Consider the following 69,617-nt stretch of genomic DNA (forward strand, 5'->3'; position numbering starts at 1 on the left):
TGATCCTCCCACCTTGGCCTCCCAAAGTGCTGGGATTACAGATGTGAGCCACCGCGCCTGGCCTTAGAATTTATTATGAAATTAGACATGAGGTTCCAAAAAGTAACTAGAAGATTTTTTATTTTTTTATTTTTTGAGAAAGGGTCTCACTCTGTCACCTAGGCTGGAATGCAGTGGCATAATCATAGCTCATTGCAGCTTCAAACTCCTGGACTCAATGATCCTCCTGCTTTGGCCTTCCAAGGTGCCAGGATTACGGGCATGAGCCACTACTCCTGGCTAATAATTTTTCTTGACATACTAAAATTCTGTTTCTCAAATAGCATTTCCTCTCATTTTGGGTGGGTGCACGAACCTTGGGTGGGATATCCCTGGGAGATGACATCATGCCCACAGAAGGCAGGAGCCCTAACGGGGTTGGGGATGGCTCCAGAATGGGGTCTGAGAAGGAGATGGAGAAGCCTGTTCACGGAACACTTCATAACGGTTTGCTTTCCGCAGGGTCATTGGCAGGGCGGTCCCTAGGTCTAGAGCGCGCTTCCCGTCCATCCCCAGGCCCTGCTCCAGGTCGGCCTCCTGGGAACCATCCCGTCTCACACCCAGCCCCGAGGCCGCCTCTGACCTACAGGCTGGGCCTGGTCCTCACGGCGCTTAGTGCAATGGTGACTTAAACACCTATTTTAGGACACTCAGTCTTTAGTGCCTGTCTCCCCGCGACTGGACTGACTGCTCTCAGCACGGACACTGAACGCTTTGCCGCGCGATGCTCCGGAGAGCGGGTCGCCGGGGTTGAACTACAGCTCCCAGCATGCTCCGGGCCAGCGACAGCCTGAGCCGCTGGTGGTTGCCTAGCGACCGGGCGTGTCCCGGAAGACGGGCCCGGCGCGGGGCGGGACTTCCGGGGCGGTGATTGCATCAGATTCTGGGAAGTGTCTGTAGCCGCCAGCTGTGGGTCCGGGATTCCCAGCCATGGCAGGTTCCTCCGGACAGCAGGGTGAGCGGCGCGGCCGGGCCGGGCTGAGGGCGGCTGGGGTGCTCGGCTCGAAGGGCGGCGAGTCCTTATGTCTGAGGGGCCTGGGTGCCTGGGGTCTGAGGGGCGGCTGTGTCCGTGGTCTGAGGGGCGGAGGCGCCCGGGGTCTGAGGGACGGCAGTGCCCGGGTTCTGAGGGACAGTAAGTCGTCGGGTCCAAGGGGCGGCGGCTCCTGAGGTTCGAGGGGTGGCACGTCCTAGGATCCGAATGACAACGGGTGCCCGGCTCCGAGGGACGGCCACTGGGACCCCTGCGTGAGGGTCCGTCGGACCCGTGGCTGGAGCACAGACCCGCGGGGACCCGAGCCCGGCCGGGGAGCTGCCCAGACCACCCAGCCTCAGTTTCCTCACTTGGTTCCTGCCGAGGTCCCCTTGCATCCTCACCCCGGGAGGTGGCCCTACATCAAATAGCCTCTCCCCAGCCGGTGCCTGGGCAGACCCTCGCCCCCTCTTGTCCCAGCTGGACTTTGGGGGGGAGACAAAGGCCCAAGGGTTGTTTTGGTTTTCTGCCTAGACCTGGCAGCTTCCGGGAGGTGGGCGGAGGGCACCTGAGGTTGGTACTTAGGGAAATGGGGCAGAGGACGCCAGGGGTACGCATACACTCAGTAAAAGGGCTTGGGGCTTTACGAAGGCTTTCATCTCCAGTTCCGCAGACAGTCCACTGCAAGCTGATTGTGAGAGCATTACTGCCCCACTTTATTGCCAACCTGGGAGGTTCCCCAGGGACACAGCTGTGTCAGCTCCCCCAGTCACTCATGTCACCAGCGGGTAGACCTCGAGAGACCAGTGGGTCTTGTCTCACTGTCCCTCAAGCAAAATTTTAGGTGCTGAAAAGGCAAGAGACTGAATCAGAAAGCCCCGATTCCTAACAGTCTGGAGCAGGCTTTCCAAAGGAAACATTCTCAGTGTCTAGTTTTTAATTTTCTTGGCTGCAAAAATTAGATGCAAGTTCTTCTAAGATACCTCCAGCCCCCATCCGCAGTTTAGATTGCACCAAGATTTCCTTGGCATCCGGTGGTGCCCTTTGCCCCTGAGAGTTTATTGGGTTATAGATAGGTAGTTCTGACAACCTGGGTAATCTGGCGGCGTGGGGACACCCAGATGACAGGGCTACACTCTTGTGCCTAGTGGCAGGAGGTAGTCACCTTCCAGGCACGCCACCTACCACCCTACCTGTGTGCCTGGATTCCAGCACCATCTCCACCTGTCCCAGAGCCAGGCAGTCCTCAGAAGTCACCCAGATTCCTGTAAAACAGGGCCAGGGTCCCAGCTCTGCGCCCCCCTCACAGCAAACCATGGGTAATGGCTCCTACCTTGGAGCATGGAGCGTAAATGAGTTAATAGATGGGAAGGACTTAGAACAGTGCCTGGCACACTCAGTAAGTGCTGTGTCCATGCTGAAAACTAGAGCTTGTTTGTTTTCAAAGTAAAAATGTGTTTTTGTTCATTTGTGAACGTAAACGACGTATTAGTAGTGTTTTATATCTTGTTTTTAAAAATAGCTTCAGAATTTTAGGTTTTCAGAGCCTTGTAAGAGTTGCCTTCTTTTTGGAGCTTGGCATATAGCTTGGGATTGCCCACTCCCGGCTGTGAGGGCAGCAGGCAGATTGCCCAGTCCTCAGCCTGCGCACAACATCTCCAGCCGGTGTTCTTCTGCCCCAGGGCATGGCCCACCTGCCCTTTACTATCAGCTCCTCCCATCACACACGCACACCTCTCAAAGATGAGAACAGGAAATAAAATCCAATCGTAGTTGCTTTCAGTGATCATCTTCCTAGATTTTTCAAGGAGGCCCTCATTTTTGTACCATCTTCCGTAAGTTGACTCAGAACGTCTGTTTCTTCTTCAATGTCTCATTGGGTGTACAGCTTCTCCTTTGTAGTCTTGAAGGTGCATAGGCTTGATGCCTGTCCAAGGGCCCGGTTATTTCAGAAGGATGAGTTTCGTTTCTGAGATTTCTGGGGTAGACAGAGCCTACCTCAGGGCCTTTCCATACAGACTTGGGATACCACTTGGATGGCTACTCATTAGGTCAGACTTATAGTTTAATTTTTATATAGTTTAATTCAAGGGTCTTCATAATAACACAGCCAGCATTTTTTCAGCATGAGTCTGTGCCAGGCACTGCTCTAAATGCTTTACATCTGTTCTCTCCTGCCACCCTTGGAGGAACCCCTTTGAGGAAGATGCTGCTGGCATCTTGTACAGATGAGAACCCTGAGGTTCAGAGAAGTCAAGCAATCTGTCCATCATCATGACTAGCCAGAGGCACAGCCAGGCTCCCAACCTGGGCAGCCTGACTCAGTAGGGACCTTAACGACTGTGCTGTGCTGCCTTTGATGATTCTCTTCAGACTCAGAGTAACTCAACCGAGTGAGTTAAGGCAGACGAGAATGAAGCGGATGCCCTTCGATGTGTTCCCCAGAGCCGCATGAAATGTTTGCTCCTCTATGAACTCAGGTACCATATTTCCAGATATTCGAAGAGTCTTAGGCAGTACCCTTGGGATAGAGATCAAGCCATTTCCAGTGTGGGTGCTCTGGGTGGCAATATGGCTGTCTGATCACCCCACAGGCTCACTGTGAGGGATGTTGGATTTCCCTAATAAGGAATAACCTCCCTGCCAGTAAGAAGGAAGATGGAGATGCCGTTCTTGGGGGTGAGAGAGGGTGCCTGGGGGCCAGCTTTGTGAACGAGTGACAGCCGGACCTCCCGGGCTGGTGATCAGGAGAGATGGAGGCAGGGCGGGTGAGTGAGCCCTCACCTGTGGGAGGAGGCTCTGGTCTCTGCGAGTGGGTGGTGTTGGCTCCTAGTTGGTGAGAGCAGGGGTGCATGCCCCTCTTTCCTCCCCACGATTCATGTCTGGGGCTTTTTCCAGTCCTCTTTCTGAGCACTTCTTGGGTAGGGAGTGGGTCACTGGGAAGGACCCAAGAGGAGCCGCTGTAGAGGGTGGGGGGCGGGGTGGGACCAGGGAAACATTTGCAGAAAGGGAGTAACCTGCAGGGTGAGGTGTTGCCTGGACACCCACAAGATGAGGACCCTAGTGAGACCTTAGAAGTAGCAGATTCAGAGGGCAAAGGGTCAGGGTGAGTGCGGGGTGCAGACCCCACCAAACCGAGGCACTTCTTAGGAGCTCAGACCTGCTGTAAAAGGGTCTGCATTTTCGCGAGCTGCCCATCCATGAGGAAGCTAGTTTAAACCTTACTTGCTGGGCCCACCCCAGAGATTCTGATTTGGCAGGTCTCTGGTGGGTGCAAGAATGTGACTTCTATGGAGCCCCCAGATTCTGCTGCTGATGGCAGACCAGGACTATGCCTGGAGTGGAGCTGGGAGAGCCTCAAGGGAAGGCAGGAAGAGAAACAGGGCAGCTGGGAGAGGTTTAAATGCCGATAGGAGGCAAGGCACGGTGGCTCACACCTGTAATCCCAGCACTTTGGGAGGCCAAGGTGGGTGGATCACCTGAGGTCAGGAGTTCGAGACCAGCCTGGCCAATATGGTGAAACCCCATCTCTACTAAAATACAAAATTAGCTGGGTGTGGTGGCAGGTGCCTGTAATCCTAGCTACTGGGGAGGCTGAGGCAGGAGAATCACTTGAACCCAGGAGACGGAGGTTGCAGTCAGCTGAGATCATGCCACTGCACTCCAGCCTGGGTGGCAAGAGCAAGACTCCGTCTCAAAAAATAAAATAAAATAAATAAATAAATAAATAAATAAATAAATGCTGATAGGAAAGAGCCAGAGAGAGGGAGAGGCCGCACTGCCATGGTGGTTTGGCGTGTCTGGGATGTGGTTCATTTGGTGTAGATTTGTTTTGGTATCTGTGCTGAGTGATTGCTTGGTACTTGCATTTGATTTCAATAAATGTTCTGTAGAGACTCCACCTTTGTAGCCAGTGATAACCACCCTCCATCTTTGGGACATTGCCATGTCCTTCAATGTGTTGATGAACTGAACTACAAGGTCACCCGGTAGTGGACATTCCTTCCCATGGGGGCAGAGCAGGAGTTTTGGCACGGAGTGTGCAGGCTCTACGGTGAGGGCCAGTGTCGAGGAACCGGCCCCTGGGAGGTTTTCCATCAGCTCAGAAGTGTTCTCATCTGATCTCAGCATCAGACTGATAGACCACAGCTTGGCTCAAACCCATGACCACTTGATAGCTGATCTATTTTTATTTGTTTCCTCGAGACACACTTAAATGCAGCTACCACAATTACCCAAATGACTGACTGCGTCCATCTCATGGAAGCCTATCGTTCTCCTCTGCTTCCCTGGGCACCAGCACCTTTCTGCTCTGAGAAGATCCTTCTCAAGCGTGGACTTGGTTCCCCTTTGATGAGTAGTCTAGGCTGCTCTAGACGGTACATTTAAGAATGATGTGATCCAAGATCAAGGCAGATTTGGTAATAAACTTTTAAAATAATAAAATTAATTAAATAAAAATGAGTGTGTGATCCCCAGGAAAACTCCAGGAAATTCTCTGTGTGTAGCATGCGGCTATTACCAGAACACTAATAATACCAGAGCGATTATGATAATAATGATGGCAAGCGGGGCCCCTGACTCTGTGCCAGGCAGCTTTTAAACATTTTACAAGTGTAATTTGACTTAATGGCCTGCAGCTTTACAAGGTGGACGTTCTGAGCGTGTTTTACCATGAGGAAATGCCGCCATGGGTGTGAGTGTAGGCACTCAGCCCTGGAGGGCGTCAGGGCCGCCCCTCGGGTCTCCAGAGAGTGGATCTGCGGCAGCTTCAGTTCCCAGACTGCTTCCTCGGCACTCAAAAGCCACTGCAGCCGTTAGGACATTTTATGTTGTTCTCATTTTAAAAATAGCAGATGCTTACCGCAGAAAATGTGAGCAATGAGGAAAAAGAGGGAATTAAAATCACCTGTAACCTCCCCCCCCCCACCATCCACCACCGTCACTCTCAGTGTTCGGGCTGTTGCTGGTGGTCTCTTCATCAGAATCGATTCTGAGTGTGAGAGGCGCATGCCTGTCAGCTCGCTGTCCGAGCTGGAAGCCGACGCTGTGTCACTGTTTCTTAGGGTGCTGCTATTGTCTAGCCCAACCCAGGCATGAGCAGTTGCAGAAGACCAAGGCTCAGGGAGGGGACAGGAGAGGAGTGTGGAGGGTCAGCATCGGGGAACAGCTTTCGAACTGTGGCCTGACCCATGAGGGGACGAGGCTCACCTTCCGGCTCTGTCCATCCCTCTGGCAAGTTCTCTAATCTTTAGTGAACTTCATTTTATCATGAAATGGGACCACTGCTGGCGGCTGCAGAGCTGTTGGAGGGAAATATCCAGCTAAACTAGAAGTCTCCTGGTTGGAAGTTGCTCTACAAAAGAGTTTGTAGGAGTCTGATATTTATTTAGAGTTAGTTTTCCAGGACCTCGCTTTGGGGAGCCTGGAGCTGCCATGGTGGGTCTGCCTCCGCCTCCGTCCTCCCTGGTCTCATCTCCAGCTGGGAGGAGAGCGCATGTCCATGTAAGCAGCCTCCTTCCTCTCTCAGAGGGAAGCCCCGGCAGTGCCAGTGCTGACACTGGGGCTGTAACTGTGGGGATGGGGCAGGTGAGCTCACAGGCCCTCAAGGGCTCCCAGCACCCCCCTGGCACCTTCAGCGGGGCCAGAGTCCGCCCCTGTGTTTCTCTTTCCTTGGACTGTTGGAAGAGCTGAAGTGAAAAGTGACTTGTTCTTGTGTCTCTGGTATCTTTGGGCAGCAGGGCTCCTGCTAAGCAAGCCCTTGGGGGCTCAAAGCAGCAGAGGCTGTGGCCGGTTCCCAGCACTGGTCCTTGTGCAGGTGTCCTTCTGAGAAGCGTGCGTGAGGCCCAGTGCCATAGGGGAACGCCAGCCCACCACCGGTGGCAGGCACTCTGTGGTGCCATTCTGCTGTCCACTCATCTGTTCCCTCGGCAACGTTAGCTGGTATCTGGAATGTCACACGCTCAGTTGTAGATGCTGAAGATCAAGCAGTGACTAAGGTAGATGGAGCGGTGGGGCAGATGGTAAAGGAAAGAAACGCGTGCACATGTTAGATAGGGGTGCTGTGGAGAGAAACAGCAGCCAGACTCGGGGTCTAGAGGCGGGCACCATATGGACTGAGAGTCCTTGAAGACCTGGTGGGGAAGCCAGCACCCAGCAGAGCTGTGAAGGATTAAGGGGCCTGCTGGTGTCTGGGGAGCATTCCCCCTAAAAAAGGAGCAGCAGGTGGAGGGGACCCGTGACCAGGGTATGGAGAGCCAGGTGGGGGCCCATGGCCAGCATGAGGACGGGCTTGTGCTGCTGGCGAGGTGGGTGTTAGGGGACAGTAATGTGAACTTTCCCTTTTCAGCAAAGCTGCAGGAGCCCTGTGGCTGTGAGGGGAGAGCCATGCTGGCTACAGGTGGCGGTGTCTGACTTGCAGGAATCCAGGTGACAAAGGCTGGCTCTCAAGTCCAAAACCTGTTGAGTTAGAGGCCCTGGATCCTCCCATGGATTGGCTATAGGTGCTCGTAAGGATAACTCATAAAGGGGTGTGATTCCAGTTTTGGCTAGAGAGTGTGCCCAGAGCTTTGCTTCTGGGTGCCTCTGGCTGCTTGGAGTGGGTGGCCATCTTATTGGAGTCAGATGGGCTGGTGGCTCCGTGCAGGGGGAGGGAAGCAGGGCAAGTTAGAGGGACACTGCACTCATCATCCCAGCAGCGAGAGTCATCCCAGAAAGTCATTTTAAGCCCTGCATCCATGTTGAGACTTCAGGAAGGCTTTCCCACACAGTGCCCACCCCTTTACTGCAGGTGGCTTCAGGATATCCTCTCCGGCAGCCATGGAGGCCGGGCCCTGGGGCATCACGTGGCTCCGTGGGCTCCCTGGCGGGTGAAGAACTCGACCCAGGGGGACATTCTTGCTGCTGCAGCTGTGCACTCCGTTCTGACTCATCTTTGCTGACACCACAGCGTTGTCGGAAATGCCAGTTATTGGCCTGACACTAAGGGTTTTCCCCAGCCTAGGCAAAGCAGAGAGAGGCATTTGTGTGCAGTTACCCCCACAACACACTCTGCTCTCTGTTTTCAGAAGCTGCGTGGGTCTGGTTGGGGTGACTCTGGCTCTGTGCCAGGGAGTAAACACAGAGATGGGGGACAAAAGGAAATGGGAGAGGGCAGAGAGGGGGACTGTGACATGCAGGTCATCCACACCGCATGGCCGTGATGTCGGGCAGCTTGTGCCCAGGAAGGGATGGCCAGACATGTGCTTTCCCACCCTGAGTGAACTCTGGGGTGGGAGGGTGTCTGTGTGGAAGGAGCAAGCATTGGTCCTTTTCCCGTAGTTCTCTCAGCAAGCACAATCACTGGTTCAAGGTTTGGATGCACTTGTGCTCATGGGCTCAGGAACCAGACTCCCTCCCCTGGCCGGAAACATGGTACCATCTGCCTGCTGTGCCCCCACTTTAGGGAGGTAGGCTGTGGACACAGCACCTGGTCCCCAACTCTGGTGTCGGAGGTAATTGCAGGCAGATATTCCTTAGAATGGTGAGACAGATTTTATTCCCTAATTCCTGACAGCAAGGGAAGGGGCTACACTCCCTGCCGCTTCAGCAGAGGTGACTTTTGAATTTAAAGGGAGAATGATTAGCTGGGCCTGGTGGCATGTGCCTGTAGTCCCAGCTACTCAGGAGGCTTAGGCTGGAGGATCACTGGAGCCCAGCATTTTGAGGATGTGATGAACCTTGATTGCACCACTGCACTCCAGCCTGGGCAGTAGAGTCAGACCCAGTCTCTAAAAAATAAAAATAAATAAATAAAAATAAAAAATAGAGGGAGAATGAAGGAGGAGAAGGAGGGTGAGCAGGGGCTCGAGTGAACAATGCCATGGGGCTGGTCAGCGTGCATGTGCCGAGGCAGCCTTGTCTACAGCTGGCAGTGGTGAAAGTTAGGGTTCTGCTGCTCCTCCCGATGGTGACATGCAGAACAGCGGCTCTTGGGTCCTTGAGTGACACACCTGAGTGGTGGAGGTGCATGCTTACTACTTTGAAGGCTCTAAGGAAGGAGGCTGGGGCCTGGAGTGAGGGGCCAGGGGCCAGGTGAAGCTGGCTGGAGCAGCCACGTTATCCTGGCAGCCCTGTGCTTTCTTGGGCTGGTCTTTTGAGGGGGCTCAGTCCTCCTGAGGCTGTGGCCTTGACCTGCAGAAGGCATGCTAGAGTCCAGCTGTCTCTTGGTACAGGGGTGTAAATGGCACACATTGTCAATGTGGGGTTCTCCCTACCCCTCATCCCCCAGCACCCAGAGGGAGAGGGTGCCACTGCGGCAAAGAGACTTGAAGTTGGTTTGGTTTGGGAGATTTTTGTTGTGAGTTTTAAAACATTGAGGTAAAATTCACGTAACGTAACGTACTTACCTGCCAGGAGGGATACCACGATGGTGTAGGCAGCTCTCCCGAGGCGAGGCTTATCCATTACACTCCAGATGGGCTGACCCCTGTGATTTCCACAAATATCGGAAACTGAATTGCACAATTTGTGATAGTGTGGAACCGTTTTGTGCTTTCCCTGATAGAAAAAATAAATTAAAAACTTAAAAACTAAGTAATTTATATGACATAAAATGGAAAGTGCATAATTCCGTGGTATTTGGTGCACCATGTTGTCATGCAGCCTTCAGTTCTGTCTAGTTCCAAAGCATTTCATCACTCAAGAGGAAATCTGTCCATACCTGTTAGGTAGTCACTTCCCCGACCCCAGTCGACGCGCTGCCCCGTCCCTTTGCCTGTTCTGGATGTTTGGCGTCCAGGGAAGGGCTTGAGCACCTTTTTCCTTGGTTCCGTGCCATCCCCTGGTCCCTGTCTGAGTTCTGCCTGGCGGCCTCTGGGCTGCCTGCCTGCTGCCTGACACCGTGTGCCCTCTGTCTTTGCAGCTCCTGACTACAGGTCCATTCTGAGCATTAGTGACGAGGCAGCCAGGGCACAAGCCCTGAACGAGCACCTCAGCACGCGTAGCTATGTCCAGGGGTACTCACTGTCCCAGGCAGACGTGGACGCGTTCAGGCAGCTCTCGACCCCGCCTGCTGACCCCCAGCTCTTCCACGTGGCTCGGTGGTTCAGGCACATAGAAGCGCTCCTGGGTAGCCCCTGTGGCAAAGGCCAGCCCTACAGGCTCCAAGCAAGTGAGTAACAGAGTGGGTTCCCTGGCCATTAGAACCTCTCCCCCCAAGGTCAAGGGCTTTATCCCTCACCCTGGTGCTTACCTGGCATCTGTGGATACCTCAGAGGGAACCTCGCCCAAGTGTGTCTCGAGCAAGTGGCCTGGATGGGCAGATCCAGCGCTCGCTGGGTGGAGGTTGGGATAAAATCATACCCTGTGGAGTTGGGTATTCAGGAGCGAGATGTTCACATCACTATTGTGGCAGAATTGCCTGAGGTGGTGGGGTGCAGAGCTGCTGCGGCTCTGGGGTTCCATGTAGCATGCCCAGGCCACGGGCCCTAGCCTTGTGATTTTTAGCTAAGGCTGTGCCTGGCTCTGGTTGACTCAGTTCTTTCTCTTTATTTTTTCCATAAGATTGCAGCGTGTCTGTCCTCCAGCTTTAAAATCGTTGAATCCTAAAGTTTTTCTGTTTTTTTTTTTGTTTGTTTGTTTTTTGTTTTTTTTTTTTTGAGGTGGAGTCTCGCTCTGTCGCCCAGGCTGGAGTGCAATGGCGCGGTCTTGGCTCACTGCACCCCCCGCCTCCCGGGTTCACACCATTCTCCTGCCTCAGCCTCCTGAGTAGCTGGGACTTCAGGCGCCCGCCACCACGCCCAGCTAATTTTTTTGTATTTTTAGTGGAGACGGGGTTTCCCTGTGTTAGCCAGGATGGTCTGGATCTTCTGACCTCGAGATCCACCTGCCTCAGCCTCCCAAAGTGCTGGGATTACAGCCGTGAGCCACTGCGCCCAGCGAATCCTAAAGTATTAATTGACATTGAACTTTTTAAAAATCAGAAATAAGTCATTTTTTCTCTTTGAGATGATGTCTGTCCCATAGCTCCAGCCTGTGAGTGCTGGTTGTGTCTGGGAAACGTGGCTGTGGTTATCTGAGGGAGATACTCTTGGGGTGCCTGCATGGCTTTGTCACTGTGGCAAATCTGAGGGGGCTCCATGTCATCATCACTGAAGTATGCCTTTGGGTGGCTCAGCTCCTCCTGTGGCTGTGGGCACTCCTCCACCTTCATGTGGGGGCAGGTTTTGTGCCCTGGTGGTCCTGGCTGTACCTGGCAGCCTCTTGAGGGCTTCTCCAGACTCCTTTGGGGCCTGGGATTTGGAACATGCCACCCTGCCTCTGCCCCATTGCTATGAAAACCCCATTGCTATTAAAAATACAAAAAATTAGCTGGGCATGGTGGTGGGCGTCTGTAGTCCCAGCTACTCTGCCATGGGTCAGGTCTCTGCTAGACCACTGTTTGAACCAGGGTGGAGGTGGGGATGTCACATCTCCTAGGGGCTGTGTTTTCTGGATAACTCTGCAGCAGACACTCCTTCCCCAGCATAGGGTGGAGGCCATTGCTGTGCAGGTCATCTCCTTCCCCATGTAGCCATTCCTGCCTGACCCTCCAGTGTGGTCACCCAGGTGACACCTGTGCTATGAGGTGCCTTCTCTCCAAGTGCTCCGGTGTCAGGTTGTTGCCCCTGCCATGTGCCGTTCCAAGACACAGCCAGAGAGGGGCGGGATTAGGGGGTGGAGTGGGCCTCATACCTCCAGCTCAGCAGTGGCCTGTCCAGTTTTCCCTCATAGGGACTTGTTGAAAGAGTGGTACAGGCACAAGCCTCCATCCACACTGTGAGATGAAGGAAGGGTTTTGCTCCTGCAAACACCTTTTAACCTACAGAGAGGAAGCAGAGCCATGTTGCTGTGTAACAGAATGGACCGTGGATAGCACTAATGGAGTTGTTGTGCCCTCCCCAGGTTCCAAATCCCCTCATCACCCAGGCTGCCCAAGAGGCTGCCAGGGACTGCTTGTGCCAGGAATGATGGACATTATGTCAGGCGACCCTCACTCAAGCTTAGTGTACACTGAGCAGGGGCTGAAGAGGGAGGTGGGAACTGGAGCCTGGGACTGCTAGAGCATCCAGTGACCTCGAGTGGGTCCGAGGCGCCATGGAGTCCAGTGGAGTGTCCTCTCTCATGTCCCTGGGATGACGGTAGCTGTGGATCTCCCTCCATGTAGCTGTGAGAATCAGAGCCGCTGCCCCCACTGAGTGGGAACGCCCTCCATTTCCATTGCTCATACTCCCCAAGTATGCACCTTCCCTCCTGGCACGGTAGGCCACGTGCCCCTCGTCCTGCTCACCCTTCCACCTCTGCTGGCCATCCCAGCAGCATCAAATGTGCCCGTGTCCGGCCCTCAGCATGCCCGCCTGTCACCAGCCCCTCCCATGTGCCTTCTGTGTCCTTTCTCCGAGACCATGGGCCTCAGCAGCCCGAGGGATCTTCTCAGACATGGAAGGCCTGTGCTTGGCCAGGCGCGGTGGCTCACGCCTATAATCCCAGCACTTTGGGAGGCCCAGGCGGGTGGATCATGAGGTCAGGAGATTGAGACCATGCTCGCTAACTCAGTGAAACCCCATCGCTATTAAAAATACAAAAAATTAGCTGGGCATGGTGGTGGGGGCCTGTAGTCCCAGCTACTCGGGAAGCTGAGGCAGTAGAATGGTGTGAACCTGGGAGGCAGAGCTTGCAGTGAGCCGAGATCGTGCCATTGCACTGCAGCCTGGGCGACAGAGTGAGACTCCGTCTCAGGGAAAAAAAAAAAAAAAAAAAAGGAAAGGCTCTGCTTAACCCCCAGGGTTCTATTCCTGTGAAACCAGACCCCTTCCAGGGGGATCCCTTCCCTGGATCGCCGGCCTCCAGCACGGAGGTCCACTGGATATCAGGACGTTGAACTTGTTGGGCACTTCTCGCCCACAGTGGAGGCTCAGCCCTTGCAGCCTGCCGGCTTCTGCCTGCCCCCGTGGGAAGGAGTGTCAGGCACATCCTTCACTGAGGAGGGTGTGGGTCTGTCAGATGCCGAGGCCGTGGTTTTATGAACATGAAGGTTTGGTGTTGCTCTCACCCCTCGGATGGAGGACCCTTAACTTCCTGATGAAGGATTTCTCTCTGTGAACCCCTTGCTTGGGTCCTGACTTCTTTCCATGAACTCCTTGCTTGGTCCTGATTTCTCTCCGTGAGCCCCTTGCTTGGTCCTGATTTCTCTCCGTGAGCCCCTTGCTTGGGTCCTGATTTCTCTCCGTGAGCCCCTTGCTTGGTCCTGATTTCTCTCCGTGAGCCCCTTGCTTGGTCCTGATTTCTCTCCGTGAGCCCCTTGCTTGGTCCTGATTTCTCTCCGTGAACCCCTTGCTTGGGTCCTGACTTCTCTCTGTGAACCCCTTGCTTGGGTCCTGACTTCTCTCCATGAGCCCCTTGCTTGGTCCTGATTTCTCTCCGTGAGCCCCTTGCTTGGTCCTGTCTGCATCTGATGTGATGTAGGCAGACACTGCTTGCCACTTCCTGGCTTCTCTCTCCATCGTTTTATCTTCAGCCTCCCACATCCCTGTTTTGAAGGCATGTCTCTCACGAGCGGTTCATAGTTGTTCTGTTGTTGGATCTCTCAGGTCAGGGTGGGACTGTGGAATCAATGAATGTGTGTTCATTTTTTCCAAAGAAACAAAAGCACAGGCCGGGTGCGGTGGCTCACGCCTGTAATCCCAGCACTTTAGGAGGCTGAGGCAGGCAGATCACAAGGTCAGGAGTTCGAGACCCGCCTGGCCAATATGGTGCAGCCCCATCTCTACTAAAAATACAAAAACTAGTGGGGCGTAGTGGCGGGCCCCTGTAGTTCCAGCTACTCGGGAGGCTGAGGCAGGATAATCGCTTGAACTCGGGCGAGGCGGAGGTTGCAGTGTGCTGTGATTGTGCCGCTGCACTCCAACCTGGGTGACAGAGCGAGATTTTGTCTAAAAAAAGAAAAAAGTCGGGGGGCAAGGGTCCTTATGTGGTATCTCTCAGTTCTTCCCTTTTGCAAATCTGAATTTGTGTATCTGGGCCTGGTAACCCATTTCCTGGGGAGCCCATCGCCAGCTGTGTGGAGGTAGCAGCCTTCGGGGAGCTGGAACGCTGGCTGTGGCCAGGCTTCTTGGACGAACTTTCAGTCCTGGGAACCCTGGGCCCTTTCGTCATAGCAGGGCAAGTGTGATGATCCCGTGGCCTCATGGCTGTGTTTCTGGGCAGTGTCTCCAGCTGTCTGAGATGGCAGCAGTGTCCTATGGAAGGAGCTCCAGGGTCTTAGGGAGGGAGGAGAGTGAGGGATCCTAGAGTGACCGGTTGAATGCCTGCAGGCATTGAGTGAGATTCTCCTTCAAGGGCTTGGGAGGCATTTAACGTAAACTGAGGCCAAGCTACACTTGGCCTCAATAAGCACATGATGTTTGATTAGGATTGGGGGTTTCCTATGCTTTAGAATCTGACCACCTGTGACTGCTGGAACTCACCTAGAGTGGGGGCTGCTGCTGAGCACTGGACCTTTCTCCATCTCCTGCCCCATCTCCTATCTGCCCACACTTCCCTTCCTGCCCAGACACACATACTGCAGCCGCCCTCCTTCCTGCCCTTGGCCTGTTTGTCATCAGCGTCTGCCGTCCTGGCTTTTGTGGCCCAAGCAAGAGCCAGGAGGTCAGGAGATGGCTGGTGCCCAGGACCAACTTCCCCGTGATCGCTGTGTGGCGATTTGCTGGCCATGCTGCCAGACTCTCTGGCACAGAAACCAAGGACAGGAGGAGGCAGGATGCGAGCACCCTGGTGAGCTGCCAGGCGACCTGCTGGGGTGGGCACAGGTCAGTGCCAGGAGTATCCATCTTGTAGGCCTTCCTGGTGCCACTCAGCAAAGACATGTGAAACCCTTCCCAGGGCCAGGCACCAGCTGGGGTCAGAGGTGTCCAGCAGAGCATAATACAGAACCTGGACCTGTAGGCGACAACTGTGGAGGAAAGTGCTGAGGGCGCAGGGCAGGCAGGAGCCAGCTGAAGACAATGGCCAAGTCACCAGGTACCATCCTCCATACCCAGCTTTGCAGGATTGACGTTTCCGAGGATGAATAATCACCCTGTGGCTGCCCCTGGCCCCAGGGACAGAGCTCTGCCCCTTCAGGGGTCCCAGATGTAGGTTGTGTAAGGACAGCCTCATGCCAGGTTGGAAGACAGGCCTAGAAGCAGTGTGGTCAGAGCAGCCCAGGCAGCCCGCAGGCGAGTGGAGGGGAACAACTGGGGAAGTCTGGCTAGGAGGAGGTGACTGCACTGAGGGGCTAGCTGGCAAGGGTCTCTGCCTGGGGGCTGAGAGGGGCTCAGGTTCTTTCTGAAGGCAGTATAGACCTGTGTGGAGCTTGAAGCCCAGTGTCTGGATCAGAGTCTGCTGGGCTGCGGGCCCAGAGCTGGGAGCCAGCCACTCGCTTCTGCAGTGTCCGAAGTGGTAAGGAGGGGCTGGGCTGGAGCCAGTCTTGCCTGCTGGCAGTGGCCACGGTGGGGTCCTTTCTGCTCTGACTCCTGGCCTCTGTTGCCAGGGCTTGGAGGCTTGGAGGTGGCCTCTGTCCCAAGAAGAGTCCCCAGAATCCTCACTTTGTCCAGGTGAGGGATTCTGGGAGGGGGAGGTTCCCAGGACTGTGGCGGCACAGACTAGACCTTGTCAGTGTTGAGCCCTGACTGACCCAGGAGTGCCAGGTGGTGGCGTGCTCACTGCCAGCAAGGGGCCAGTATTTGAAGAGCAGTGGAGTGTGCTGAGCATGCTGTGTAGGCATTCCTCAGTGCTTCTGGGGTTCTAAGGGTGTTACTGGGGTATGCTGCCATACAGAATATGAGAAAGCAAAAGAAACACATGGTTGTCAGGAGGCGGAGCTTTCAGTGAGCCGAGATCACGCCACTGCACTCCGGCCTGGGCGACAGAGCGAGGCTCCATCTTAAAAAAAAAGAAAGATGCAATTGTCTTTGACCTGCGTGATGTTGACCGAGGTTCATGTGGTTTCATGTCGTGTAAATTTCATGGAAAACTGTAGTCCTGTTGTAAAAACCAAGTCTCCAGACGAAGAGGTGACTTGCACTTCCTGGTGCTGACCCTGGACCCTGACCCCGCTCTCTTCGCCTCCCAGGTAAAGGCCGACGTGTGCAGCCCCAGTGGTCCCCTCCTGCTGGGACCCAGCCATGCAGACTCCACCTTTACAACAGCCTCACCAGGAACAAGGTAAGGAGGACACAGATGCTGTGGTACATGCACACGATGGGAGGCAGGACGGCCCCTGTGCCTTGTCACACAACAGACTTCTCCATTCCTTGTGTTGGGCTCTGGAGTTCCATAAATCCAGGTTTAAGATCCTTCAGTCACTTCCATGTTAGAATCTCTGTGGCCCGGGGGCAGAGCTGTCCTCTGAAACTCAGACACATGAAGGATCACGCCTCATGTGGCAGCCTGCCCATGGCTTCTGGGCATGGATCACCCTGGCTTGTCTCTCGGACTCTGCCCAACTGTGAATACTTGAGGTCATCCACAGCCAGGCCTTTCAGGAGGACATGTGGTTGCAGCAGGTGTCACCATGTGAGCCAAGCAGTATGGGCAAAACTGTAAACCGGCTGGATGTTGTTGGGAGCACAGCAGGTTTTGAGAAGAAGGCAGGATTGGTTCCTAACAGAATGGAGTTTGCATGGTTTGCTTGGCTCAGGGCATGGCCAGTGACTCCAGAGATTCCAGACCAGACTCTGGCCGGGGGTCCTTGGATTTCCATCAGGGAGCACGTTTGGCAGACAGAGTCAGGTGTGAGGGAGTTCATGGCCTTCCTTGGGAAACTGGTTGAGGATACTGCCCCCAGAGAGGTCTGAGGATGCTGGGATGTTGGGGGGTGGTGCCAGAACAGTGGTGAGCAGCACCACGATTCAGGGCTCTTGGCTTCCAAGCCGGGCTCCTCCAACAGGGACTGACCCTGGCCAAGTGCTGTCTGCCTCAGTTTCTTTATCTGTTAAAAGAAAATGACATAACCTGCATCCTAGAGTGTACTACGTATTGAGTATTTAACTCAGGGCCTAGCACATGGTAGGTACTCAGTAAATATTAGCTGTGTTATTGTTAAATAAGCAGCATTTCAGCAATAAATAAGATCATGGATTCCCTTTATAGCCTCCCTCCATAGGTGAGTAGAAGCCCACAGAGGAGGAGGCTCCACCCACCCAGGGCTCAGTCGGTGGGAGGTGCCGTACATCTCACTGGGCTCCCACTGAGACTGTGACTTTTCACAATAAAACAAAATGGTCTCTGTTGAATTGTGTACACAAAACACAAACCACACTGTGATGTTTGTTGCTGTTTTTGGTAATCCTGTGCAGTGTTTCTTGCATTTCTTGTGATCGTCATTCCTTCATTCCTAACAAAGGAAGTGTTCATACCTCAAGATGGGAAAAAGGTGACGTGGTATTGCTGTGGGCCAACCGTCTATGACGCATCTCACATGGGGCACGCCAGGTAGGTCCACTGTGGAGTGTCCCTGCGGCTTCTGCAGTTGTACACAGAAGTCAGAACCATTGGGATGTGCAGCGGGAATCTTAGGTCCACAAAAATCTTAGATCTGCTACAGAGACCTGAGATTTGAGGAATCAAGCCTGAATTTCTTCTCTTATTTTTATGATGAAAATTTTAATTCCATAAGTAATCCATATTCGTTGCAGAAAGACTGCAGATCACCAAAAACAAAATGTCCATAGCCCTACTGCTAACATGCTGGACTCAACCTAGGCACTTTTTCTCACGTACCTTAAAGTTTTCTCTCATCCCTCAGGCTCTGTTGGGGGTCCCCAGATGCTGAGTTCCCGTGACACTCAGACCTGACAGGCCTGAGGCTGAGTTGGCTGTGACCCCCCTGACCACTGGATGGTCATGGCTGTAGCTCCTGATGAGTAGCTGGCTGTAGATGCCACAGAGTCCTTTTATTTGTTCATGTTTTAGTTGCAGTGCCAAGGACACGTATAGTCAACCCTTGAACAACCTGGAGGGTAGAGGGCGTGACCCTCTGCACATTTGAAAACCCACACATAACTTTTGATTCCCCAAAAACTTCACTACTAAAATAGCCTCCTGTTGACCAGAAGCCATACCAATAGCATGCCAGTCAATGAACACATATTTTGTATATACATTACATACTGTATTCCTAACGATAAGGAAAGCCAGAGAAAAGAAAATATTATGAAGAAAATCTTCAGGGAGAGGACATATATTTACTATTCGTTAGGTGGAAGTGGATCATCATGAAGGTCATCTTCCTTGCCATCTTCACGTTGAGTAGACTGAGGAGGAGAAGAGGGGGTTCTTGCTGTTTCAGGGGTGGCAGCGAAAATCATGTATAAATGGGCCCGTGCAGCTGAGACCTGTGTTGTTGGAGGTTCAGCTGTACATATTGTCTGGTCTGGAAATGTTTGTTTTTTCGTTGCTTTAGGTCCTACATCTCTTTTGATATCTTGAGAAGAGTGTTGAAAGATTACTTCAAATTTGATGTCTTTTATTGCATGAACATTACGGATATTGACGACAAGGTAAAGGGAATTTGGATGGTGTGAAAGAAGATAGGACTTTTGCAGAAGTAAATAAAATAATAATGTAGGTTTGAGCTAGCTTGTGTTTTGAGCTGATAAACATTTTAATCCCCTCGATGAGTTAATATTACCACTTATGCTGCTGATATCATTTCTATGATGCTCAGACAGGTTAGAAACCTGCATGTTGCTCAGGGGTCAGTAGCCCCTGGTGTTGTGCAGAAGGAAGGCCTCCCATAGCACGCACTTCAACATGTGGCTTGCAGGGGAAGCTGGGGCCCCCGGGGCTCATTTCGTTAAGCGTCACAAAAATCACGTTAGGCCTTGGGCACTACTTGGCAGGTGGGAGATGGAGGGTGGTGTTTCTATTTGATGATGGTATGCATGTCTGGGGCCCACAGTTGTCTGCCACCACCCTCACCCTCACTTAGAGTTGGCCAAGGGAGAGAGTGGCCTGCTGCAGAGGGATGCAGCTGGGCTCCAAGCTTCACTCCCCAATGTCCGCCTTCCCTCCCCAGATCATCAAGAGGGCCCGGCAGAACTACCTGTTCGAGCAGTATCTGGAGAAGAGGCCTGAAGCGGCACAGCTCTTGGAGGATGTTCAGGCTGCCCTGAAGGTGGGCCTCTTGCTGTCTGCTCTAGAAACCAAACCCTGTGCTTTCTTTTCTCGGTCCTTTGTAGGTTACTGTCCCTAGGGTAGTGTCAGTCTCACAGGCTTTCACAAAGTGTATGTTACTCAAGCCAGTTCCATCAGGGGCACTGAAGTCTGGATAGGTAAGGTCCCCTGGCCTGTGACAAAGTCACCAGGAAAGATGCACTGGGGTGGAGTGGAGGGTAGGTGACCTTCCTACCACTTATAGGAAAACAACTGAATTCATCACGGTGCCACTAATTACACTTATAAAAATGCTTACCAATATTGCTATCTAATTTTCAATGCCAAGGTCACAACTAAATCAGAAACTTCTGCCTGAGATACAAAAGCTATGCTAAGCTTTTTAATTTGGTAATACTGTAAATTTCCAGAATCTTTTGAAGAAGTTAGTTCTCTCTAGTATTTTCATTCTGAGTAACCATTATTATATAGTTATTTTTATGACAATAGTAAGAATAGGTCACTTTACTGTCTACTAAATATCCTTAGTAATAACAGTAATCATTACAGATATGTTTATGGCATTTTATCTCTGGACTTAAAAACAGGAATGAAATTAGAGCTTAGCAATCTTTTAGGTCAGTGAGGCCTGAGTGCCTTCTTGATGGAGGTGTCTGCAGCACACCTCAGAACCCACTGGGTGGCCCACTTTTCCTCATCCCCAGAACAGCCCTAGAAATACTGCTTCACACCCATTTTGCATTGGAGAAACTGAGGCACAGAGAGGTTAGGTGCCCTGTCCAGGGGCACACGTGAGAGGGCAGTACCAGGAGCTCCTGAGTGGGGTGCTTCAGTCTCCCTTAGTTACTTACTGCCCTGCCACTTGGGGTGCAAACTTCTCTATCTCTATGGGGCCATGGGAAAAACTGGTCTGTTTTCTACCTGGAATCACCTTTATGAACTTGGGGTTTTGCTGAACAGTATCTAATAGGTTTGACATGTCTTTATGGTTGTAGCCATTTTCAGTAAAATTAAATGAGACCACGGATCCTGATAAAAAGCAGATGCTCGAACGGATTCAGCACGAAGTGCAGCTTGCCACAGAACCGCTTGAGAAAGCTGTGCAGTCCAGACTCACGGGAGAGGAAGTCAACAGCTGTGTGGAGGTGAGGTTTCACACGTCTCCAGCCAGCCCTTTCGGCTCACGTCGGGCTGTGCAGAGATGGATCTGTGTGCGCGGATTGATTCCACAGTTTGTCTTAGTGGAAGACACGCTGTGTCTCCTGTAGCTCCACTGTGGCAGGTGGCCCTGTTCCGTGGTGGCTGAGTCAGTGCCCCTCCCCTCCCACACCCTCTTGCCGCATTTCCTGGGTGCAGAGCCTGTGCCGCTGGAAGGAGACTCGGGATCCACACCCTCCTGGCACTCCCATCAGATAGGCAGGAGGTGCACTTGGAATGTGGGGAGGCCGCCTTCTGTGGAAGTGTTCCAGGATTCTCCAGTGGACTCTCCCCACACCCACTGGAGAAGGAGGAGCAGGGATTACCAATGAGTTGAGAATTGAGGCCTGTGGGTGCCTACTGAGCTTGGGGCCTTCACGTTGACCAGCTCTGCTGCCCCTGCCAAGATCTCCTTCAGGCACAGGGGAGAGACCTGGGTGCAGAGGGGACCCTGCCCTCTTCCTCAGGCCTTCCCCCTGTGGCTGGCACCCTGTCAGGAAGGCCTTCTCCTTTGTGCCAGCGCCACCTGCTGGTCACCCTTTAAGAACTCGATGGAAAAGAGAAGAGATGGCTGCAGCTGTGCGTGGAAAAAAGAGGCCCCACTTAGGCGGCAGCCCTGCCTTCCCTCACCACTGCCCTGGCCCCACCTCAGTGATGGGGCAGGGAGTCCGCGTCTGCCCTTCGCCGGCATGTTTCTTTCTAGTTTGGTCTCTTCTGTGTCCTGACTCAGCAGATTGCTTCGTTGTGCCTGTTTCCAGACTTCATGGAAACGCGCCACGTGTGTGTAGTCATGAGTGTGCTTTCACCCAAGCTGTGCTTCTGGGATGGACCCGCATGTGGTCGCTGTCACTCCCTCAGTGCCTACCTGGGGGCTGAGCTGTTTGTCTGTTCTCCTGGGACAGGCAGTTAGGTGTCCTTGTTACCAACAATGCTGCTGTAATTTTTTTCCCAGTTGTTCCACTAATATATATATTTTTAAATTGTGGTAAAACACACATTATAAGAAATTTACCATCTTAGCCATTTTTAAAAGCTTTTTTTTTTTTTTTTTTGGAGAGACAGGGTCTTTTTGTGTCTGGTTGATTTTGCCCAGCGTAGTGTCCCCATGGTTGACCCATGCCGTAGCACGGGTCAGACTGCTTCCTTCCCGTGACTGAACGATGCTCTGCTTTGTATAGATGGGCCACGTGTTGCTCATCCCTTCACCTGCCCGTGGGCATGTGGGTTGTTTCCACATTTTGACGATTGCGAGTAATGCTGCTGTAAACCTGGGTGTACAAATATCTGTTTGAGTTCTTGCTTTCACTTCTTTTGGGGACATACCCAGAAGGGGAGTTGCTGGGTCATATGATGATTCCATTTTTGATAGTCCACGTAACCACTGTATTGTTTCTGCAGTGGCTGCGCTGTGACACATTCCCACCCATAGTGCACCGGGGTTCTGTTTTCTCCGTATCCTTGCCAAAGCTTGTTGTTCTTCATTTTTTCCATTCTAGTAGGTGTGAGGTGGTATATCCTGTGGTTTTGGTTTGCATTTCCCTAATAACTAGCGACGTGGAGCATCTTTTCCTGAACCATGAGTTGTTTTGTGTTGTCTCTAGGTAGACATTTGCAAGTTTCTTTAGGCCATATACCTGCAAGTGGAATTGCTGGGTTGTATAGGGTATATGTGGGTGACTGTGTTGGGGGTTCCCAACACTGCCCACACATTCTGGGGTCCTCTAGAAGGACTCATGAGACTTGGCATTGACTTACCATCTCGTCTGAGGTTTACAACAGTGACACAGCGAGGAGCAGAACCTCAGGCAGAGTCTTCAGTCATCCACGGACAGGCTGCTGAAGCTTCCTCCCTCCCTCCCATAAGGGGACACAGCACACTTTCCCCCACCAGGAAATAATGCAGCCATATGTGTGAAATGTCCCCCCCCAGGGAAGCCCATCACATAGGCCCCCTCTGCCTGGCACATGCCACAATTCCCGACTCCCCAGAAGGAAAGCTGGGGTTCCACCTGCATAAGCCACAGTGTTTGTTCAACAGCCCACGGGGGCTGCTGCCACAGAGCTGGTTTTCCCGGCCTCTTAGCACAGGGGACATTTCAGCTCCTGGATGCCAGCCAATGGCCAGCTCTGCAGGCAGGCGTTTCTCAGGTGGCAGACACAGGCCTGCTAGGCTCGTTCTTATCTGCACAGTAGCCATATCAGAAATGTCTGTGTGGCCAGGCACAGTGGCTCACACCTATAATCCCAGCACTTTGGGAAGCCAGGGCAAGAGGATCACTTGAGCCCAGGAGCTCCAGACCAGCCTAGGCAATACAGTGAGACTGTTTCTACAAAAAATTTTAAAATTAGCCAAGCGTGGTGACACATGCCTGTGGTTCCAGCTACTGGGGAGGCTGAGGTGAAGCAATCACCTGAGCCCAGGAGTTTGAGGCTGCAGTGAGCCATGATCGCACCACTGCACTCCAGCCTGGGCAGCAGAGTGAGACCCAGACTCTTAAAAAAAAGAAATAAAGAAATGTCTATGCAAATTCCTTCTTCCTCTGCCACATTTCGGGTGTGCTGTGTATTTGCACATACACCCACCCCACATTTGTATTGTCAGATGCTTCCCTTTCAACAATGCCATGAATGCGAAGTGCTGATTTCTTTGGTTTCAATGTCCCTTTTTCCAGCCTCTCCTGAGACTGAGCATCTTGTCACGTGCTTGCTTCCAGCTGTGACTCTGTGCTCCCATGTCTCCCCTTTCCCATGTGGTTATTGGTCCTTTTCTTACTGTTTTGTATCATTCTTATGTCTTCCGATACTGACTTCTATGATTTGAATGTTTGTCCCCTCCAAAGCTCATGTTGAAACTTAATCCCTAGCGTAACAGTATTAAGAGGTAAGGCCTTTTAGAGGTGATTGTGTCATGAGAGCTCTGCCCTCGTGAATGGGTTAATGGATTAATGGCTTATCACAGGAGTCGGGTGGTTGTCATGAGAGTGGGGCTGTAACAGAAGCCAGTTTGGCCCTCATGAGGCCCCAGCCATGCGATGCTCCACGCCACCTTGGGACTCTGCGGAGAGTCCCCACCAGCAAGAAGGCCCAGAACAGATGTGGCCCCTTGACCTTGAACTTCCCAGCCTACAGAATTGTAAGAAATACATTTTCTTTTAAAGTTACCCATTCCCAGGCCGGGCATGGTGGCTCACGCCTGTAATCCAGCACTTTGGGAGGCCGAGGTGGGCAGATCAAGAGGTCAGAAGATCGAGACCATCCTGGCCAACGTGGTGAAACCCCATCTCTACTAAAAATACAAAAAATTAGCTGGGCATGGTGGTGCGCATCTGTAATTCCAGCTACTAGGGAGGCTGAGGTGGGAGAATCCCTTGAACCAGGAAGTCAGAGGTTGCAGTGAGCCAAGATCGTGCCATTGCACTCCAGCCTGGCGACAGAGCAAGACTCTGTCTCAAAAAGAAAAAAAAAATTTACCCATTCCCGGCCAGGCACAGTGGGTCACACCTGTAATCCTAGCACTTTGGGAGGCTGAGGTGGGCGGATCACCTGAGGTCGGGGATTTGAGACCAGCCTGGCCAACATGGCAAAACACCGTCTCTACTAAAAATACAAAAATTAGCTGGGTGTAGTGGCGGGCGCCTGTAATCCCAGCTACTTTGGAGGCTGAGGCAGGAGAATAGCTTGAACCCAGAAGGTGGAGGTCGTAATGAGCGGAGATCATGCCACTGCATTCCAGCCTGGGCAACAGAGTGAGACTGTCTCAAAAACAAAACAAAACAGAACAAAAACAGACTAAGACACAAATTATCTCCGTTACATGTTGGGTCTCCATGTGTTTGTGTCTCTTAGTTCTGTTTTGTTGGTCCAATTGTCCAGTCCAGACCAGGTGCAGTGGCTCATGCCTGTGATCATAGCACCTTGGGAGGCCAAGGCAAGAGGATCCCTTGAGCCCAGGAGTTTGAGATCAGCCAGGACAACATAGTGAGACTCTATCTCTACAAAACATTTAAGAATTTAAAATGTTAAAAATTTATAAAAATTGTCCAGTCCTGCAGGAGTGTCGTGCTGTCTCTCACAGGTATGTGACGGGTGAGAGGCCCCATCTTGGTTTTGTCGTTAGGTGTGTTTTGAAGCCTCAGCTTGTCAAGTTCCATGTAAGACACTGTTGGGATTTTACATGTTGTATGTAAGAACCAGTATCTCGGCTGGGCGCAGTGGCTCACGCCTGTAATCCCAGCACTTTGGGAGGCCGAGACGGGCGGATCACGAGGTCAGGAGATCGAGACCATCCTGGCTAACCCGGTGAAACCCCGTCTCTACTAAAAAATACAAAACACTAGCCAGGCGAGGTGGCGGGCGCCTGTAGTCCCAGCTACTTGGGAGGCTGAGGCAGGAGAATGGCGTAAACCCGGGAGGCGGAGCTTGCAGTGAGCGGAGATCCAGCCACTGCACTCCAGGCTGGGCGACAGAGTGAGACTCTGTCTCGGAAAAAAAAAAAAAAAAAGAACCAGTATCTCAGATCCAGTTTTGTTGTGTTGATCCTCTCTAGTCTTTTGTTTTATCAGTTTTGTCCATTCTTTATTACTTCTTTTCTTCTTTTTTCTTTGGATTTATTCTGTTTTTCATTGTCTCACTTAGCAGTTTAGCTCATTTTCTGATTTAAGAATTTAAGGCTATACATTTTCCTCTGAGTATTTTTGCTGCAAAATTTGACATCATGTACTTGTGAACAATTTCTAATATCCATTTTGGATTTTTTAGCCCAGGAATGATCTAGAAGTAATTATCTAAAAGTTAATTATCTAGAATTACCTAGATAATTAACTTTACGAATTTGAAATTTCCGAATGGATGGTATTTTTTCATATTAACTTATTGTTATTCCCTTATAACTTAATTACCCAGTGGCTGGAGAGTATGGTCTGTCCCGAGCTGGATCGGAACAGAGACTTGTGTTGTGGCCCCTGTGTGTGCTGGCTTCTGAATGTTCTCTTGTGCTTGAGAAGATTTTGTCTCATCACCTACTGCACAGTCCGACACGCCATCCGCTTAGCTATACCTGTTGGCCATGTTGTTAATATTTTGTGTGTCTTTGCTAATTTTTCCTGCTGGCTTAGCCTAGTCATACAGTTTCTTAAAAAACAAAAACAAGAACCAAAACAAAACTCCTCCTTTGATGGTGAATTTGTCTGTTTCTCCTTATTTTTTCACTTTTTAGAAAAAAAAAGTTCTTTTTTGAGAGTAGATTCTGGTTCACATCAGAAGTGAGAGGTCATATGTGTATCCCCTACCCACCTCACCGTCACCTCCCCCAGTATGCGCACCCACCAGAGGGTACGTTTGTTACAGTCAGTGAACCCGCACTGAACGTCATTGCCCTGAGTCTGTGGTTTACATTAGGATTCACTCTCAGGATTGAACATCCGATGGGTTTGGACAAATGCTATCTCGTATCCACCATTACAGTATCACACAGAATAGTTTCACTGCCCTGAACATCCTCTGTGCTCCAGCTATTATCCCTCCCTCCCCACCCCAACTCCTGACAACAGCTAGTCTTTTTACTGTCTCCATAGTTTTGCCTTTTCCAGAATATCACATACTTGGAATCCTACAGGGTATAGCCATTTCAGATTGGCTTCTGTTTGAGGGAGGGGGAAACAGTGTTTAAATTGTGTAGGGATTTCTCCCTCACCCAACCCACCTCTGCCCCAACAACCCGTCAGTTCTCTAGCAAGCACGCTGGGAGTCCTGTAATTTAATTCATTTCCACACAATCTGCCAGGAGGCAGCGTCCGATCTGACAGGTTGAAGGCTTAGTCCCGTAAGACTGTCCCCAATTCAGATGTCAATTGAAAGTAGTAGTCTGTTACCTGTACTTCTGACCTACTAGTTATTGGCCGGGTGCGGTGGCTCACGCCTGAAATCCCAGCACTTTGGGAGGCCCAGATGGGCAGATCACGAGGTCAGGAGATTGATACCATCCTGGCCAACATGGTGAAACCCCATCTCTATTGAAAATGCAAAAATTAGTTGGGCGTGGCGTCACGTGCTTGTAATCCCTTCTACTCGGCAGGTGGAGGCAGGAGAATTGCTTGAACTCAGGAGGTGGAGGTTGCAGTGAGCCGAGATTGCACCACTGCACTCCGGCCTGGTGACAGAGCTAGACTGTGTCTCAAAAAAGAAAGAAAGAAAGAAGGAAAGAGAGAGAGAGAGAGAGAAGAAAAGAAAAGAAAAGAAAAGAACAGAGTGCACTGGTGTATTTTGGAATGCTTCCTTTCCCTTCTTGCTGTTGGAAACACAAGGGATTTTTCTCCAATATTCACCGTGAGAGCCTGGTCAGGTTCCTAGAGGTAAAACCCACAAAAGTGTGGGGTCCCCTTTGATTGGGTCCCTGGAGTTTTCAGCTGTCTGACTTGCCTACACCAAGCATACAGCAATCTCTCAGTTACAGTCCCCCAATAAGTTTTCAGCTTTTGAGTCTCCGCTCTGGTAAGTTGTGACTCTCTGTCTTCTCCTGTTGGTCTCTCCAGTTTGGGAGCCAGTGGTTCGTCCTATGACCTTACTTCTCTTATGCATCTAAGAAGAGTTGGTTTTTCAGTTTGTTCAGCTTTTTACCTATTGTTAGATAGAGTGGCAGCTTCCAAGCTCCTAACTTACGTGAAACTGAAACCAGAAGTCTCTTATCTTTTTGTATTTATACATTTTGATTGTTAATCTGTATGCTTGACTAGCAACATTGAGTATTCCAATCCTATCATCAGGCAAGTTTTAGAAACATTATCTTAGAAGTATTGGTGGGAAGCAGCTTTTGTCTATCTCGAAGTGTGTCTATCTGCCTGTTTGTTCGAGGTGGTTGCTGTCTTCTGGCTTCCATTGTTGGCTTGTTGTTGAAAACGTCGGTTGCCCTTCAAATCACTTTTCTTTGATCGGTAAATATGCCTCTTCTATCAGGCACCTTGTAAAAATATTCTCTCTTTTCAGTTTTCTGCTATTTGACTAAGACATTATAAGAGATTTGTTTTTACTTACCCTATTGGATATTTTGTGTGCTTCCTGGGTCTGGATTGTTGCCTGGGTTTCGAGAAATTCTCAGATGCATCTTCAAGTATCACTTTTACTCAATTCCCTCCCTCTTCTTCTCTGGGATGCCAATTAGATGTGGGTCTCATCATTTCATCTCATCCTTCTCCGGGTCTCTTAACCTGTCTTTCATATTTTCCTTCTTGTCTCTATTCCATTTTGGATGACTTCTTCAGTTCTGTCTTCCTGTTCACAAATTCTCCTTCAGACAGGAAGTGAAACACAGTCACTCAGTAGAATATGTAAGACTGTTTCGCCTGTTAATAGATTTCATCTCTGCAGGTTCCGTTTGCTTCTGTTTTCAGATCTACCTGGGCCGTTTTGCTGGCCTCTCCCAGCTTGCTATTGCGTATCTGTCAGTCTCCTTATTTCTTTTAGCATGTCATACTTAGTGGATTGTATTATGTATCTGATAACTCTTGCATCTGAAGCGTCCATCTGTTTGTCGTTTCTGCTGACTCCTATTCACAGTTGCTCATGTGCTTGGGCATTTGGTGCCTTGATTAGGACATCAGTTCGTGCTGGGTCATGGCCTTGGTGACCCTGAGGGCCAGGATGCACGTGTCCCTGTTCTTGGGACAGGCCCAGAGTTTGCTTTCCAGGCAGCAGACTTGGCAGCCTCTGCTCCCCAGAGCGGACACCCTGCTTTTGGTGCTTGTCTACCCACTGGATGCCCCGCCGTGATGGGAGGGCGTGCTCATTCCTGCAGACGTGCCTTGCCGCTCGCAGGCCTGCAATACATTAACACATCTGTTTGATCCAGGAGCTGTAGGCAGGGACTGCGTCAAGAGCCTGGCCCACATGGGCCCTGTTCCCCTTCTCTGTCTGTGTTGTGGCTTCTCTGTCCACCCTGTGTCCTTACTGTCTGCCAGGCCATTTTCCTACACTTTTTCCCTCTATCCTTGGTTCTTTGCCTCCCATCCCCGTAGTAGGCCACAGACCATCCGCTTGGTGCCACGCCCTGTCCTAGGTCCAGGTCAGTGCATTGTGAGCACTAGGTCCCTCCAAGGTAGGCGGAGGGTAAACGTTTCTGTCTTCTGACATGAGTGCATTTGAGACATGTCTCATGCCTAGAGTGTGTGTGGTCAGTACCTGGGTCACACAGATGCCATGTTGTGCTGGGATTGGTGGTTTTTCCTCCCATTCCATGGTGTGTCAAGTGGGGATGGCATCTTCAATCAATGGCATCAGGGAGATAGGGCTTTTGAGACCTCCGGGACCAGTGCCTTGCCTGTCTCTCCTAACCTCTGGCCGTCTCTGTCATGAATCTTTTCCTGAACGCACCAAGTGGTTGTGCTGTAGATGACACACTGTGTACTCCTGCCCAGCCTCTGCCCATGACCCTGCCCTGCACGGCCCAGGTAGGCTGCACACGCTCACCAGGCCCACCGTGGCCCTCCCACCTCTTTGTGCCTCTGCACCCACGGTCCCCTCGGCTCTGCTCTTCTGAGTTCATGTGAGACCCGCCCATTTGTGGAGTCTTGTGTTTGTCCCAGCTGAGCCAGTTGTGTAAGCATCGCGGTCTCCCTGGGAGACGGTAACTCTTCACAGATCAAGGCCAGCACCTTTGAATTCAGGGCACTGATGGGCTCACACCAACTGCTCAAGATGTGCTCGTGCGAAGTATGTGGCCCACTCCTGGGTTTTTGTTTCTTTCTCTTCAGGTGTTGCTGGAAGAGGCCAAGGATTTGCTCTCTGACTGGCTGGATTCTACACTTGGCAGTGATGTGACTGACAATTCCATCTTCTCCAAGCTGCCCAAGTTCTGGGAAGGGGAGTTCCACAGAGATATGGAAGCTCTGAACGTAAGTGTCACCATTGTCTCATGCTGGCTCTCTTGCACTAAGGGCCCTGATTTCTGAATTCCTGTTTTGGCAAAGCTGGCTCAATTAAGTGGCCAAGTCAACATTGAACTTGAGTTGAGGGGCATAATGGGCTTTTCGTTTTATGAATTAGTAACGTTTTTATGGAGCGTGTGGTTTTCAGAAGGGAAAATCCCAGGACTTTCTCATGTCTTGCTCAGGTTCTCCCTCCAGATGTCTTAACCCGGGTTAGTGAGTATGTGCCAGAAATCGTGAACTTTGTCCAGAAGATTGTGGACAACGGTTATGGGTAAGCACAAGGGCCCTCCCTAGGGAGGGAAGGGCTGCAGAACATCGCACAGGGAGGAGCTCCCCAGCTCTGAGTCTGAGTTCGGGAAGCAGAGGAGCAGGTGTTCTGGGGCTGCGTAGCTAGAAGTCCCCAGCAGACCCTCCTGAAACTCTGGGCCCCACCCAGGGGCTGAGGAGCATGGGTCTGCACTGCCCTGGGGGCCATGGTGAGAACCTAACCCAACATCTGCTGGGAAGCCCGGCAGCCAAGACCCTTGGTCATGGGGCCGCAGAGCTGCATAATGGTGAGTGTGAATACTGCTGGGCCTTCACAGACGTCAGTGCCATTGTGCGGACATTTTGAGAGCGCTAGTCCTGGTGTCATATCCCGAGGGAGAGTGCGTTTCATCAGCATCTATTGCTTGGCTATGATTTTAGTGACTTTTTGTTGGCGAGTCCATTACACACTTCCCTGGCCTGTATTGTCTCAATCTCCAAAGTAAGCATTTTCAGAAATGGCCAACAAATGGGAAGGCAAACAGGAACCTGGTTATCTGTCTGTGCCCCCGCTCCCAGAGACCCACTGTGCCCAGCCTCAGGTTGCTTCCCTCCCACAGGAGCTACACTGGCTGGATGAATGAGAAACGAGAGGTTGTGGCAGTGCCAGGAACGGGGCAGACTCTTAAGCATTAGCGCTGCTTCTCTCCCCACTTAACACAGACTACTGTGAGGCAGCATAAGAGGCTGTGCCAAGCTGAGAGGCACGGGCAAGCCGAAGCTCAGAGAGGACGAGTCATTCCAGACTGGAGGAATCTGGAGTGCTTCGTGGAGGCCAAGAGCCTCAGCTGGCCAAGCTGAGGGTGTGTGGACATTCAGGGAAAGGCGAGGCCACACAGGAGTGAGGATGGCCGCAGCCCTGAGCAAGGCAGGGTGGGAGCTGCATGGGTCACGGGACGCCAGGCAGAGGGATGAGCTGCCAGGGCAAGCAGGCCGCCTCCTCAGCGGGATGGGCCCTCGTGTCCCACTCAGTCCAGACAGCTGATGCCGTTTTCAGTGGCCACTACAGAGAGCAGATAGGCCACAGATTTCGCAGTTTTATAGCCCTGCTTTATTTTGTTACTGTCATCCTGCTGAAACGCTTTTGGGTCTGTTAGATTCCCCCCACCCAATTCCTTTTTTGTTTTCCAGCTATGTCTCCAATGGGTCTGTCTACTTTGATACAGCGAAGTTTGCTTCTAGCGAGAAGCACTCCTATGGGAAGCTGGTGCCTGAGGCCGTTGGCGATCAGAAAGCCCTTCAGGAAGGGGAAGGTGAGGAGGGCATTCCTGAGAGCACTGTGCGCTCTCCCTCCTGGCGCAGCTTGGGTTGGGTTTGCTCTGCTTGGCCACGGAGGCTGCGCTGAGCCCACCCTCAGTCTCGGGGGCAGCGCTTTTTCACCTGAAGGGATTTGGGGGTTTTCTCACTCACGTTATGTAGGCTCTAAGACCAATGAAATGTGTGATTTTTTGGGAGTTTTCTCACTCACCGTTATGTAGCTCTAAGACCATGAAATGTGTGATTTTGGGAGTTTTCTCACTCACCGTTATGTAGCTCTAAGACCATGAAATGTGTTTTTTTTAATTGATACATAATAATTGTGCGATTTACGGGGTACGTGTGATGTTTTAATACATGCACGCAATGTGTAATGATCAGGGTAATTAGGATGCTCATCATCTTAGACATTTATCTTTTCTTTACATTGGGAATGTTCCAGATCTTCTAGCTATTTTGAAATATACAACACATTTTTTGGTAACTGTAAAAAACTACTGTGCTGTTGAACACACGAACTTATTCCTTCTGTCTGTGTGTTTGTGCCTAGAAGCCAACCTCTCTTCACTCCCTCCCACTGACCTGACCCTTAGTCTCTGGTGACCACTGTTCTACTCTATATCTCCTTGAGGTCCACCATTTTTTAGCTCCCACATAAGAGAGAGACCATGTGATATTTGTCTTTCTCTGCCTGGCTTATTTCACTTAGCAGAACATCTTCCAGTCCCATCCATGTTGCTGTAAAAGACAGGATTTCATTTTTTTATGGTGTGTTATTTCTTAAGAAACAAAAGACAGTAAACACAGTGCTGTCTTGAGAAACATAGCAGCCCCTGGGGCTTGGATTCTCAGGCTGGTGTTTGCTGGCTGAGCATGTGAGGTTTAGGGGGATTGTGGGGTGCCGGGATGTGTGCTGAGTGATGCATATTTGACAACAGCCTCTGCACCCATCTGGATCCAAATGCTTCAAACGCAGATATCGGGCTTTTCATAGACCAGGCAGAATTATATTGGGAACCCTTTCATTGGCGTTTTCTTCATGTTTATTCCTTAAGTGAATCTGGGGACACATCCACAGGAGGCAAGGTTGGAAGCCTCCCTGCAGAGTGGGAATTCCCTCAGTGTGCCAGGGCACGTTCTGTACCCCCACCCCGCCTGCCCTAGTGTTTCTGGAAGACAAATTTGGCCATAAAAATGTTCATACTTTTGATCTAATTTTAGGTCTCTATCCTAAAGAAATATGAGAACCTAAAATAAAGGTGCGGTGGCTCATGCCTATAATCCCAGCACTTTGGGAGGCTGAGATGGGTGGATCACCTGAGGGTTGGGAGTTTGAGACCAGCCTGGCCAACATGGTGAAACACCATCTCTACTAAAAATACACAAATTAGCTGGGTGTGGTGGTGCATGCCTGTAATCCCAGCTACTCAAGAGGCTGAGGCATGAGAATCACTTGAACCCGGGAGGCAGAGGTTATAGTGAGCCAAGATAGTGCCACTGTGCTCCCGCCTGGGTGACAGAATGAGACTCTGCTTCAAAAAAAATAATAATAAAACCACACAACACAGACTGAGAAAAGATAGAGGTAGCCAGGTTAACACGTAAGTATCAGACCCATGGCATTTTAGGCTCCAGGTTTGTGAGTAGAAGGGTGGGTTTGTGATGATAAATGCCTCGGCTCTGAGAGGACGCAGCTTGGGCCTCTGTGGACCAGAAGCCTCCACAATCCTAGAACCAGAGTGGACATGCCCATATTTCACACACTTCCCAGGAGTTGACAGATCAAGTAGGCCAAGAATTAATATGGGTATGGAAGGTTTGAAATACAGTTAACAGGCTTGGTTTGAGAGCTGGGAACTTCGCACTCAGGAATTAAAGAACATCCTTTCCTTCTAAGAACACAGAACCATACGCCAGGCCACAGAAAGAGATTTCCACAAATCCCAAAGAACCGTTTTCAAGGAGACCTCATTTTCTGACCACGGAGCAATTGTATTAGATAACAACACTTGGCTGGATATGGCAACCCACACCTGTAATCCCAGCACTTTGGGAGGCCGAGGCAGGAGGATCGCTTGAGCCCAGGAGTTCAAGACCAGCCTGGGCAACATAGGGAGACCCCCTTTCTACAAAAAGTTTAAAAATGAGCTGGATGTGGTGGCATGTGCCTGTAGTCCCAGCTACTTAAGAGCCTGAGGCAGGAGGATCACTTGAGCCCAAGAGGTCGAGGCTGCAGTGAGCCCTGATTGTGCCATTGCACTCCAGCCTGGGCAGCAGAGCAAGACTGTCTCAAAAACATTAAAAAAAATTTTTTTTAATAAAAAAGATACCAACACTGACAGGACATCTGAAGTGTACAAACTTGTCTGGGCGGTTGAAATCATGCTCCTGGATAGCTCCTAGGAAAGAAAACCACGATGGGAAATAAGGGGTGTTTAAGCAGAGTAGCAGCAAAGCTGCCACACACCGAATCTGGAGAATGCCCCTAAAGCACAAATTAGAGGAAATTGATTTTTTAAATGTAGTTATTAAAAAACAAAGATTAAAAATAAGTGAGCCGCTGGGCACAGTGGCTCACTCCTGTAATCCCAGCACTTTGGGAGGCCAAGGCAGGCGGATCACAAGGTCAGGAGTTCGTGACCAGCCTGGCCAATGTGATGAAACCCCGTCTCTACTAAAAATACAAAAATTAGCCGGGCGTGGTGGCGGGCGCCTGTAGTCCCAGCTACTTGGGAGGCTGAGGCAGAAGAATCGCTTGTACCCCAGAGGCGGAGGTTGCAGTGAGCTGAGATTGTGCCACTGCACTCCAACCTGGGTGGCAGAGAGACTCCATCTCAAATTTCAAAAAAGGAAATAAGTGAGCTAAGCAGTCGGTCAAAAAGTCGAGAAAGGAACAAGAAGTGGAAAGAAATAGGAGGACATAAAGTAAAATCAGAGATTAAAGAAACAATTGTAAAAGCCAAAAGCTGATTCTTCTCAAAAAATAATACAGAAAAACCCTTAGCAAGTTTAATTAATGAAAGTAGAAGATTGAAAAACATATTAGGGCTGAATTACAATTCATGCCTATAATTCAGCACTTCGAGAGGCCAAGGCAGGAGGATCGCTTGAGGCCAGGAATTCGAGACCAGCATGGGCAACGTAGTGAGACCCTATCTCTACAAAGAATTTAAAAATTAACTGAGTGTGGTATCGTGCACCTGTAGTCCCAGCTACCCAGGGGGCTGACGTGAGAGGGTTGCTTGAGCCAGGGAGGTTGAGGCTGTAGTGAGCTGTGCACTGTTGCTCTCCAGCTGGGGTGACAGAGCAAGATCCTGTGTGTGTGTGTGTATGTATGTATGTATGTATGTTTGAATAACAAGACAAAAGCGGAATGTAACTATGGATATAGTTGGGCGTTTCCAAAAGTCCTTAGAGGAAGCCATGAATAACTCACACTGCATTTGACACTTAGATGCCAGGAGGAAACCGGCTGCGCATGGGAAAGATGGGAGTGGTAAGTGGAGCAGTGCCCTCAGGTCACGTGGTGAAGGAATGTTCTGGAGGCAGCTGGAGCACACTGACTCACCACTTTATGATGAATTTTGCTATGGGCCCCATCTAGGCTCTTTTTCTTAAATATCATTTATTCTTGGACCCATTTTCTCCCAGAATGACTTCAGCGTTGGTTTAAGTTCCAGGAAACAGGAGTAGAATCTAACAGCAAATATGCAGGACCGAAGAGGGACATGGATTTCCACCCCTCCACAGTCAGTGATCAGACCTGAGCACATGACCACCCCTGCAACCTCCCCCCACCATAGGGAGTCATAAGGATTGTAGCCTTAGCTCTGTGCAGTCACGTGCCTCTAGCCATGGGGACTCTAATGGTAGAGGAAAAGGGGAGAGGTGATGCTGGGGCCCGAGTGGTCCTGGATGATGACAGCTCCTCCCTCCATCAAGTAAGATGGCCCACCAGAGGCTGATGGGCCATGCAGACCACTTGGGAAGGCATGTGGCAGGAAGGCCTAGTGCAGGGAGGAAGCTCCCTCGATGGGAGAGAACAGGACCCTGTTGTGCTGGTATGAACATGCTTGTAGGGTCAAAGCTAGAAACACTCCCTCTGCCTCTGGGGAGAGAGACAGGAAGTGAAACCAAGAAGGAAAACTTGAAAGAGATTGTGTTGTAACCGTAATAGGTCTGTTGCCCAATGCACAGTGAGTCAAAATACCGGGATACCGGGGTTGCCACAGAAAAAGTGTAGTAATTGCATGGTGGACAAATGGAGATGGGAGGAAACCTCAGATCTGCCTCCCTGAGAGATTTGTGGAGGGGTTTTTAATTGGCCTGGACAGGTGATGGGGATTGCTGGTTGCTGGGGAGGTGAGGGGTGAAGTCATGGGACAGGGAGGTAAACCGCATTTCTGCGACAAGTCAGTTCCTTGGTGCAGGTCTTCAGACCAGTTGGCGGCAGCTGTCCTGCCGGAACTCAGAATCTAAAAAATACCTTAAGCAATTCTTGGTAAAAAGGCCCAGGGTCAGCGATTCTATCTCTAGGAACAGTGGTGGAGCAGGTGGTCAGTGGGCTGTGTGACTCTCAGTTAGTTAGAGCTTCAGGGAAGCGGGTGGACGAGCACTGCACCTGGCCGGCGACCGTCATTCTGCCTGTAGCCTGGCTTGGAATTCTTATTAACCCTATGAGGGCAGTCGCAGTGTGACATTTGCTGGAGGATAGGGTATTTGTGGGGAGGGTCCTGTGTTCTCTGTTGTAAATTTTTTCGAAGTGTATTTTTAAAAAATCAGAAATAAACTTTCATGAGTAACTTCATAATAATGAAAATTAAAACGTAAATGTACATTTTCTATCAAAGAGCATCTAAAAGAGAATGTCATGAGCCATATCAAATTGTGCTTTCGCAAAATTGTCGATGGCAGAACAGTGAGTGGGTAGAAGGAAACTAGGACAGAGTCCTTCCGTGTTGGTGGATAAATCTGGTGGATAAATCAGAGGTTTTTTGTTTTTGTTTTTTAATCTGGGATTCAGTGCTCCAAAATGTTAACAGTAGTAATTCCTAGGTTAAATGATTATGGCAATTTTTTTCCTAGTTTTCTTTTTTTTGTCTTCCAAATATTTTACATTTAGTACATACTTTATAATCATGAAGTTGGTGTTTTAAAAAATATAGTTAGCAGTGCTTTTCCTCTTGACTCTGTTTCTCAGGGCAGCTTAGGTCTGTTGCCTGATTAAGGTACCTGAAAAGTGGATTTGTTACCTGGAAAGCTCTCACTGCAGCCTCTTCAAGGTCACCTGAGTTAAAACCCTAGGTGGAGTCTGTTCTTCCTCCACAAGGGGGTGACAGCACCTAAGGCAGCCCTTAGACCAGGGACCAGGAAAGGCTGCAGCAGCCAGGCAAGACCTGGAGTGGGTCCTGGCAACCTTGTGCCTGCAGGGAAGGCCTCTGCTCTGCCCATTCATCGAACAAAGGCTGAGTCTCTGTGTGGCATTTGGACTGGCTCACAGGTTTCTGTGTTCACAGCAGCTGCTCTTTTCCATTGGTCCTGCATGTATCGTTGAGCGAAATCTGCAGTGATGGTGCATGCCTTTTCTGGGGACTCAGAACATCTTGTACCCTGAGTATCGGGTGGCTGAGTGTCACCAGGTCAATGCATGGAATTCATCAAGGGCTTATTTCTCATCCCTCCAGCAAGGCATAGACAGTCTCATTTGTTGTTGGCCGGGTGATCATTGGCTTTGTCTAGGAAAGAGAGTTTGTGCCAAGAGTTGTACTCCCCTTTTCTTATGGCCTTCCTGGACTATTCTTTAGTTTCCTTCACCTTTTTTCCTCTTACAAATACACAAGGACAGCAAGTGTCCTCTTCACCACTGCACTGCCGCCAGGTTCCCTGCAGGAGTACATGGCAGCTTACCTGCATCCTTGTATCCCCCGGAACCTGTAAGCAAATAGTCGTGCAGGCCCTTGACATATTGGCCCCACCTGCATGAACCAGGCAGGATCCCTGAGCCATGCCCCTGTGGGCTGTACCACTACGTCACCTCCTAGCTTTAGCCCAGAGTGCTGTCACCTGTCCTAGACACTGGTGGGCCAATGCTGTGAGAAGGCAGCAGGAAGGAGAATGTCTTACGGAGTCCCCAGATGTGGCCTCAGGTCAGCCAGGTCTGCTTGGACACTGGTGTATAAGCTGGTGACTTTGGGGCTTATGAACCATTCTGTAAATCTAGACACTGGGTCAACACCAGAATCTGGTAATACATAGTAAACTTGAAGAAGTGCTTGAGCCAAGTTAATAAACAGAAGTTAATCAGAAGGACTGACCATTAGGCACCCAGGATGGCCTTGAAGTGCGACACCTGGATCTGTGGGTGCTGCTGAGTGACCTTGCCTGGCATCCCTCGTGTTTGCAGGGGACCTGAGCATCTCTGCAGACCGCCTGAGCGAGAAGCGCTCTCCCAACGATTTTGCTCTATGGAAGGCCTCTAAGCCCGGAGAACCATCCTGGCCGTGCCCTTGGGGAAAGGTGAGTGAGTGGCCTAGAAGGTGTGGGACTTGGGCAGGGGCACTGGCACCAGCCGCACTCTCAGGCCGCCAGCAGAGGCCGCTCTAGGTGTGAAGGATGTTGTCACTGGGCCAGAACCTGGTGTTTGTGCAGCACAGGCTGCCTGGCCCCAGGGACCTGGACATCATGGAAACTCCCTGAGTCTCTGGACAAATCACTTCCCTCCCAGGATTTCTGTTTCCTGGTCTGTACGTGGAGACGTGATCAGAGTAGACCTACATGGAGGCTTCTTGGTTCTTGTGTTCTGTGACTCTAAGTTGAGTATTCCAGGCCCCAGGGTGTAGGATGCCTTCTGATATTCCCGGTGACAGCAGTTCTCGACTGCAGGGTAACCTGGGAAGGGGCGTGACCATCTGCAGCTGTCAAGGGCTCAGAGGTCTGTATGTAATTCACTAACTTCACCTAAGCCTCAGCTCACACAGGACTGGTTTATGAACTTCACCAAAGAAGGCTATCCTTAGCATTTTTTTTTTTTTTTTTTTTTTGAGATAGAGTCTCGCTCTGTCACCAGGCTGGAATACAGTGGCGCCATATCACCTCACTGCAACCTCTCCCTCCTGGTCCTGGTTCAAGCGATTCTCCTCCCTCAGCCTCTGGAGTAGCTGGGATTACAGGCACATGCCACCATGCTCAGCTAATTTTTGTATTTTTAGTAGAGACAGGGTTTCACCATGTTGGCCAGGCTGCTCTTGAACCCCTGACCTCGTGATCTGCCTGCCTCGGCCTCCCAAAGTGCTGGGATTATAGGTGTGAGCCACCTCGCCCAGCCTTCCCTTAGTCTTTTCATGTGTGGGATTCAACACTTATTCCGTTAAAGTTCAGCGGGTTTAAGGGCCATCAACTTGAAGTGATAAATGATAAAGGCCTGGACACGCGGGTAGGCCGGTCGGTCACTGTGTGTTCGACTTTCTCCAGGGTCGTCCGGGCTGGCATATCGAGTGCTCGGCCATGGCAGGCACCCTCCTCGGGGCTTCGATGGACATTCACGGAGGTGGGTTCGACCTCCGGTTCCCCCACCATGACAACGAGCTGGCGCAGTCGGAGGTAGGCGGAGACAGGGTCCCCTTGTCAGCTGCAAGAGCACTGCAGTGGAGGAAAAGTCAGCCCGGGCCTCGCCTCAGGAGGGCCTCTCTCACTAGCACTTGACACCTTCCTCAGGGCTCGTGGAATCTGAACCCTGATCGTTTAGTGTGGTTGCCTGCATTGGCAGCCTGGCCTTTGGCAATAGACTGGCCTGGATTTGAACCAGTTGTGGTACCTACTGGCTTATTAACCTGGGCTCTCTTTCCGAGCCCTGCCTGTACCACCTGGGAAATGCAGCTCCTGCCTGTGGACAGCACCCACAAGGCAGCAGACAGTGCAGGTGGCAGGAGGCGGCCCCAGTGACACATGACTGTTGACATCCTATGTCTCTTTCCGCACAGGCCTACTTTGAAAACGACTACTGGGTCAGGTACTTCCTGCATACAGGCCACCTGACCATTGCAGGCTGCAAAATGTCAAAGTCACTGAAAAACTTCATCACCATTAAAGATGCCTTGAAGAAGCATTCAGGTATACACTGGCTTCTCCCACAGACCCTACCCACCTTCTCATAGATGTGTAATGGCTGTAGCACTCGGGAAGATAAGGGCGTCGCTGTCTCGTGTCCCCCTGCAGCACGGCAGTTGCGGCTGGCCTTCCTCATGCACTCGTGGAAGGACACCCTGGACTACTCCAGCAACACCATGGAGTCAGCGCTTCAGTATGAGAAGTTCTTGAATGTGAGTTCCCAGCCCCTTCCTGGAGGTTGGCGGAGCAGCCTCGCCTGCACAGTGGGCTCCTTGTGGAGTGGTGATAGGTGCAGCAGCCTCCTGATGCCTCTAATGGAGACCAGCACATTGGTGAAAACACCTCCATGCTAGTGGGTAAAACAGGCTCGGGACCACTCCTGAAATGGCCGACGGCTCAGCAGAGTGGACAGAGGCCTCATCCTCCTAGTCACTGCAGTGCACGTCCTTCTGACTTGTACTTCCCACCAAATGAGCATCCGTGAACCTAAAGCAAGGACATGTTTCTGTCAAAGAAATATCTTTTCCTTTCTTTCTGACCACTTGAATAATGTCAGTGTGTTCTGATCTTTCAGATTTTTCCAAAAGTAAAATCACAGCAGTAGAACAGTTTTATCAGATATTTCAGGATAGAAAAGTCGTCTAAATGCTGTTAAACTGATTTTTCTAACTTCAGGAGTTTTTCTTAAATGTGAAAGATATCCTTCGAGCTCCTGTTGACATCACTGGTCAGTTTGAAAAGTGGGGAGAAGAAGAAGCAGAACTGAATAAGAAGTAAGGTGGTGCCTTTTCTTTGGGGTTTTCCAGCACGCCCATGTTCTATGCCTAACCTCGCATCTTGGCCACCATGTGTCCTGGACTGTCGAGGAAGGGCTGGGGACACTGTCGTACATTGTGCAGAATTCATTCAGGGCAGGCGGCTCCGCTAATGGGAGCTGCTCTGGTTGTTGAAGTGCGTGGAGAATTTATTTTTTGTTATTTTCCTTTTGAGATGGAGTTTCGCCCTTGTCGCCCAGGCTGGAGTGCAATGGCACAATCTCGGCTCACCGCAACCTCCACCTCCCGGGTTCAAGTGATTCTCCTGCCTCAGCCTCCTGAGTAGCTGGGATGACAGGCGCCTGCCACTACGCCCGGCTAATTTCGTATTTTTAGTAGAGACGGGGGTTTCTCCATGATTGTCAGGCTGGTCTCAAACTCCTGACCTCAGGTGATCCACCCACCTCAGCCTCCCAGAGTGCTGGGATTATAGGCGCTGTAATCCCTGTAATCTGTGCCTGGCCACATGGAGAATTTCTATGGTGTGTTATCAGGTCTGACTTCACATTCCTTCCTCTTTGTTGCTCAGCTTTTATGACAAGAAGACAGCAATTCATGAAGCCCTCTGTGACAACGTTGACACCCGCACAGTCATGGAAGAGATGCGGGCCTTGGTCAGTCAGTGCAACCTCTATATGGCAGCCCGGAAAGCCGTGAGGAAGAGGCCCAATCGGGCTCTGCTGGAGAACATCGCCCTCTACCTCACCCATATGCTGAAGGTAACCCAGGCCCCAGGTAGGCATATCCCTCAGCCTGTGCAGACACAGGAGCCAGGCCCCAGGACTGGGAGAACAGAGGCCTCTGGTGCCCCCCAATGCTGTGCCTGGTGCCCAGCACCTCTGAGTCGTGGAGACATGCCTCTATCCACGTGTTTGGTTCCTGGTGTACTTTTCACACGTTAGAGATGACACCCATAAGCACAGCACAGCTATAACCTATAACCTGTAACACTTCGGGAGTTATAACCACCTGTAACCCCAACACTGTGGGAGGCAGGTGAGTGTATCACTTGAGCTCTGGAGTTCAAAACCAGCCTGGGCAACATAGTGAGACCCCATGTCTATAAAATGCATTAAAAATTACCAGGTATGGTGGCACACACCTGTTATCCAGCTGCTTGGGAGGCTGAGGTGAGGTACTCGCTTGAGCCCAGGAGGGTAAGGCCATAGTGAGGCGTGATTGTACTACTGCACTCCACCCTGGGCAGTAGAGGGGAGACCCTGTCTTAAAAGCAGACAAAAAGAAGTAACATCCATATAGTTGTCCCTCACTCAGAGCTATTGCTTTCCTTTGCCTCAATTTCCCTCTACTCCCATCTTGGAGTTTGAAAGCAAAACCAGGCCAGGCGCGGTGGCTCATGCCTGTAATCCCAGCACTTTGGGAGACCCAGACAGGCAGATCACGAGGTCAGGAGATCGAGACCATCCTGGCTAACATGGTGAAACCCCGTTTCTACTAAAAAAAAATACAAAAAATTAGCCGGGCATGGTCGCGGGCTCCTGTGGTCCCAGCTACTTGGGAGGCTGAGGCAGGAGAATGGCGTGAACCCAGGAAGCGGAGCTTACAGTGAGCCGAGATTGCGCCACTGCACTCCCGCCTGGGTGACGGAGCGAGACTCCATCTCAAGAAAAAAAAAAAAGAAGAGAGAGAAGGGAAACCAGGGACAAGGCCTCCTCTCTGAAGACATCCTGTGCAGAGCCCTCCCGCAGTGCGCGTTGAAAGACCAGCGGGGCCTGGACTCACTCCCCTGCCCGCTCCTCCTCTTTCCTTGTTGTCAGGCTCCAGTGGCTTCTGGCTGAATCAGAGCTGCAGAGGGTAGCTGTGAGTCAGGGCCATCCTAGAGCAATGAGGGCACCCTCAGGCTCGTGTTTCTGGGGCTCCTGGAGCTGCTGCTTCCGCCTCTTTCCTGGTTTTGGGGCACCCCCTCCGGTGAATGAGGAACACAGCTCATGGCTGCTCACCACATGCGGGCTTCATTTCCCCACAGCTTCAGGTCCCATCTGTTTCTTTTCCTAGATCTTTGGGGCCATAGAAGAGGAGAGCTCCCTGGGGTTCCCGGTTGGAGGGTCTGGAACCAGCCTCAATGTGAGTAGCATACAGCGTCCTGCCTTCTGCACCTGCTCCCTCCCCACGCCCTACCGCTGTGTCCTTCTGAACTGCCTCTCCTCTGTCTACCCACCCACACCAGACCCTTCCGGATAGCGCCTCGGGCTGAAAGGCAGATCTGGCTCTGAGAGCGCCAAGTGTGGTCAGCTGCCCTGCCAGTGTGGAGGGTCTGTCTCGGTTGTGTCTGTTGGTTTGGGGCACTTTGCCATTGTGCTGTCCCATGAGCTTAGTCTTGGACCCCAACTACATAATGCCACTGCTTATTTGCATTTTGCTGTGGCCACTTGGCATCATGAACTCTCACGTGACTTTGTCACATATACTGACCTGTATTCAGTAAACGCTTCATTGAAAGGCTACAGAGTTCACAAACAGCACAGAGTTTACACTGATGGGGAGATACACCACTGTCTGCCTCAGTCCCCATGGGGCTGGGCAGATGCCCTACCAGGCCCAGTCCTGACCCTGAGCCCAGGTCGGTCCACATGGCCTGAGCCAGAACCCCCTGCCCCAGAACTGTGGCCCACAGGTCGGGGGAGGTCATCCTATAGAGCCCCCTGTCTAATGGGTCTGTGCAGTGAGAAAATCTATCCAGAACACCCTGGCTTGCGTTGCTGGCTTCCATTTGCAGTTGGCATGTGAGCAGACACACGCTGTCAGTCATATCCCTCTGCTGTAGAACGCCTGTCCCCTCTGACATGACCACAGTCTGGCTTCTTCAAATGAACTTCTACCCCCTCCCAGGTCAAGAATTCTCTTTATTCGATTAGAATGCAGATCTAAATATTTAAATATAACAACTGTAATTTTAATTAAAACAGGAGCTTAGTACAAAGTGAAAATGCAAAACCTTTTTAAAATCTTGTTTCCTAATGACAAGTGGTGTGAAGAGCCCCCATGCAGATGGAGCTTACAGATGCTCCCCCAGGAACCAACTTGCACAGAGAAAACAGTCCATGTTGTAAGAAGTCCTGCCAGAGTGCCTGGCCTGTGTGCCTGGTGCCTTTTGCCAGCCGTAGCACTAGCTGTTGGTGTGGTATTTTGAGACTTCCTGATATGAGCCTTCTTTGGTGCTTTTAAGAAAACCCACAAAGCTTCTTTGTTCTCTTGCGCAAATGATACTAAGATGCTTATTTTCTTTATAAACAAAAAACCAAAACGTACCTCCTGGGTTCAAGTCAGCCTGCGTTTGAACTGCAGTGTTTTTCATCTTAATGGCTGCTGTGGTTGGTGGGGGGTGCCTTCAGTGTGCTGTGTACACGCATCTGCATCCCCCAAGCAGCCTCGTTTGGCCTTTGCAGTCAGCTGACTGGGAAGCAGCAGCTGTGGCGAATGGTGAGCCTGCTGGCAAAACGTCCTGTGCCCACACATCATGGCCTTTTGACATTCATAGATTAACTTCCAAATCCAAATGGTTTTAGGAGCAAGCGAGGCAGCTCCTACATCTTGTACCACCTCAGTGTTGCCACACAGCCACCTGCTAGTGTGCTTAGGTGGGGGTTGCAGCCCCAGGCATCCTTGAGACAGACCCCTGCAGCCATTCTGAGAGCTCCCCTCCAGTGCCCCTAAGGCTGGGGCTGAGCCTGGCAGTGGGGTCCTTCCCTGAGGCTTGTCTGGGTTGGCTGTGTGATGGGCGGAGATACAGATCTAAAACCCCCAAGGAGTCCAAAGTTCAGATGCAGAATTGGATGTAAGGGAGCTTGGCTTAGACTCAAGGGCTTGTTAGCCTGCCTGACTTTTGCACTTGCTAAATTTGTGTGTTTTTGTTTTTGAGATGGAGTCTCACTCTGTCGCCCAGGCTGGAGTGCAGTGGCGCCATCTCCGGTCACTGCAACCTCCACCTCCCGAGTTCAAGTGATTTTCCTGCCTCAGCCTCCCAAGTAGCTGGGACTATAGGCGTGCACCACCATGCCTGGCTAATTTTTTTTGTGTTTTAGTAGAGACTGTGTTGGCCAGGCTAGTCTCGAACTCCTGACCTCATGATCCACCCACCTCGCCCTCCCAAAGTGCTGGGATTACAGTCGTGAGTCACTGTGCCCAGCTAGCACTTGCTAATGTTTTTGTTTTGGTTATTGAGCTGCTGAATCAGCTAAGGGGCAGGGAGCAACCTTGCTCAAAAGCCTAAAACCTTTTCTGTCCTGTTAAAAAAAAGGGAAATGCTAGCCCAGCGTGGTGGCTCACGCCTGTGGTACCAGCACTTTGGGAGGCTGAGGTGGGTGGATCACCTGAGGTTGGGAGTTCGAGACCAGCCTGACCAACATGGAGAAACCCTGTCTCTACTAAAATACAAAATTAGCCAGGCGTGGTGGCACATGCTTGTAATCCCAGCTACTCGGGAGGCTGAGGCAGGAGAATCGCTTGAACCTGGAAGGCGGAGGTTGCAGTGAGCCAAGATCACCATTGCATGCCAGCCTGGGCAACAAGAGCGAAACTCCGTCTCAAAAAAAAAAGGGGGGAAATGCTTTGGGAGGCCGAGGTGGGCGGATCACGAGGTCAGGAGATTGAGAACATCCTGGCCAACATGGTGAAACCCCGTCTCTACTAAAAATACAAAAAATTGGCTGGGCGTGGTGGTGTGTGCCTGTAATCCCAGCCACTCGGGAGGCTGAGGCAGGTGAATCTCTTGAACCCGGGAGGCGGAGGTTGCGGTGAGCTGAGATCACACCACTTCACTGCAGCCTGGTGACAGAGCAAGACTCCGTCTCAAAAAAAAAAGGGAAATGTAGTAGAAAGGTTTTTCTATCCTGTGGCCGCCTCCCCAGTGTTACTGTGGGTAGTGAATCTTAGTGTAGCTGCTATTGTGCATGTAGATAGTAGGTACTTAATGGAGTTCATTAATCTTAAACAAGTGTATGTGTGACCACAGATCAGACGAAAGCACGGCCCGGGAGCCGCCAGCCTCAGCATAGGTAAGGCCCCAGCCTGGGGAGTGATGTCCTTGGGCCCCTTAGGAAATAGTCCCTCCCAGAGATGGCCCCTCTGCAACCATAAAGACAAGCTGTTTCACAGCAGCGTGTCTGACCTGAGAAAAGCAGGGCCTGTCAGCAGCTGGGTAGAGCAGCTGCAGAGCCCACCTGCTGCAGTAGAAAGGAAGCTCACTTCATGCTCTCTGGCCTTCATGCTCTCTGGCAAGTCTCTGTGTGACTTGCACACCTAGCAGGGACCGCGTGTCGGGGACGAGAGCATCCAGACTCTGGGATGCTGGTCACAGCTGTAGTGTGCACAGCAGCACTGCCCATGGCAGTCCCCGCCCTGTGTCATGGCCGCTGAGTTATTCTTCAGTTATGAATATAGGAGTGTGAGCAGCTCTCAGCGAACCAAAATTGTTCTTTCCACAGCTCGAGTCCACAGTCATGCCCTACCTTCAGGTGTTATCAGAATTCCGAGAAGGAGTGCGGAAGATTGCCCGAGAGCAAAAAGGTGAGGACCAGTTGCTGGAAAGAGTGTGGGAGCCGTTCCCCTCACTGGGCTCCCTGGACTCGGGCGTCTCCCACTAGGCAATATGGCATTTGGGCCGGATCATCCTCTGTGAAGGCTGCCCTGTGCACCACAGGGTGTTGAACGGTGTCCCGGGCCTGGACCCACCAGGTCCATTAGCACCACACACCCCAGTCACCACAGCCCTGCCTGTCCCTGCAGGGCAGACTCCTTGAGTGAGCGCAGCTGAGTGGGCACTGGGGACCAAGGATGTGATATGATGGGCCAGGGCTGATTTGCCTCTCCTTCTCTGAGCTGAGACAGAATGGAGGGCCTTCTGACCAGCCGTCACCACCTGCCCTTTGGCTCGCACTGGGGCTTATTTTTGCTCCTGGTGACCTGGTAGGCTGCGTGCCCTGAGGTGTGGCTCGTTCCTGCTGCAGAGTGGAGCTGAGGTGGAGCTTCCAGGGTTCCCTTGTCTGCTGAGGCATGCCAGATGAATGCTTGAACTTGGGGTTCACACAGTGGCCCCTCACTGTCCATAAGCAGCCATTCCTTCACCTTTTGACATTTCTGAGATGTGTGTGGTTTAAGACTTAGAAAGTGCTGGATCTGAGCATTCATTTTGAGGGCCAGTTTTTAAAAAGTGTTAAACACAGCAACAAGCAGCGTCCGTCAGGCCTTTGCTTCTCACTGAGTAGTTCTGATTGGTGAGTAATAGCACAGCTGGGAACACATACTGAGGACTTAGGATGTGCTGGGCCCCGCCTACTGCTTTCTGCACATTGCCTCATTTACCCCCATGATCCTCCAAAAGAGGAAAGCAGAGCCCCAGCCAGGTCACACTGACCTTGAATGCTACTCTGTCACCTGCTGTGCTACGCTTCCTCCCCAGGGGGCCTCTATGTTGTGGGAAGTCAGACCTAGGATCCACCTGGTCCCCATCTGTGCATAGCCCATCATGGAGGGTCACAGTGGGGCAGCATCCCGGCAGGGCATGCTGAAGATAGAGCAGACAGAGACCCAGCAAGCCTCTAGGAGAAGCTGCACGTTGAGGAAAGTCAGGAAGCCTGGGCGGGTGGAGGGGCTGAGAGGTGGAGGAGCTGAATCTGGGCCTGTTTCAGGCAAGTGACAGCGGAGCAGGAGGTGGGAGGGCAGGAAAGAGTTTTAGGAGCTCAGAGCTCCACAGGCTGCAGGACAGAGTGCAGGACACTGGGTGAGAGGAGAGGCTGGCTGGGCTGCCGGGCTGCCACAAATGCTCTGTGGAGAGGGGCCTGGGCCTGACCAAGCCCCTAACAGGCCGCGGTGGGTGCACTTGACCTGACCAGGTAAGCACCATCGCCTCTCTCCAACACCTGATGCCCTCAGCATTTCAAAGCACTTGAACCAAACGGAACCAACCCTGGACCAGCCATTCAGGACCAGCGCAGGGCTCTCCAGCAATCTTGGCAGCATTGACTTAGCGACATCGCTGGGGTCATGGGCTTGGAAAGGCCGTTCCTGGAGGCAGCCTGGGCATTTCCACCTGCCTTCTGGGGAACATCGGAGGCCGAGCCCGGTCCCCAGCAACCCGGGTCACACAAGACTGTGCATGTGGCCTTGGCTTCTCTGGCATGCCACAGCCCCAGGAGGGCACTGAAGGGGGACTGGCCAGGCACAAGCTCATGCTTGGTGGCACTGACCGGGACAGGGCTTGCTGAGGCCTGGAGAGTCGCACCAGCCAGCCAGCATTGGAAGTGGTTTGGCCCCAGGTTAAGATGGTGGCGACCCCTACCCTGTACATCATCCCATATGTGCCTTGTGAGCCAGAGACCCTGGGGTTCCAGGGGCTCAGACCTTCCGATGGGGCAGCGTGTTAGAGGTGGCTCTGGCGCAATCACTCTGTCTCCCCAGCAGCAGCAAATAATGACTTTTTTGTTATTCACTGTTATCTCGTGGCTGGCCGAGGAGAAAGTGAGTGTATAACAGACTCAGGGGTGCCCCTCAGATCAGCTGGGATCTGCTTGGCCCAGGCCAGGTGCTCCACAGACGAAAAAGAAACCGTTTCCCCTGGAAATGCCTCCACGGTCTAGTCAGCTAGAGAGCACAGGCCTGGCAAGGAGGGCTGTGGGTTCGGGGTTTGACCAGGAGAGAGGCATTGAAGTGAGAAAGCCAGGGGCTAAGCCAGGGTCCTCTGCACTGGCGAGATGATGCCATTTCCCCATCGCCAATTTTTTGTTTTCATTGTGTTAAAATACACAGCTCAGTGCCATTAGGGACATTCACAGTGTTGTGCAGCTGCCACCATCCGTCTCTGGAACTCTTCCCTTTTCCCAAACTGGAACTCTGTCCCCGTGGAACAGCAACTCCACATCCCCTCCCTCAGCCCCTGGTGCCCACCCTCTACTTCTGTCTCTGTGGATTTGACTACTCCAGGGACCTCACATGAGTGGAGTCACACAATGTTTGTCCTGTGTCTGGCTTATTTCACTGAGCACAGTGTCCTCAGGTCTGTCCACGTCACAGCCTGTGTCAGGACCTCCTGCCTTTTTAATGGCCGAATCATATTCCGTGAATGGATGGACCCTGATCTATTCTTCCGTGGATGAATTCTCATCACCTTTGCGTTATCTTTGTAGCCCACGTTTCTCTTCAGTAAATCCCTGATGATGATGTCACTGTCTGCTCCTCTGCCCCAGCTCTGCTAACAGAAGCCACAGAGGCTAGCAGTGGGTGATCATCAGAGCAGGCACCAAGAAGCCTCCCAGGCCACACTCCCTGTGGGAAAAGGACACACGCCGTACCCCTTGGGCCCACACCAGCCTCGGGGTCTGGATTCTGAGGAGCTGAGGAAGAAACCTCGTAGCCACTATGGCACCCAGCAAAGGAAAATGTAGTCCCTGGGTCAGGGGCCACTCATGAGGGCACCTGTGCCAGCTGCCCAGCTTCACAGGGTCAGGGGCCGCTCACGAGGTTACCTGCGCCAGCTGCCACACCAGAAGAGGTGTGCCCGTGCCTGGCATCTGCTCTTAAGCTCTGTAAACACAGGTTCCTGGAGCGCCAGGGAATGCCTACCATGTGCTGGGCCGGGGGCAGGAGGCAGGACACTTGCTGGAGAGGCAGCAGTTGCACTGTAGGTGTTCAGGTGCTGTGGGGTCACCTGATGCTTCTGAGGAGCTGCTCACTAACAGGTGGCCCCAATGCACCTTCTCCTTCTCAAATGTCATGGAGACAGCCTCCTACATGCGACAGGACTGAGGCTGGGCAGCTGGCACAGGTGCCCTTGTGGGTGGCCCCCGACCCAGGGAGTACATTTTCCTTTGCTGGGTGCCGTAGTGGCTACGAGCCTTCTTCCTCAGCTCCTCAGAATCCAGACCCCGAGGCTGGTGTGGGCCCGAGGGGTATGGCGTGTGTCCCTTTCCCCCAGGGAGTGTGGCCCAGGAGGCTTCTTGGTGCCTGCTCTGATGATCACACATGGTGGGTGGGCTGGGGTGCTGGCCTTGTGGCCTCCCATGACATCCTTGACAGTAACCACGGGTGCTGGCTTGCCTTCCTTCTAATGAGGGTGCCATCCAGGGGTGGCTTTCAAAGACTGAAGGGCAGGCACCTACCTCAGCTCATGCCCCAGTCAGCCCCTCCTCAGATGGCTGAGGAGGGCCCGTTCCCAGGAATGATACTGCGGACAAATATAAAAGCTATTGTTCCCCTAGGTCCCTGGCTGGGGAGGTTGAAACTCAGGAAGCTGCCCAAGGTGGCTGTGCTTGTGGGCAGGGCCTTGAAACCCAAGGATATGCTTTTTTTTTTTTTTTTTTTTTTTTTTTTTTTTTTTGAGGTGGAGTCTCGCTCTGTCGCCCGGACTGGAGTGCAGTGGCCAGATCTCAGCTCACTGCAAACTCCGCCTCCCGGGTTTACGCCATTCTCCTGCCTCAGCCTCCCGAGTAGCTGGGACTACAGGCGCCCGCCACCTCGCCCGGCTAGTTTTTGTATTTTTTTTTAGTAGAGACGGGGTTTCACCGTGTTAGCCAGGATGGTCTCGATCTCCTGACCTCGTGATCCTCCCGTCTCGGCCTCCCAAAGTGCTGGGATTACAGGCTTGAGCCACCGCGCCCGGCCGCATTTTTTTTCTTTTTTGAGACGGAGCCCGTTGCCAGGCTGGAGTGCAGTGGTGTCATCTTGGCTCACTGCAACCTCTGACTCCCTGGTTCAAGTGATTCTTCTGCCTCAGCGTCCCCAGTAACTGGGATTACAGGCACGTTCTACCACACCCAGATAGTTTTTGTATTTTTAGTAGAGATGGGATGTCACCATGTTGGCCAGGATGGTCTCGATCTCCTGACCTCGTGATCCACTCGCTTCAACCTCCCAAAGTGCTGGGATTACAGTCATGAGTCACCGTGCCTGGCTGGATATGTAAAGGTTCTATCTAGCAGTGAACGAAGGTGTGGGGCACCCAGCAAGGAGCTGTAGGGGGTCTCGGTCATGAGGACACAGCAGGAAAAGGACAGATGAGAATGGCAGCATGCACGTGGCCAGTGCTGCCCAAAAGCAGGCCAGGCAGGAGGATGGGGTGGGATGGCGGGGTTCCCAGCAGGCTGCGGGCAGGGCACCTGCCCACCTAGCACAGTTGGGTGCAGCAAGCTGAGGGGCCAGAAGAAAACTAAAGGGTGTGGTGACTCCAGCAAATCCAAGGTCAGATTTCAGAGCAGAAAGTTGTCACTTGGAGAGCAGCAAGCATCCGTCCTGTCGATGTAGTCAAGGAGATGCTGTCGCATCACCCAATACTCAGGAGTCTTTCTGAGATAGGTTGGCATCCCATTTACCCTGCAACACCCAAAACTCCTTACGTCCTGTTCCCCACCTGGGCGTTGTGCGTGGGCTGGGGACGGGGAAAACTTGGGCAGAGCAGAGGCACAGGGGGCATCTGGTAGAGACTGTGTGAGGAGCCCCTCAGGAGAACCGTGGGATGCCGGGCAAGTCTGCAGTGCTGTGCTCTGAAGCCAGTCAGCCACAGACGGTGGGTTTCCAAGTGAAGTTCCCTCCCTGTGTGATGGAGGTCGTAGCCGCTCTTCCTGTCATGCTTCCCTTCACTCTCCCAGCTGGGCTTGGTCCCCAGTCAGAGGCAGAGGTGAGCACAGTCTTGGGAAGCAACCTGTGGTCCAGCCCCACTGCTCACCCCTGCCTTTCCAGCTGCGTTTGCTTCAGCCCTGGGAGGCCTGATTCTCACAGAGCCACAGCTCTTTAGTGGTCCTGGGACTCAGCTCTCCTGGGTCCCGATCAGGACCCCCATCCCAGTCCTGTGTGCATTTGGGAACCAAGTCCTTAGGGGCTTGAGTCTAAATGGTCCTTCCGTAAGAAAACTGGGCCGGGCGCGGTGGCTCAAGCCTGTAATCCCAGCACTTTGGGAGGCCGAGGCGGGCGGATCACGAGGTCAGGAGATCGAGACCCTCCTGGCTAACACGGTGAAACCCCGTCTCTACTAAAAATACAAAAAAAACTAGCCGGGCGCGGTGGCGGGCGCCTGTAGTCCCAGCTACTCGGAGGCTGAGGCGGGAGAATGGCGGGAACCCGGGAGGCGAAGCTTGCAGTGAGCCGAGATCGCGCCACTGCACTCCAGCCTGGGCGACACAGCGAGACTCCGTCTCAAAAAAAAAAAAAAAGAAAACTGATTCTAGCACCAGCAGAGAAACTGCCTCAGATGAAGAGTGTTAGCACCCGTAGGGACCCCCTGGCCTGTCCTGACCCTCCCACCCCTGCTATTGGCCCAACTTGGGTCCCTTTCCTGGAAGAACCGCTTCCAGCAGCCATTGTGCTGTGCTTCCTCCCAGCTCTGCCCTGCACCCCCAGAACAGCCCCTGGGCTTATGGGGGACACTAGTCTCTGGGCTTCTGTAGCCGATCCAGCTGCTGGCCCCTCCCTCCCAAGCACTGGAGGAGGCACTCGTTCTGGGGGCCCCGGCCCCTCATATCTAACGGAACTGCTCTGCTTTCCCCGCAGTCCCTGAGGTTCTGCAGCTCAGCGATGCCCTGCGGGACGACATCCTGCCCGAGCTTGGGGTGCGGTTTGAAGACCACGAAGGTGGGTGAGCCCTTGCTGTTTGCTATGAAGTTACCAGGAGCTTGGAGAGGTGTCACAGGGAGAGCTCCCGGGGCTGGGCCGAGGCTCATGCATCATAATTGTTGATGCAGAATCCCAAAGTGGCAGCCCCATGGGTCCCCTGGCACCATTCCTACGTTGGCCAGCCTGGCAGGGGCAGGGGAGCACCCTGTAGCTCCATCCCACTGCGGCGTGTGGTGGCGTCACCTCCCCTGCGTGTCATCTCCCCTTGGGGCCTGGCTGCCCACTGCCCCTGTTGCTGCTGCCTCTGATGCTCTCAGCTAAGGAAACCAGCCTGTATCCTGTACACTGTCAACAAATTTCATGCTGTCCTCCCACTTGGTAGAGGTTTTTTTGTTCTACAGAAAATTAATTTTTTTGTTTTTTATTTTTAATTTTTATTTATTTGTTGAGACGGAGTTTCTCTCTGCTGCCCAGGCTGGAGTACAGTGGCGTGATCTCGGCTCATTGCAACCTCTGCCTCTGGGGTTCAAGCGATTCTCCTGCCTCAGCCTCCCGAGTAGCTGGGATTACAGACGCCCGCCACCATACATGGCTAATTTTTGTATTTTTAGTAGACAGGGTTTCACTGTGTTGGCCAGGCTGGTCTTGAACTCCTGACCTCAAGTGATCTGCCCACCTCAGCCTCCTAAAGTGGCATGAGCCACCATGCCCAGCCTTATTTTCAATTTTTGTGGATACATAATAGTTGTAAATATTTATCGGCTATATGTGATATTTTGATATATGCATATGATGTATTATGATCAAATTTAGGTAACTGAGATTTCCATCATCTCAAGCATTTATCATTTCTTGTGTTATGAACCCTCCAATTCCACTCTTCCACTCTGCCCCTGGTAATTTTAAATCTCAGATGACATGTCATATTTTCCTACTCCTGGCTGGCAAGACCTTCCTACCTTCCAATTACAAAATGTTCTCGCCAGGTGTGGTGGCTCATACCTGTATCCTAGCACTTTGGGAGACTGAGGTGGGCGGATTACCTGAGCTTAGAAGTTCGAGACCAGCCTAGGCAACATGGTGGAACCCTGTCTCCACTAAAATATAAAACATTAGCTGGGTGTGGTGATGTGTGTCTGTAGTCCCAGCTACTCGTGAAGCTGAGGCACGAGAATTACTTGAACCTGATAGGCAAAGGTTGCAGTGAGCTGACATCATGTCACTGCACTCCAGCCTGGATGACAGAGCAAGACTGTCTCAAAAAAAAAAAAAAAAAAAACTCACACACAAACCAAAATGTTCTCTTGTGCTACACTGCTGCTATGGAGGTTCTTGTTTGTTTTTCTCCAGTGGGCCCTTGCTCTGACTGGGCAGCACAGCATGGTCTGGGCAGGGCAGGGCTGGCCCAGCAGTGGGGATGGCCCACAGAGCCCAGCCTCTTCTCACACGCTGTTTATTTTGCAGGACTGCCCACGGTGGTGAAACTGGTAGACAGAAACACCTTATTAAAAGAGAGAGAAGAAAAGAGACAGGTGAGTAAAGTGAAAATGACTTAAGCTTGATATTTTTTGAAAATGTAAAAACCGTTGTGGTTATTACATAGTTTACTTTTAAGCATTGATGTTTATACTTTTTTTAAAATCCCAGTATTTATAAATGTCAGAAAGAAAAAATTAACTAGTATCTTCTAATGAAGCACCTCTTTTAAAAAGATTATTCCCTCAGTTTAAATGAAAACCAATCACTTTTAGCAAACTGTGAAGCTGACATGTTAAGATCCCAGTCACACCTTGCCCTTACCTGGGTGGTACGTGTCACTGATGCATCTCCACCTCCTATGCCCAGCATACTCCCCACTTGCGCCCCACAACACTCCCAGGATTAGGGATGGTCCAAGTTCCTCAGTGCCTGATAGGAGAGAAGAACAGGAACAAAAACGCAGTGTCAGAACCTCTGGGCACAGTGCGTGGGGCACCCTGGGATGTAGGCAGCAGGATGAGAGGCACGTGGGCCCCCAGTGCACACTATGGGAGGTAGCCCTTGGGTGCTGTTGCCACCAGCAGGTGGGTCCCCAAGAGGCTTAAAGCAGGAGACCACCGTGGAGGGCGAGTTTGGATGTCACAGTTCTCAGGAAGGAGGCTCTGGGAAGAACTGAGGAAGGAGAATCGACAGGGTGGGTGATTGACAGATGAGATGTGCAAGGTCAGGGAAGGCATCTATGCCCAGCCCTGGACTGGCCCAAGGCACAAGGGGAGAGCTGATGCCAGATGCAAGTGTGGGTGACTGGAGTTTGCAGTGCTTTGGAGGAATGACAAACTGGAACTCTGGGGAAAGCTCCAGTGGTGAGTGGTCTGCAGGTCCATCCTGGTTGGCAGGTTGGGAGGAGCTGGGCTTGCCCTGTGAAGTTGGCTGGTGTGACCGCCTCATCAGGGCCCCTCCTCATTCCATCACAGTCACTCACCTAGCCTTGGGTCTCGCCTGCCATGCTGTGCTGTGAGGTGGCCTGGTGCTAGCTGCACAAACACCCTGGCTTGCTGCACTCCCTGGCAGAGTGCTCAGAAGCAGGAAGCAGACAAGAGGAGCGCCAGGGCGGCCCGGCCAGAGCCTCGCAGGCCCTGTACTCTTTGTGCTGGTCTTTTCACTGGCCACCTTGGCTGGGGCTTGTGACTTCTGGTAGCTCCTGTTTCCCAACCAAGGGACTCTTACCTCACCAAACTGCCGCGGGAAGGCATCCCCAGGCCCGAGGCACCATGGGGGAGGGATCCTGCCTCTCCCTATACCATTCCCACCAGCACATAAACACATCCTAACTTTTAAAGGGAAAAAGCAGAAATCCTGAGCACTGCCTCTCTGGTTCCTCCAAGCTCAGTGCCCAGCTCCTTCCTCCCCCACCTCAGCCCCTTCCCCTCGGCCGGCCCTGCTCTCCCTCCATGTACCTCGAAAGAGCTGGATCCTGTTGGCCCGGCCCCATCCTGAGTCTCTGAGCTCTTTGTGCCTTCCTGGTTTCTTTTCCCCAGCTCTGTGTGTGGAGCCTCCCCAGGAGACCTTACCTGGTCCTGCGGCTTCTCCACCATCTATCATGTATCCGATGGCCCAGAAACACTTGTGCCCAGCTGCCTACCTGATAGCTCCACTGGGCTGGGAAGCACCTGAAACCTAGGCTGTCCAGAGGAAATGTGAAAATGTGATTTTCAACTCCCCAAACTTGCTCCTTTTCCGTCAGTGGAGGGCATGTCTATTCGTGGAGTGGCTCAGGCCAGAACTTCCCAAAGCAACTGAGGGCTTCCCTCACCAGCACACAGCCTGCTGGCTCCACTAATAAGCTCTTCCTGCAGCATCAGGCTGCGCTCACCCCTGCCCGGGTGCTGCCTGCAGGTTGGAGTGGGCTCTGGTCTCCTCACCCAGCCCCAGGCTGGCCTCCGCCACCCTCTCCCCATCCTGCCCTGGGGCTCTTGCTCCTTCCCAGGTATCCCAAGACCCGCCCAGGGTCACCCTCGCATTGCTGTCCTGGTCATTGCCTGATGGATCCTCTCTCCTTAGGCCAGGCTGACCATGCTGGTCCATTTCTTCATGTTAGTGGTGCCTGGATCTTTTAGCATTGGTTCTGTTTGTCTGCCTACAGCATACCTTTGCATCTAGGGCAGGGCCAGGCACCCAGGGGTGCCACCGAGGATCCCCAAAAGGAACGGACGAGGGTGGGTGTGCTGCCCAGCACATGGACTTGCCTCCCCACAGTGGAACAGGCCTGGTCAGAGTTCAGCCCTCCATGCCAGGCCCTATGAGAGGGGCTTGTTTTGCGGGACCTCTCACTCCGACAGACCCAGCAGCCTGAGGCAGCCCTGTCTCATCCGGCTCTGTGCTGCCCCTCTAGGTTGAAGAGGAGAAGAGGAAGAAGAAAGAGGAGGCGGCCCGGAGGAAACAGGAACAAGAAGTAATGCACTCTGTTTGTTTGGGGGTGGGGGCTCTCCTGGGCAGGAGTGCACCCTGACCCCATGCCCTGTGGCTCTCTGTGCCTCCGTGGACCTTAGCCAGGCCCCTGCAGACTCTCGCAGAAGGCACTCTGCTCTCTGCCTCTACCACCCAAGGCCTGCCAGGCCCTTCTCACATCGGGTGCAGGGAAGGCCTGGCCAAGGGGAAGGCTGTGCCAGTTGTTCACAAGCTCCAAGACAGCATTTACAGACTTACTACTGTTAGTGTTTCTAGCAAGCTTTCCACTATTGCTGTAAAATAACATCTCGTTCAGTTTTAAATTCCTTGTATGTTCCCTCCACCTTGGCTTTCCCCTTCCCGTCTTTCGTAGCACTCTGAATCTGAGGGCTGGGAAGCAAGTTGAGGGCTGGAGGTATGAGCAGATGTCGTTCACAGTGTGGAGCCCCAGGTGCTGCTCAGTGGCAGTGACTGTGCTGTGTTGTGTGTTCCAGGCAGCAAAGCTGGCCAAGATGAAGATTCCTCCTAGTGAGATGTTCTTGTCAGAAACCAACAAATACTCCAAGTTTGATGAAAATGTAAGCATCCTTCTCTTCTTTTCGGAACTTTATTAGACCACATTAAATTGGGAGGACAGGAATTTTCAACCTTGGACAGGCAGATTTTCTGTCTGTAGAAAATTTGGAATCAAATCTGACACCTGCTTTAGGTCCAGGGCCTCCTGGCCCAACTACTGAGCTCCTTCCACAGCCCAGGCAGCTAGGCAAGCCGTGTCAGGGCCACCCCTCCACTGGTGTGGCGAGCTCTGGTCCCTAGCCCTGGGAGTTGTGGCCCGGGCCGAGATCCACCCAGGCCCTCACAAGCTGGCTAAAGTGCGGTGGCACAGATAGGCCTCCTGCCCCCAGGTCCTTCGTCATAGCAGTTCACAGCCACTGCCTCCAAACCTCCAGACCCCTCCCTGCTGGCATTTGGATGTGTTTGCTGGGTACCTTTGGGCTGGCTGTGTCAGAACTCAGCCATGGGTAGGCTCTGAGGGGCATAGTGCCCCTCACCTTAGTCAGGAAGCACCCCCAGACTCTGGCCGCCCCTCTCCCATTCTTAGCTGCTAGAGCTGGCACTGCCAGATCAGTGTGCTGGCTCCAGATCAGTGTGCTGGCGCCAGAGCAGTGTGCTGGCTCCAGAGCAGTGTGGTGACTGTCCAAGCAAGAGGACATGGCTGCATCAGGGAGATGCACACTTTGAGACAGGAGGGCAAAGAAAGGGGAGTTGGGCTTACCCAGGTGCAGAGACCAATAGCCACTGTGCTCTGGCTTTTCAGGGTCTGCCCACACATGACGCAGAGGGCAAAGAGCTCAGCAAAGGGCAAGCCAAGAAGGTGAAGAAGCTCTTCGAGGCTCAGGAGAAGCTCTACAAGGAATATTTGCAGATGCCTCAGAATGGAAGCTTCCAGTGAGGGGCGCAGGACTGACTTTTTAAACCATTGCGGACTAGTGGCTCCTGGCTGCCTCCGTGACAGCGCTCCAGTGCTCCAGTCACACTTATTGTTGCCCTTGGGTCCTAAATTAAGAGTTGTGTTCATGTAGGTTCGTGTCGTCATTGGCTCTGAGACATTATAATAAATTTTTCTGAACAATGAGACCCTCTCTGCCTTGTTCTGCATGTTCAGCACTTGGCAGGGGGCCTGGTGGCCAGCCAGGGCCGCTTGGTCAGCAGGTCACAACCTAGGTGCTTGGGTCAGTTGAGCTGCTTCAGCTGGCCGAGGAATTTCTCCCCCATGCTGATGGCTATCGGCTAATCTCTGGTGTGTGGGCACATTTGGAGGTATTTGAGTAGGAAAAAGACAGGCTCAGACTGGCAGAGCCTGCTGAGCCCTAGACAAAGGCCACTCAGTCTGCCCTCGGGTTCTGATGAATAAACACACGGCAGGTTTTCCTAGAGCCATTCCATACTGGGCAGCAGCATAGCCAGTGGCTCAGCAGGCAGGCCCCTGGCGAGCTGCCCAGAACTGCCGTTGGAGACAGCAAGTCCAGGATGTGCATGGCTCATGGGTGAGATGTGGGGGTGTTCTCAACACAGCAGGGACCTTCCTGTCGCCCCAGGCTGCCCAGTGTTGCCTTGCCACCCTGGCCCACACTTGCCGTTTCACCTAGACTGAGAATCAGCACCCAGACGTGAAGGTGCTTACCCATCCTTGGCTGAGGAGGGCGTAAGCAGAAGCCAGAGCCTGCTTCATGCCTGTGGAAGCTGGTGCCGGGCCATATCCGTCCGGACAAAAGACAGTCATTGGTGCTGTGGACAGCCAGGAGACACTCTACCCAGTGCACGTGGATGGTGGCAGCAGCCCCAGCATGGGGAGTGTGGCAGTGTTGGGTTGTGGGTGCGCCGGTTCTTGGTTGTTGCCCTCCACGTGCGCTTGCTGTTTACTGCAGTAGTGTGTGACACAGCAAAAGGCTGGAACCAGCCTGTCTGTGCATCAGCAGGGTGCTTGGCACAGCTTGAGAGCACCCACCCAATTATGTAGGGAGCACTAAGGTTATAAATCAGTGGGGACAGTCTCTGGGTATTGATAGGTCTGACTTTGAACCTTGTCAGTGTTTTTTTAATATCTATATCTATCTTTCTATCTATCTATCTATCTATCTATCTATCTATCTATCTATCTATATAAATTTAAACCAGCAAGAAAGAAAAGTCCCCCAAACAAAGTAAAACAAACGTGTTCCAGTTATCTGTTGCCACTTAACAAATCACCCCAAAACTTCATGGCTGAAAACAACGATGATCATGTTAATAACTCATGGCTCTGGATTGACTGGACTCAGCAGATTGGTTTTCAGTTGCAGGCAGATGGGGTCATCTCTAGGTTTGTGCCTGGGTCCCATACTGGGGCTGCTTGGACACCTTTGATCTCTGTGTGGTTTCTCTAGCTTGGTGGCTTCAGGGTGGCTGATTCTGTCGCAGCAGCCTATAGCTCCAAAGGCGCAAGTCCTGAGAGAGAGAGAGACAGGAGCTATCTGGCCTTTTAGGATCTAACCTCGGAGGTCATGTCCTGACTTCCACTGTCCTCCCTAGTGGAGGCCGTCACAAGGCCCACCCACATCCATGGGGAGGGGGAGGCATAGACACCACCCTGTGGTGGGCATTACTGGGTTCCAGAAGGGAGGGGAAATACTACTGTGGCTATTTCAGAAAGTACCATACGGCACAAAACGATAAATCAAATTGGCAACCTCAAGAACTTGAACTTGCTGAGAATTGGCCATTTTTTGCTACACATCTTTAATGGGGTATCTTCTAAGGTCAAAAAAGGTGCAGAAAAGTCAAACAATGCAATCGTTTTGTTGTTAGTAGTAATATTGGCATTGTAATTTTCAAACCCTATATGCCAAGACAAATAAGATCACTGACACCCAGGCTGGAGTGCAGTGGAGCAATCTCAGCTCGCTGTAACCTCCACCTCCCGGGTTCAAGCGATTCTTCTGCCTCAGCCTCCCAAGTAGCTGGGACCACAGCCACGTGCCACCAAGTCCAGCTAATTTTTGTATTTCTAGTAGAGATGGGGTTTCACCATATTGGCCAGGCTGGTCTTGAACTCCTGACCTCAAGAGATCCGCCCACCTCAGCCTCCCAAAGTGCTGGGATTACAGGCGTGAGCCACTGTGCCCAGCCTAGCAACCAAGTTTTTAATGTAAGAGAAAAAAATACAAGAATAAAAATCAAAGAAGTCAAGGAAAAGCACTTTACTATTAAATATGAGTTAGAAAAAACAATATGAAGTAACTTGTGATTTTAAAAAGTAGATTGTTTCCTGGCTGTGTAGATGGGAAGGGTGGAGAAGCAAGGTAGCCCTGTGGCAGTGAGCAGCCCTAGCCCCGATCGGGGGCTCTAAATCCCATCCCCCCACCCCCTGGAGACATGGCCAGTTCCAGGTCTGCAGCAGCAGGAGTAGCCGAGCACTCTTGTGCCCCAAAAGGGGAGCCTTCGAACACCAAGAAGTCAGGTCAGAAGGACACTGGACAAGCTAGTGACACATAGCAGCTGGGTGGTATGTGTCAGGGGCATTCTGCTGGGTGGAAAAGCCACCCCTGAAAGGTTGCCTGCTGTGTGATTCCATGTAGATAACATTCTCAAAATCCAAGCTGTAGGAATAGAGAACAGATGGTGGTAGCTGGGGTTAAAGATGGTGAGGGGCAGGTTGGGGGAGTGACTGTACAGGGACAGCGGAGGCGGGGGTTGGTGGGGAGGGTACGTCCATGTTCTCGTTGCCATGGTGATCACACAAATCTGCATGTGTGATAACACAACGTAGAGTCACACACATTGTACCAATGTCAGTCTCCTGTGTTGATCATGAACTCTGGCCAGGCAAGGTGTGACCATCAGGAAACACATTTTGCAGTTTTCTGGGAGCCTGTACTTACTTTAAAATAAGGCTTCAGGAGCTCCTACTGGCTAAGTTTGGGACAATTTGAACATTGAAAAGAATGATTCCAGCCAGGGCAACATAGTGAGACCCCATCTCTACTAAAAATAAAAAGAATTGGCCGGTGTGGTGGTGCACTTGTGATCCCAGCTACTCAGGAGGCTGAGGTTGGAGGATTGCCTGAGCATGGGAGGTGGAGGCTGCAGTGAGCTGTGATCACACCACTGCTCTCCAGTCTGGGTGACAGAGCAAGACTCTGTTCAAAAAAAAAAAAAAAAAAGATTAATCAAAACCCAGGCATCTATTTATTCTCAAAAATAGAGAAAGCTAAAACATATTGTCATTACTGGAGGTGGCTCCTGTGTCAGCTCCTTTCTATAGAGTTACTCATTGGTGACAGAACCAAGTATTTCACCTTGCATGGGAAATGTATTTCTGGGAAGTGTATTTCAGGAATGGCCCTAGCTGAAAGGAGAAAGTTGGTCTTTCCCCAGAGATGCCAGCTAAGGGAAGAAGCACCAGGATCAGACATCTCCATTCTGCAGCCCCAAATGAAGTCATTGATTCAGGCAGGGGCTGACCGTGGATGCTGAGACCCCTGGGTGAAAGCTGGTAGGTGCTGGGTAATTTCGTGGTGCCAAAGTGTCACCTTGTGCGTGGCTTGTAGGTTTCCAGGAGGGAATATATGTTACTTTTTGATGCTGGGCTCTGGCTCTCAGCCCCCCGACAAAAAGAAGGATTTCCTCTAAAAGTATAAGTCAGTATTGAATGAAGCTTTTAGGCTAGGGCTCCTCAACCTTGAACAAACCTGCTGTAAAGACATTTCAAGGGGGGCTGGGCGTGGTGGCTCACGCCTGTAATCCCAGCACTTTGAGAGGCCGAAGAGGGCGGATCATTTTTAGTAGAGATTCCATTTCCACTAAAAATACAAAAAAATTAGTTGGGCATGGTGGTGCATGCCAGCTACTCAGGAGGCTGAGGAAGGAGAATCGCTTGAACCCAGGAGGTAGAGGTTGCGGTGAGCCGAGATCGCGCCATTGCACTCCAGCCTGGGCAACAAGAGCGAAACTCTGTCTCAAAAAAAAAAACAAAAAAACAAAAAAAAAAAAATCAAGAAATTTGAATGACCAGGTATTGGATGACAGTCAAGATTTTTGCTAATTTCGTTAGTGTGATAATGGCAGCTGCCTCCAGAGGTGTCTTTAATGAGATACAAAGTAGCCTGAAGCCTGTAACTCAGTATCCTTCAGCCAAGGAAACTGATGAAGCCCAGTCACCCCAGCAGCAGCAATCCCTTCCACAGTGTATCCTCTCTGCTGGCCTGTGCTGGAAACCACGTATCAAATGTCCTGACAACTGGGCCATGAGGAAATACCCTGGTCTGTAGCTGCCACTACTGGGGTGAGCGGAGGTTGGCCCAAGGCCACGGTGCCATCCAAGGAGACAGGAAGGAGTGGCCTGTGCCCCCCGCCCCCCGTTTCCAGTGGTGAGTGCACAAAAACGTATTCAGATCACCAGGGGCACGCCTGGTCCCCACAGCTGGTGAAGGCCTGGCTCTGCCTGGACTGGAGTAGAGTCAGGCTGTGGCCCCTGTTTCACGCCCCCTCCCCCATTCAGAGTAATTCTGGGCCGATTTTCTGAAAGGGGTTTACTCCCTCTGAGTGCCCACTACCTGGTGCGCCTTCTCCCTGCCCTCCCCCAACTTCCTCCAGTCTCCCCAGGTTGGGTCGAGGGCCTGCAGTGACAACAGGCTGGCTGGCCAGGCCACTGGCTTGGTCCCCAAGAGGACCCCAACACCCTACCCTGCAATATCTTGCTGTCAGGCTGCAGTAGATCCTTCTTGATCAACGTGGGGTGGACACTTTTCTTAACTTGTATAATATTAGTTTGCCTGTGAAAAGTGTTTTTTTTTGTTTGTTTTTTTTTTTTTGTCTGTGAAAAGTGTTTCTTTTGTGTACATGAAAGCTCTGTTCAGCTGTAAGAGCCAGATTTACATCTTCCTGTTTTTCCACAAAGAGCAATCTTTGGTGTCTTTACTATAAAAAGTCATGTATTCATTATTTAAAATAAATAATATAGAAAATTTCCAATATAAAGTAGAAACTGAAAGGCCCTGTGCCTTACCTCTCAAATCCCTGCAACATTTGGGGTACGGTCTTCCAGATGCCTTCTTTCTGAGGCTGTGAAGTTCACGAAGTCACTCCCTGACTGCACCCCTCTTTTGTGTGCAGTACGCCATGGGTGTTTTCTGTTCTCCATACACCAGAAGAAACCTGCTACCTCTCTTGGATGTCTCCAGGGCCCCACTTTGTTAATGCCCCACAGGCTGAGCCACCACCCTACTGAGGAAGATTTGGGCATTTCTGAGGCCTAGGCTCCAGCTCTTGGCGGCTGCGAGGTCGTTTGAGGAGTAGCACCCCGCCGCAGGTGAAGGGCATGGTCCCTCCAGGGCCAGAGCCACTTAGCTGGGGGCGTTACAGGGGCTTCTCTGTTTTCTCCTCGGTTGAATGGGACAGTGATTCCTGCCTCCACTTCCAGGCCAAGGTGTAGCCATTGTCAGTAGCACCCAGGTAAGGGCACAGCTCGCCAAGTGCCAGGCACTTTTCCAGGTGCTGGCAATGTGAAGGAGAAACACGTGGTGTCTGTCCAGGACTGTCTCCCAGAACCCCACTGAGCACAAGGCAGCCAGGAGCAGAACCACAGGCAAGGCAGCCTCTGGAGGGGACTCCTGATCTCCAGGTTGGAGAAGGCTGAGATGGCAGAGGGGTTGTAAACAGGTGGGCTCATGCCTGAGGCCTGGCAGAGGCAGCGCTGGGAAAACGGATGAAACCCACCGAATGCTGGCTACCCTGGGAGTCCTGATCCCAGTGGTCCTCAACCCTGGTTGCATGTCTGTCATCTGGGGGCTTCTCTTTTTTGACACAGGGTCTTGGTCTTGCTCTGTCACCCAGGCCACTGCATGATCACAGCTCACTGCAGCCTCCAACTCCCGGGCACAAGTGATCCTCCCACCTCAGCCTCTCAAGCAGCTGGGACTATAGATGCACCACCATGCCTGGCTAATTTTTAGATATTTGGTAGAGATGGGATCTCATCCTGTTGCCCAGGCTGGTCTCAAACTCTCGGGTTCAAGCAATCTGCCCATTCGACCTCATTACCTAATTGCATCTGTGAAGATTCTATTTCAAAATGAGAACCTTCCAAGGAGAGAAACCACCAACCACCAAGAGAAAAACACCACCACAATCATTCCAGTTCCAGCAGATCTCGCAGGGAGCAGGTCCAGCTGCCCCCAGCCCCAAGGCCCAGCTCCCTCAGAGGCTCCACCCACCCGGATGCCACCCCCACCAACCCCAACATCCAGGAGCAGCTGGATCCCATTACTACAAATGGACTAGAGACTTTATTAGACGGGAGGAAGGACCCTCAAAACTGCAGATGCCCAGGTTCTTGTGTCGTTTCTTTCCTTGTTTATGCTTCCACAAAGCATAAAGTATGACCATTGTAGAAAAGTCTGAAAGCCTAAATAAGTAAAATAGGCATTGAGAGCACACACACCCTCTCCTAAAACACAGATGGCCAGACAGGACTGAGCACGCTGTGTGGATCAGGGCTCAGCCATGCACCGGTCACCTCCGGTTTTTATGTTTTTTGTTTTAATTAGTTTCTTTTTCTTTCTCTCTCTTTTTTTTTTTTTTTTTGAGACGGGGTCTCGCTCTGTTGCCCAGGCTGGAGTGCAGTGGCACGATCTTGGCTCACTGCAAGCTCCACCTCCCCAGTTCACGCCATTCTCCTGCTTCAGCCTCTGGAGTAGCTGGGACTACAGGCCACCATGCCCAGCTAATTCTGTTTTTGTATTTTTAGTAGAGACGAGGTTTCACCGTGTTAGCCAGGATGGTCTCGATCTCCTGACCTCGTGATCTGCCTGCCTTGGCCTCCCAAAGTGCTGGGATTACAGGCGTGAGCCACCCAGCCCGGCCCTTGTTTTAATTAATTTCTTTGGCCAGACAGGACTGAGTAGGCTGTGTGGGTCAGGCCTCAGCCATGCACTGGTCACCTCTGAGGGGTTTTTATGCTTTTTGTTTTAATTCCTTCCTTCCTTTCCTTTTTTTCTCTTTTTCTTTCTTTTTGAGATGGAGTTTCGCTCTTGTTGCCCAGGCTGGAGTGCAATTGCATGATCTCTGCTCACCGCAACCTCCGCCTCCTGGGTTCAAGCGATTCTCCCAGGTTCAAGTGATTCTCCTGCCTCAGCCTTCCTGAGTAGCTGGGACTACAAGTGTGCATCACCATGCCCGGCTAATTTTGTATTTTTTTAGTAGAGACGGGGTTTCTCCATGTTGGTCAGGCTAGTCTCGAACTCCCGACATCAGGTGATCCACCCACCTCGGCCTCCCAAAGTGCTGGGATTAGAGGCGTGAGCCACCGCGCCTGGCCTCTTTTTCTTTTCTTTTCTTTTTTTTTTTTTTTTTTTTTTTTTTTTTTTTTTTTTGAGACTGAGTCTTGCTCTGTTGCTGAGGCTGGAGTGCAATGGCACGATCTTGGCTCACTGCAAGCTCCGCCTCCCGGGTTCATGCCATTCTCCTGCCTCAGCCTCCGGAGTAGCTGGGACTACAGGCGCCCGCCACCACACCCGGCTAATTTTTTTGTATTTTTAGTACAGACGGGGTTTCAAACTGTTAGCCAGGATGGTCTGGAACTCCTGACCTCCTGATCTGTCCACCTCGGCCTCCCAAAGTGCTGGGATTACAGGCGTGAGCCACCGCGTGCCGCCTCTTTTTTGTTTTTTTGAGACAGTATCCCCCTCTGGTTACCCAGGCTGGAGTGCAGTGGCCCAATCTCTGCTCACTGCAGCCTTGACCTCACGGGCTCAGGTAATTCTCTCACCTCAGCCTCCCAAGTAGCTGGTATTACAGGCCTGAGCCACCACGCCTGGGTAATTTTTTTTTTTTTTTTTTGGAGTGGGGGAAATGTGCTCTCTCTCTGTTGCCCAGGCTGGACTTGTTGCCTCTACCTCCCAGAGTGCTGGGTTTACAGGCCTGAGCCACGGCGCTCCGCATTAAATTCTTTTTAGAGATGAAGTTTCACTATGTTGCCCAGGCTGGACTTGAATTCCTGGGCTCAAGCGATCCTCCTGCCTCAGCCTCCCAGGTTACCTCTGAGGTTTATAACTGAGGCTATGTTCTTAATCCCTCAACCAGGAGCCTTTAGATGGTTACAAATTTTCCCCATTACAGGAATGACTTGCTAATAATAATAATAATTAGCAATTGTTTCAAAAGTAACCTCACCCCAAAAAAAGAACGTTTCTGAAAAAAATGCACAAAAGACTTGAAGACCCCCAATGGCACGGTTGAACATGGAAATGACCAGCCTCAAAAGCCCCAGCGCAGGGGTTATTTTCCGATCAAATTGGATATCTCTTTTTTTTTTTTTTTTTTTTTTTTTTGAGACGGAGTCTTGCTCTGTCGCCCAGGCTGGAGTGCAGTGGCCGGATCTCAGCTCACTGCAAGCTTCGCCTCCCGGGTTCCCGCCATTCTCCTGCCTCAGCCTCCCGAGTAGCTGGGACTACAGGCGCCCGCCACCTCGCCCGGCTAGTTTTTTGTATTTTTTAGTAGAGACGGGGTTTCACCGTGTTAGCCAGGATGGTCTCGATCTCCTGACCTCGTCGTGATCCGTCCCTCTCGGCCTCCCAAAGTGCTGGGATTACAGGCTTGAGCCACCGCGCCCGGCAAATTGGATATCTTTCTACAAAATATGATGTGGAGAGGCTGGGGCTGTTACCTTCACCCCAGCCCAGGGGGCACCCTGAGAGGGAGAACAGGGTGGGCGAAACGGGCCAGCTTCTCCCTGCCCTGCTCTGCTTCAGGGGCCTGATCTGAGGGCCCAGTGCGCACTGTTTTCCCTCCTTGTCCGACAGGGTCTCCCCCAGGCCAGAACTAGGCTGCTGGGACACTGCGGGGCTCAGGGCGTGCGGGAAGAGACGCAGGAAGTGGGTAGTCCCGTCGTGTTCGCGGAGGCGACCCAGCCCCGACCTTTTCGCAGAGGAAATGTTATCCAACCTGGGACCTGGGGTATGAGCAGGGGTTAAGCTTAGGTCCCAACCACTAACGGGACTAGTTGAAAACGGCTGCCAGGCGGAGGGGGCCCCTGCGATGTTCTCAAGGAGTAGCGCCAGGGGACGACGTGGGAGGTGGGGTTCTCACATCAGCGGGCGCACGGAGCGCTGGAGGCACCGACCCGCCGCGGACTGGATTGAACTAGGGAACTGGGAGGGCGCAGGAGATAAAGACGGCCGGGACCCACGGAGAGAGGTGATGCCCGGTGTCCCGCGAGGATGCAGTGCCAACCGGGGAGGGTCCCGGGAGCGGGGACCCAGGCCAGCCCAGCCCAGAGCCACACATGCGGTCTACACCTCGCCCCGCCCCATCTAAAGAGGCGGAGGAGCGCGGGGCGCCGGCCCCGCGGAGGAATATTTGCATAAGGCGGAGACAGTCTTCGGTGGCTTCTGATTGGCTGCCGTCTGCGGCGCGAAGCGCAGTTGACTTGCGCCGTGCTCGCCCAATCGCAGCCCGTCTTGCTCGTGGAGCGAGGAGCTAGGAGCCTCGGCCAATGGGAGGCGGCGTTGTTGGCGGCCACGGCGGCGCAGCTCCAAAGCGAGTGAAGCCAGGGTCGCCGCCACTGCCGCAGGAGGCGTGAGGTGCGGAGACGCGGGTGCTGGGCCGGTAACGGCGCGCTGGGGAGGGCGGCCGGGAGAGGCCGCGGGGCCGGCGCGGGCGCGGCGGGCGGCCATCTCTCTCTGGAAGCCGCGCGGGGCGGTGGGGACTGGGGCGGGGCGGGCCGCGTCTCGGTCAGAGCAGGCCAGCGGGGCCGCGGCGGGCCTGGGCCTGGGGCTGGGCGCCTCGGGGCTGGGGCTTGGGGGCCCTGGAGCCCGGGCCGTGGCGCTGGCCGGACGGCCCCTCCCAACTCCCGGCGCGCCTCGCCCGGCTGCTGGCCCCCCTGAAGGTCAAGGCGCTTTGTTCTGCGCCGCAGGCGGCCTCCTGGGCGGCGGCCCCGCGGAGGAGGCGAAGACGGCTAGAGGCGGCGGCCGCTCAAATCTCCCGCTAGCCCGGCCCGCCCCGCGTGCGGGGGCCGCGGCGGTTACACGGCCGGGCGCGCCGGAGCGTTCAGGCTTCCCGTTTCTAAGGTGGAGACGTCCAGGACCTCTTTCTTAGATGTTGAGGAATTGGAGTTTTTCCGTATCGCAGCGGTCATCGTGGGCCTCTGTGGGGTCAGGCTGGGCTCACTGGGGTTTGATGTTAGTTTGGTGTGGCCAAGGGCATGTCTGGCGGGGAAGAAAGTCCTTGGCGTTGCTTCTTAGCTGCTGGGAGCCGTGCGGTGCGAGCGAGATGGGCGGCGTGCGCTCCCCGAGGACGGGCCCGAGTGGCCTTAGACTAGTTGCTCGCGGGACTTGGTTTCCCAGCCAAGGTGGGCAGCAAGTCTGTTTACTGTTTAAAACCGTCTTTCACAAGGGAAAAGCAAAATCTCCAGAAAAGGTTGCACATGTTATGAATGGGAAAGTGCCATGCTTTTCTCTCCGTTCAGAGATGGGGAAAGAGGTCACCTTTGGATTTTTTGACCTGACCAGAATCTTTGTTTTTTTCCATTTTCCCCTTCCAAATGCTTTCCGTTCCCCCCAGCCAAGGATGGCCTGGTCACGATAAGACTTTTCACCGTCCACAGTTCACTAAGTCTGATTGCGGGGCAGGAGGCAGACAAGTTTAGGGTCCAGGAAAGGGGACTCCAGCCTTGGGACCTTTAGACCCTAACGTGTGTGTCACATCACCTGCCTGGGTGACTGTGCGCTCCGCTGGCAGGAAGGTCCGCCATTTCATTATGTTCTCGCCGGAATCGTCGGGGCACATTCGTCTGTGCTGTTCACATGCCCAGTCTGCATTACTTTTTCCTGTAGTAATCCCTGCCTCATCCTCCTGCATTAGGTGTACGGTATAAAATAGACTTTTAAAAGTTATCTTATCTTAAAAATATACAAGTATGTAGATTAGGTTGTTGGACCTTAAAGGTAAGTCTTTTTAAGTTACTGCCTTCTTGCAATAGAAACTGTATCTCTAGATGGCTAATACCTGCGCTACCCACCAGGGACTCCTTCAGCCTGTTGGCGTGTATTAACTCATTTCATAATCTAATAACCTGTGAGATAGATACTATTGTTTTTCCGTTTAACTACTCTGGAAGCTGAGACCCTAGGAGGTTACGTATAATGACTTGTCGTAGGTAATAAAGCTTAGGTAAAGACCCAGGCAGTTTTGACTTTACCCAAGGTTACTGCTTCTGTAGAGGGAATGAAAGAATTTGTAATCAGAAGTTGTTTTCATCATTGTACTAAGCCTCACTGAACTCTAGCTTACGAGGTTTTGGGCTGGTTGATCATTTCCATCTCAAAATTATGTTATTCCACAGAATGCCAAATGCCTCCTGTAGTAGAATTTTGAGATTCAGACTGGGATGAGCAATTACTAATGGAATAAATAATATGCAAATGTAAAATGAAGTTAAGAGAAAGGAACGCGGTGATAGAATCGGGATATATTCCAAAGATAAAATGAGTGACTACAGAGAGAGAGAGAAGTTAGTTATTTAGTAGTAGTTCACAAGTTTACTTAGAGACATTTTTACTAGAATTTTAGGGCCTCATGATGTGATTTTTATGAACCGTGAACCGTTTTAACACGTTACTGCTTTTTTTTTTTTTTTTTTTTTTTTTTTTTTTTTTTGAGACGGAGTCCTGCTCTATTGGCAGGCTGGAGTGCAGTGGTGTGATCTCCGCTCACTGCAGCCTTCGCCTCCCGGATTCAAGCAATTCTCCTGCCTCAGCCTCCCTAGTAGCTGGGACTGCAGGCGCCCGCCACCACGCCCGGCTAATTTTTGTGTTTTTATTAGAGACAGGGTTTCACCATGTTGGCCAGGATGGTCTCGATCTCTTGACCTCGTGATCCACCCACGTCAGCCTCCCAAAATGCTGAGATTACAGGGGTGAACCACCGCGCCTGACCTACTGCTGTCTTAAATAGCTGTTATTACATATCCAGTTGCAGCCTTTTTTTTTTTTTTTCTTCCTGGTTGAGCAGTGTTATTGCTTAAGAATGTCTGCAGTTATTTGTGCCTATATGTCATGGCATCTTACCACTTTTGTGAATTTTGTTGTGTAAGTTTTAAATCCGGTACTGTTTTTCAAAATGAATATGGAGTAGTCATTGGAGAAATTGGTTGAATTCTTTGCAGTAGCAAATAAATTTTAATCATTTTTAAGTTTGATAACCTTGGTAAACTGAATTCTGCAAAGTTTACACGTGTTTTAGGATCCCCGCAAAATCTACAGGGCATTGTGTTTTGCAAAATAGCCATTTAGCCATCAGATTCTTCTGTAGAATTTTCATCTTTTTGCCTATGTGAGAGGTAGTTCTTATTTGTATGGAGATTAAGTACCTGCGGATGGGATATGTTCATCACCACTTTACAGTATGAATTTGAACTTGAAACTGAAATGAAACCTTTTCTGTTAACCTGTCAGAGTTTTTAGTAGCCTCTTGTTATTGACCACATGTTAATTCCCTATGTTAGTTATTCGAAGCTAAGTGTGGGAACTGAAATCTTTATTTTGTTTTTCTTCTTTTGAGCAGTTGATAGTCTAGCATCAGGAGGAGGTGACCTCAAATATGTATGTATATATAGTAGTGCTTTTCTTCCTTCTCTTTCGTTGTCTGCAGTTTAAAAACTATTGTGATAAGTTTATGTTGTACTTCCAAAAATGTTGTCAAAGAGCCTATATTTTTCAATTTGTTTTGGAAGAAAATTACTTTGTGGGCAAGAAGGTGATTTAAATTCTTGACGGCCTAAGAGGCGTCAGCTGTGTGAAATAGGCCGAT

General features: G+C 51.8%; 2 protein-coding genes across 9 annotated transcripts in view; both read left to right on the plus strand.

The window, feature by feature from the left end:
* The first annotated feature begins 875 nt into the window (after positions 1-875).
* Positions 876-56,909, plus strand: CARS1 (cysteinyl-tRNA synthetase 1). Of its 8 annotated transcripts, none has more exons than XR_001888255.1 (24): positions 876-994; positions 9,912-10,160; positions 16,140-16,231; positions 17,412-17,500; positions 18,471-18,567; positions 19,086-19,184; positions 20,179-20,328; positions 29,125-29,265; positions 29,484-29,572; positions 30,739-30,860; positions 37,268-37,380; positions 38,335-38,463; positions 38,844-38,973; positions 39,079-39,182; positions 39,646-39,743; positions 40,315-40,504; positions 41,802-41,870; positions 44,758-44,800; positions 45,230-45,311; positions 51,282-51,362; positions 52,809-52,876; positions 55,216-55,275; positions 55,766-55,849; positions 56,590-56,907. XR_001888255.1 is itself a non-coding variant. In XM_017887344.1 (24 exons), exons 2-24 carry the CDS (start codon positions 3,480-3,482, stop codon positions 56,722-56,724), a joined length of 2,481 nt encoding a protein of 826 aa, XP_017742833.1. In that variant the 5' UTR covers positions 901-994; positions 3,383-3,479; the 3' UTR covers positions 56,725-56,909. The 8 variants fall into 8 exon arrangements, 7 of the variants coding, with proteins under 7 accessions (XP_017742858.1, XP_017742831.1, XP_017742837.1 ...); XM_017887344.1 differs by lacking the exon at positions 44,758-44,800 and adding an exon at positions 3,383-3,489 and having other exon boundaries at positions 901-994; positions 56,590-56,909; XM_017887369.1 differs by lacking the exon at positions 44,758-44,800 and having other exon boundaries at positions 17,365-17,500; positions 56,590-56,909.
* Positions 56,910-66,200: 9,291 nt separating this feature from the next.
* Positions 66,201-69,617, plus strand: part of NAP1L4 (nucleosome assembly protein 1 like 4) — a 47,597-nt gene continuing 44,180 nt past the window's right edge. The window contains exon 1 of the mRNA XM_017887393.1: positions 66,201-66,391. The gene's annotated coding sequence lies outside the window, so the exon portion shown is untranslated. The remainder of the gene's footprint in view (positions 66,392-69,617) is intronic.

The sequence above is a fragment of the Rhinopithecus bieti genome, unplaced genomic scaffold, assembly GCF_001698545.2.
Source record: "Rhinopithecus bieti isolate Rb0 unplaced genomic scaffold, ASM169854v2 scaffold_1014, whole genome shotgun sequence".
NCBI lineage: Eukaryota > Metazoa > Chordata > Mammalia > Primates > Cercopithecidae > Rhinopithecus > Rhinopithecus bieti.

Coding starts and splice junctions, on each gene's coding strand:
- CARS1 (XM_017887342.1), top strand. CDS start 970: ATGGCAGGTTCCTCCGGACAGCAGG. Junction 20,329..29,124: donor AAGTCAACAGCTGTGTGGAG/GTGAGGTTTCAC, acceptor CTTTCTCTTCAG/GTGTTGCTGGAAGAGGCCAA. Junction 39,183..39,645: donor AGTATGAGAAGTTCTTGAAT/GTGAGTTCCCAG, acceptor TTCTAACTTCAG/GAGTTTTTCTTAAATGTGAA.